Genomic DNA, 72,089 nt, shown 5'->3' with positions numbered 1-72,089 from the left:
AAGCTTTCTCCATTCTATTCCAACAACCAGAAAAAAAGATGGGTTTTGACTGGAGGGAAAGTGGTGGTCTTTATGGAAATCCGTGTGTGTAGGCAGTTGTGTGATTAGCCATAGATCTGTGTTTCAGTAGACTTTCAGTGAATGAAAGAAGGTTCAGATGCAGCGTGAGAAAATGTCACAGCTAGTCCAAAGATCTGTGCTGAGTGAGGCTGTAGGGAAATAAAGGATGCCAGCAGAGCATGCTGGTCACCGGAGGATGACATTCCTCCATACTTTGAGGTCCTAGACAAGCAGCCAAGTCTTTAAAGAATCTGAAGCATTCCTACCACCAGGAAGAATGACAAGAAAATATGCACCACTTTGCCCAAAGTCAACGTGGACACACTGGCTCCACCTGCCACTTCCACACTTAACTTAAGCTGTGGAAGAAAGGCTAAGGAAGGAAAGGAAAATCAGTACACTACAAACATGAAACATAAGTGACACTGGACAAACTTAAGATACAGTGGTACCTCAGGTTAAGTACCGTATTTTTCGCACCATAGGACGCACTTTTTCCCTCCTAAAAAGCAAGGGAAAATGTGTGTGCGTCCTATGGAGCGAATGCAGGCTTTCGCTGAAGCCTGGAGAGTGAGAGGGGTCGGTGCGCACCGACTCCTCTCGCTCTCCAGGCTTCAGGAAGCTATCTGCTAGCAGAGGGAGACCCAGCTCTCCCACCGCTAGCGGAGCGCTGCATTAATCCCGAAGCTTGGGGCGTGCGGAGCTCAGCACGCCCCAAGCTTCTGGGTGCCGGCAAGGTCTCCGCTAGCCCTGGGAGAGCCCCGCGACGTCGCACGGCTCTCCCAGGGCTAGCGGACCACTGCGCTAATCCCGAAGTTTGGGGCGTGCGGAGCTGAGCGCGCCCCAAGCTTCTGGGTGCTGGCAAGGTCTCCGCTAGCCCTGGGAGAGCCCCGCGACGTCGCGCGGCTCTCCCAGGGCTAGCGGACCACTGCGCTAATCCCGAAGTTTGGGGCGTGCGGAGCTGAGCGCGCCCCAAGCTTCTGGGTGCTGGCAAGGTCTCCGCTAGCCCTGGGAGAGCCCCGCGACGTCGCACGGCTCTCCCAGGGCTAGCGGAGACCTTGCCGGCGCCCAGAAGCTTGGGGCACGCTGAGCTCCGCACGCCCCAAGCTTCGGGATTAGCGCTCCGCTAGCCGTGTCTAGGCTGCGGATAGCAGCCTGCTTCCCGGAGCGTCGGGCGCCCTGAAAGCAGAGCTCCCGGCGCTTTGGGAACACATCCGCAGCATGGGGACCCTTGCAGGAGCTCCCCGCAAGCTTCCCCACGCTGCGGATAGCAGCCTGCCGCCCGGCGGGTGGGGCACCCTGAAGCAGAGCGCCCCTCGCGCCAGGCATACATCCGCAGCGTGGGGAGCCCTGCAGCAGTTCCCCACAAGGCTCCCCAAGCTGCGGATAGCAGCCTGCCGCCCGGCGGGTAGGGCGCCCTGAAGCAGAGCGCCCCGCGCGCTAGGCAGACATCAGCCAGCCCCACAAGCTCGGGGGACAGCAGGGAGGCGCAGCGCCACTATCCCGCTGTTCCTCGACCTGGTTCGGTTTCCCTGACCTGCTTTTGGGGGGGAAATAAAGGGAAAAATTTTTTCCTTTATTTCCCCCCCAAAAAACTAGGCGCGTCCTATGGTCCGGTGCGTCCAATCGTGCGAAAAATACGGTACTTAATTCGTTCCGGAGGTCCGTTCTTAAACTGAAACTGTCCTTAACCTGAAGCACCACTTTAGCTAATGGGGCCCCCTGCTGCCGCCACGCCACCGGAGCATGATTTCTGTTCTCATCCTGAAGCAAAGTTCTTAACCTGAAGCACTATTTCTGGGTTAGCGGAGTCTGTAACCTGAAGCATATGTAACCTGAAGCATATGTAACCCGAGGTACCACTGTAGAGAAGAAAAACAAATATTGTTACAGAACTCAATGCAGTGGTACCTCTGGTTACGTACTTAATTCGTTCCGGAGGTCCGTTCTTAACCTGAAACTGTTCTTAACCTGAAGCACCACTTTAGCTAATGGGGCCTCCTGCTGCTGCCGTGCCGCTGCCACATGATTTCTGTTCTCATCCTGGAGCAAAGTTCTTAACCCGAGGTACTATTTCTGGGTTAGCAGAGTCTGTAACCTGAATCGTATGTAACCTGAAGTGTATGTAATATCACTGTACTATATTCATAGCCTCTTGTAGCTCTGCTTTCTTTAATAAAATGCTCATTTGTGAACTGCTTGTTAGTTAATAACAAAAATTATTTGAAAGAAACAGAGAGAACAGAACTTGAAGGTATTTTAATGGTTATTTGGCAGGAGGAAGAGAGACTGGTGTTGAAATGGAAAAGCAAAAGGAACATGTGGACACGATGTCTCTTCCATTTTGACTGCCCATGCTGTATTACTTCTTAACATCCCATAGCAGATGGCATGGCAGGGGACAGTGAAGGCTGTGCCACTCACCTGACTTCCCTCCAGCTACATCGCTGGTGCATAGCATGTTGGAAAACAGGAAGTACAAGATGGTGGCAAAGCCTGTGTGTTACAAATGGACCAACAGGAGTGCTTGGACTGACTGTGCCAGTGCATTTACACTGCACCGATCTCAGCTCCCTGCCTCCCTTCACCAGGGACTCAGCCAGAGGTAGTTCAGGTGACAGGCAGAGCCCTGCCACACCATCTGATTCTGTTCAGAGCAGATAAATTTGTTGTTGTTCAGTCATTTAGTCGTGTCCGACTCTTCGTGACCCCATAGACCAGAGCACGCCAGGCACTCCTGTCTTCCACTGCCTCACGCAGTTTGGTCAAACTCATGCTGGTAGCTTCAAGAACACTGTCCAACCATCTCGTTCTCTGTCATCCCCTTCTCCTTGTGCCCTCCATCTTTCCCAACATCAGGGTCTTTTCCAGGTAGTCTTCTCTTTTCATGAGGTGGCCAAAGTATTGGAGCCTCAGCTTCATGATCTGTCCTTCCAGTGAGCACTCAGGGCTGATTTCCTTCAGAATGGAGAGGTTTGATCTTCTTGCAGTCCATGGGACTCTCAAGAGTCTCCTCCAGCACCATAATTCAAAAGCATCAATTCTATTAGTTGTATTTAATTTTGGGTTGATTACTTCCTCTGATCACTAGTCATGAGGTTCCCACATCTCCTGACTTCTACAAAAAGAAAAAAAGAAAAAGAGTAATGTCTGTACTCAACACAAGGAAACTAACATCAAATCAACTGGGGGCTTTTTGCATGCTGTTTATAGTCTGTTTTGTTTAGTTTTCTATGAGCACTTATTTATCCATATATTAATGAGTGTTTGTCTTTAAAGATGATGCTGTAATTGAAGTGCGCCATAAAGCTATGCAGCAGAACTTCATTATGTCTAGTGTGATCTATTATTAAGCAGTAAAATAAAATTAATCAGTAAATGGGTGTTTACACAACTCCTCACTTAAACTCACAATGGAAAATAATGTAAATAAAAATGCTTCTGACAGTGAATAGGTGCCTTGGGGACAAATACTGGTTATGTTTGTTTATGTTTTTAGTGCCTAAGACTGCGAACTATTTATTCTAGTGGACTGAAGTAAGTGTGACTATTCTGGAGACAAAGGGATGAAGATTACTGCTTAATTATAATGTACAATATTTCAGTGATAGCAATGAAGATGCAAACTTCTAGAACATTTCCTGGGAATTAATTAATGACCTAAGAGATGTTAATGGCTGAAAGTAAAACTGAGGAGCATTAACTTCAACTAGGCCATTAAGTCCCCAGAAAATACTTTGTGCAATTTGGAATTTCTTGTCACAGTCTTGGTATTAATGGTATACATCACAATTAAAGCAGTGAGAGCAATTTCCATGGGCTTTCTGAGAAGCAAGATTGTACTCTGAGGTTTTAACTGTTTCCCACCTGTGTTAGTATTTCTGGAAATATTGCAGCTTGCAAGTGTCTTGGAGGCCACAGTGCGTCAGGGTGTTGGTAATAAAGAGAGAAGTAGATAATAAATCTGAACCTCATCTAAGGGGATCAATAATTGAGAAATTATCTGAGAAACTGATATCTGAGAAACTGACATATTAGCTCTGTTTTCACAATCTACAAAGCTAGCACCTACCTTTAATCAAAAGCTTTTTATATGCTAGTTTTTTCTGTTTTCTCTTTAGGGTGACCCAAATTAGGGTGAAAAGGAAGGCACTGGGTTGGGTTTTTGTTTATGCAGTTGCGGGGGAGAAAAGCCACACTTATCAATGGTGTATCTGTGGTACCTTCAACATCATTCTTAAAGGTAAAGGAATTCTGTCCTCATTTCCCTATGATCACTCTTTGATCTGTCTCTGATTCTCTTCTTTTCTTTGAGCCCCTCCAGACTGGCATCGTATTGTGAGCATAATCTCCAACATGTTCTTGTCACGATAATAGTGTGTTACTGGTGGATTGGTTCTGCTTTGGTTTGTTCAGCTATGTTTCCCTAATGATACCACATTATTGCTGTGTGGAGGGCTTATAGTGCAACAAATTCAAAAGAAAACAAATCACAACATTAATGTTATGAAAAGTTATGGGGTTTCAGCAGGAAGTTACAGGATATAAACTGAATGGAAATAAAGCAGTGTAATCACCCCAAATGTTCTGGAGGTGCAAACAGTATTGAAAGCATCATGAGCACAAATTAGCATGAATGTGAAATAACACAACTGGGAGAGCCCATTAAGAACAAGCCCAAACATTCAAACAAAAAGTAATGGCAATGCTGGTGCAATCCACATTAGGCCAGTGCAAGTCCAACTGCCAAGTAGGTGTCAGCCTACCAGCTAAAGACCAATGGCCCTGCTAATGAGAGGGCTGTGCAGCTAAGACGGAAAAGCATATGAGGAAGAGATGTTCATTTCTATATGGGCTGGATCTTTAAACAAAATTAAGACATTAAGTTCTACACCAGTGTGAGGAAGATGGAACACTTCTAGAGTATGAACTATAAAGCCAGTCTAAATAAATATTAGGAAAGAGAGTCCAGCTACATAAGTCTGGTCTTGGACAGTGTGTGGGAAAGGGTTATTCATCAATATGAGTAAACAGCGCTCCTTGTACCAGACTGATCTCCTTCCTAGATTTCTTGGAAAATCACACATTATGTGTTGTCTACACTGCAGCTTGCCAGAGCTGACCTGTTTAATGTTAACCTGTAGAGCTTCCCCCAATTTGGCATCTGATGTTCACTTTGGGCAAATGAGAAGTGAACCCCATTTTTGCACAGCTGTAGATTTATCACCTGCCTAAATGGCTGACATTACTTCCTCCATGCTCTTTACAGTACCTTTGCTGCTTGTATAGCTTTCTCAGATTTAAGAAAATGTAGGGTAATTTTTAATGTCATAGAGGACCGAACTGTCACAAATGCACAGAGGTTTTGTTGCAGGTAATATGCACAATTGTGCCAAGCACACGCACCAAGCAAAGTAACTTCAGAGCTAAATAAGTTAAATGGATACCCGATCAACCATTGTGTCAAGTGGAATGGACAAAGCCAAGCAGGAAGCAAAAACAGCCTGGGCTGTACAACGGCAACCACAGTTGCTGGATGACAATCTGCCTTCATCCCCACATAATCTTGTATCACACCACATTTTAGAGCAGGGGTGGATAGGGCTGCTTTCCCTTATGGGGCTGCAGGTGTAGCCAGAGGCAAAGTTGTGTGAAGTAATGAGTGTCAGTCTTTTCTTTGTCCAGTACGCTACATACCAGCTTACACAAAACCCAAAGGTTTACACATGCACGTCTCTCCTTCAAGGCAAGCAAGATGCATTTCCTCAGCTCAAGGAAACATTTCCGCCAGGCAGAAGCACTCAAGGATGGTAAAGACTGCAGCCAGTGAGGGGCATGGCCTGGAGAAGTGTACTAAGGGCTGGATATGGACTCTCAGGTGTTTTTCCGTTCAGCTGCTGCACATCAACTGTGGCATGAATAAACTCCCAAAGTACCTGTTCCTGTGGTGAAGCTATAGCATAGATAATTCTGAGAATGAAAAAGGGCTGTTGTTGTTTTTCCAAAAAGCTGAATTATGTGGAAGACCAAACAAGCACTTGAAGAGTCCAATTCATTATCTGGAAATATGAAAGTTCTCAAGGGCAGAGAAACTGAACAGTATCAATACAAGTTCTGATGACACAGATAGAGGCACCAGACATACACAAAGTGTTTGTCTCCTTTTGAGCATTTCTTACCCACTTCCCCCTAGACTTAATGGGGTTTGGGGACATCTTTCTGAAACTTTGATATGAATTGCCAACAGGCTTCATTTGTTTAAATATGGTAAAAAGAAATGGCTCATTGTGTGTTCAGAGGTAATTTCTCCCCAGACATATACAACAGCTTTTGTATTCTAGCCACAATTAAAATGAAACAACCTGAAATTGCTTGGAAAGAAGATGTAATCTTTGGCACTGGACACAATTCCTCCAAACACAACAATAACTATCTATCTATCTATCTATCTATCTATCTATCATCTATCTATCTATCTACACATACATCTTTGGTAATATTTGCAAAAACCAAGGTTGCTTCAGACTTCTTGAAAAAAAGGAAGGGTAGCATTTCTAGAACATTAGTAATGTTTTCATACTTTGAGTTTTATTTTAAAAAAACAGGTTAAAGACCAATATATATTTATGAATGCTAGTAAATTGTCTATATGAATTCATGTTTGAAATATTCTAACAGGAGCTACTAGTTTTTAATAATTTGCAGCTAACTTCCCCCTCAAATAAGTAACATTTTAATATTGGAATCTAAAGCATGTTTACACAATTATTGTCATTTATGTTGGTGATGTATGTTATATGTACAAGAATATGGGGAAAACATACCCAGTGGGCTGGTAGTGAATTGCGTAGCTTATTTACTAGTGTAGACTATGAAGCCTTGACTGCAAGTCTTTCTGGCTACACAAAGTCATGTGATAAAATTAGCTGAAGGATAACCATAATGCTCACAAGAAAGTGAGTTTGCACAGCAGAGTTGGAGTTATTCAGATATGTTGAAAGCAAAGATGCAATGAAAATGAAGTTGCAAGATGCCATTGTGTGCTATTACTTTATATGTTTTACAAGATGAAATTTTACCTGGAGAAACAAAGACCAGTCCCTTTTATTTCCTATGTTCAGGTTGTGAGGCTGTGTACTTACCGTCAGTGGCGTAGCGTGGGGGGTGCCAGGGGTGCCGGCCGCACCGGGCGCAACATTGGGGGGGGGGCGTTTGGCCGGCCCTCCTCGAGGAAGCAGGAACCCCACTGTCCTCGGACCTCCTCCGAAGGCTGGCGGTGGGGCGGAGAGACCTTCTCTCCGCACCAGCCTTCGGAAGGCTGCTCCGAAGCCTGGCGGTGGGGCGGAGAGACCTTCTCCCCACGCCAGCCTTCGGATGGCTGTCCTGAAGACTTGTGGTGGGAGCAGTGACGTAGCGTGGGGGGTGCAGGGGGGCCTGCTGCACCTGGCGCAACATCTGGGGGGCGCGCGGAAGAGACTCGAGTGCTAAAATCCACGGGTTAGGGGGCGCAAATTACTTGCCTTGCCCCGGGTGCTGAGAACCCACGCTACGCCACTGCTTACCGTACATTTAAAGTGCCCTCACCCAAGAATCCTGGGAAATGTATTTTTTAAAGTGTGTTGGGAACTATAGTTCTGTGAAGGGTAAACTACAGTTCTCAGGAGTTTTTCAGGGAAATTTTGTACTTGATTGTGCTTTAAATGTATGGTATGTATGCAGCCAAAGAATTACTGCTTAATGTGGCATGAATGGTGCCATCTACACAAAGGAGGGATGTATCAGCAAGCTTAAGGAAACTGCAAGGTGCAGAAGTACAGAAACTAGGGGAAATTCTCCAAAGTATGTGTGCAGAGGGGGACTGCCAAAGCAAACCAAGGAGGACTGAGCATATTCGATGACCAAAAAATACTCACTGAACATTGGGGGCAAGGTAGAAAAAAACAGTGGAGAAGGAAAATGGAATGGAGTGGCTGAAATTCTTAACAGCAGTAGGACTTGCTTCGTAAAGGGACATTCTATTGCAGGGCCCACTTGTTTGTTTCTTTAAAAAAGGTTATACGGTAAACAGAATTTCATTTTGTCAATTGAAATTCACTTTACCAGATATGGATTGCACACTTTAGTGTAAAATACTAGAGGAAAACACCAGAGTCCCAACAATACAGTGTTTTTTCTCTATATGTGTGTGTTTATAGTTTTTACCTACGCAAGGCAAGCAGGAATACCTTGCCTATTTTTATACTGTGAGAAGCTTCATACTTTTGAGTTTTTTAAAAAACACAAGTTAGCTAGATCTGATTTCCTCCCCTCCTCCACTGTGTAAAAGCTACTGTCCCCAAACTGTGTAGCCTCAGAGAAGTGCTGTAGAATAGTTTGTAGCCTCAACAGAAAACTTTGGTTTCACCAAAATTAATAGCCCAAACGACCAGTTGTTGTTTTTATGCCAGCCTGGATTTAATTCATTTGATGTTCCTAAAATTCAAATATGCATTCTCAGATCAAGTGTCCTCTATAAGCACAATTAATTTCACTGTGGACTAAGTTTTGTATATCTCCAAGACTGGAAAGATTAGATGAACAATTAGTGGAACTTGCTTAAAAGAGCCCTTTTGCCTGCTGCACCAGTAACCAGGATGTATAGGACTGCAATGGAGAAGCTAGGTACTTCTTTTTAGAGTTAGCCCTATTCAAGGCTATATTGCTAACCAGACTTGCCAGGACTCAGGGCACACTTACTGTGTGTGTGTGTGTGTGTGTGTGTGTGTGTGGAGAAGACCCCACTCCACTGGGCACAGCGCAGACATTTCTTATCTCAGTAGATATGAATCAGATTGTACTGCAAATCCACTGGAATTCACTCCGGTGTACACATGCTCTGAGCAGAACGCCGGTGCCAGTGCCTTCAGGGGACTAAAACACTTAAGACCCCAGTTCCAAACACAAACCCCTCTGACGTGGGCGGCCAGGTGTTGAGATTTACTCCCACCAGGTGAGGGGGAGTGATGGTCATTTTATCCGCACCCTGATCCTGTGCTACGTGAGACAAAAGGGACACCTTTCAAGGTAAGCAAGTTTCGATTCTGACGTAGGCAGACAAAACTATTTAAAATCCAAGCAGTGCCGCTCATTGCACTCCACCTTGTAGACCTAGATGCGCCTGCCTCGGCTGTGCAACGGATTTGTGACCGCAGCAAAGGAGAGCGCGCTCTTATCTCCTAGCGCGCGGCTCGACTTCCCGTCGCCTCCTCTCTCCTTTCTTCCGCGGTGGGGGCAGCTTGAAGTTTACCCGCCGGCGGCCCTTTCGGGGGCGGCGGGAAAGTGTGCAGGCGCGTGTGCGCGTCCGCAGTGCGCGCGCGCCGTGGAAGGCGAGGGGGCTCCGCGTGGCCTCTCTCTCTGTGTGTGTTTCTCCCCCTCACCCCGGTCCGCCCTCCTCCCCCGCTTCCTCTCTCCGAGAGGCCGCGTGGGTGGGTGGTTAGCTGGCAGGGAGAGCGGGGTGGGTGGCTGCGCGGCTCCTTGGGAGGGGGCGCAGACAGGTGGGCTGGCCCAGTGTTTCAGGCGAGCGTGGTCGGCGACGGGAGGAAAAGGAAGGGGGCGGCCGGGAGAGCAGCGGAGTCAGGTGACTTGACTGACGGACTGACTCTCTGTGTGTGTGTGTGTGTGTGTGTGCGCGCGCGCTGTGCGCCTCAGTCAGGTTGTGGTGCAGGCGGGCGGAGGGGGCGGCCTGGCTGTGTGTAGGCAGCAGGCAGGCTGGCGAGAGAGCTGCGCGCACCGAGCGGCGCCAGAGGCGCCTGGAGACTCGGGCATGTGATAAAAAGCAAAGAGGGTGGGGGGGAGGAGGAGGAGGGCGAGGAAAGAGGGGAGGGCGCCGGCTATAGATGCGCCGGGACTTCGCAAGCGAGGGCAGCCGGCGGGAGAAACGTGCCTGGGAGAGAGCACGCGCTCTCTCTCGCTCGCTCGCGCGCTCCTCCTTCCCTCACGCGCTCCCTCCCGGGGAGGGAGTAGCGGCTCGTGGACCTACGAGGCGAGGCGGGGAGCTTGCTCTCTCCCTCCCTCCCTAGGAATCCCAAGCGGCGAAGGAGCGGCACCCGCAGTGCGAGGCTCCCCCTGGCTGTTTGGAGCGGGCTGAGCGAGCAGGGGCGGGCGAAGGGGGAAGCCCAGGGAGCTGCAAGGAGCCGCCGCCGCCGCCACTTCATCCTGCGGCACCAGGAGGCAGCGAGAGCGAGAGGAGAAGCAGCCCATGTGCGCAGGTGGGCAACACCCGTTTCCACCGCATTGTCAGCCCCGGGTGGCTGCAGCCATGCGGGCGACGGAGGGGGGCGAGTAGGGCGACGAGCCAATCGGGAGACCGGCTGCTGCCACGGTGGGGTCTGTTTGTGTGTCTGAGGGAGAGATGTAGCGCACAACTTGCTGCCTTGCTTTTGCTGGATGGAGGTGCAGGGCTGCAAGAGTGAGTGGTTATTCGCGGTGGTGGGGGGTGGTGGCAATCGGTTGTTTTGCTCCTCACCCCCCCTTCCATTGGCTGTCTAAAAATACATATGCATGTAACCGTACCTATAGCTCAGTGTGCGTGTTGTGTGGCTAATGGCAACGGAGAGCGGGTTTTCCCCCCCTTTAGCGTGGCTTGCTTATGTTTTGTTTTGTTTTTTTACTTGGGTTTTTGGACCGAAGAAGTACCGAAGCGAGGGGCAAGAGAGTAAGAGCAGCGTGTGTACCTCTTGACAAGTGGCTCGGCGTCGTCGAGCGGGCAGGGAGCCTGGCCATGTGCAGAACACAGCAGTTCTAGAGTAGTAATTTCCAGGGAGAGGGAGACGAGTCCGCCGCTGTATGTGCTGTGCAAGATATACAGTGAAGCAGTACAGTCTGGTGTTAGACAAAATTGCTGCTGTCCATGCGTGTTCAGATTTTGGGTTAAACGCATCTAACACAAGAATACTGATGATTGGCAGGAAAGTCGTGCATGTGGGAAAAACAAAACCTCTTCTAGGAGACAGCTTGTCTCGCTTTTCTGACTAGCAGAGTATGAGAATAATATTACCCTGGCAGGGGAATCAGGGCTGAGGGTATTTGTTGGAGGGCAATGTGTTAAATTGGTTGCATAAAACACTCTTGATTCTAACACAGAAGAACTCTTTAGAAAATGGACAACGCGGCAACATGTACGTTGCAACATAAATAGAATGGAGAAAACTTCTATCACAGAAGTACGCTAGGCTTCCGCTGCAGTCTTGTATGCCCTTGGAATTAACGTGGCTTACATGGCTTACTTTTGAGTAGACACCGATAGGGTTGTGGTGGAAACCTCTGTTTACATTTTTAGCATACGTGGTTTGTGTACTAGCTTCTGATATGTATATGGGTTGTCTTTATAGAAAAACCATATCATTTAAATAGTTGCTTATTGCACATTTTTTTGTGTATGTGTATTTCATACAAAGCTAATCAGGGACGTTTTAATGTTGCTATATATGTTATTGTAACCCCCCCCCCCGAAAGCTGTAAAGTATTAAATATTAAGACAACAAATGCATCTTATTTTTCCTAACCTTTACATGGTCTTGAGTTAATATAGAAGAAATACTTCAAGGATGCAATTTTGTACTTAAATTGCCTGGGATTAAGCCCTACTGAATGCACTGGGACTTTCTTTTGAGTAGACGTGCATGGAATTGTGCTGCAAAAGAAACTGTAGCTATCTTTATGCCTATATTATTAGTGGGAATGATTGAGTCCCTTTAACACAATCTAGGCTAGAGTTTGGATGTGACATTAGTCTACCAAGAGATTTAATAGATGTCTAATTTCTTCTATTGACTATAGATGGCAGTGTGGAAGCCAAATACAAACATTGGCAGAAGTTATTTTCTCTCTCTCTGAGAAAATGAAGAGAGTGTACACATGACTAGGCTTGGGAACTTGAGAAACCACAGGTATGTAAATTGATTAATCTAACTGCCTATAGTGCTCCCAGTATTTACCAAATTTTGACAGTTGGCCATTTTTAAACAGAATTTAACTTAAAATATCAGAAGCATTTGAGCTCGTTTCAAAAGCCAAAAGGTACAGGAAAAACATAGTAGCTTGAAAGTAGAATACTAGTTTGAAAGAATCAAGGAGGGCTGGTATGCATGCAAGAGATTCCTTGAAAGCTATGCTCTAAGATTTTTCTTCAATATCATGCTCAATAAGTCCAATGTCGTCTTCTGCTACTACTGCTAAAATCATATATTTCAGTTCCACAAAACAATGACTTCTGGCACAAATAAGCTAATTAAGGCTAGCATTTCCCTTTTAAAGCTGCCTAATTTACTTATTTCCTGAGCCTCAGTGCATTCAAAAGCAAGTTAAATTAAAATCAATGTGATTTTAATTTATATAAAATCTATATAAAAGAATGGGGTGCCAGCCAATTGCGGTTTCAGAATTACTGTGGAATCATATCTCTGTAGAGATAAAGAAAGTCAAGATGTTTTACTGAAAATATGTGGACAAGAAATATATTTTCTGGGGATCCGCAATGCACTGAACAGTGATGAGCATGTCTTTTAGACTAGCAAGAAACAGGTGGTGTCTCTGATCTCTGGTTTTTGGAGATCGGAGTCATAGGCTTTTGGAAAAATGAGTGCTTATAAAAACCATAATGGCATCAGGAATGAGCTGCCACCCTTCTGCTGGCTCAGAAGAAATGAGGATCCTCTGAATCTCAGCATGAGGTATGGTGGAGCCCAAACCCTTATTTGAGGCTGTTGCTGCTTTGAAATGCCTCTGAAGCTCAGCATGACATCAGAGGAAAGGTCTCAACCTACTCTTAGCTCAGGCGAAGGGTGAGCACACACACACTGATGTTTCGGTGGGATTTGGAAGCAGTACGTTTGAATGCTTCCATTGCTCAGTTTGATGCAATGGCTGAGAACTCACTACTCTCCTGATCCAGGACAGGGGCAGGGTTGGTAGTTCCCATAAATTTTGGCTGGCTGCCAAGGCTAGCAAAAGTTTTCAGCTGCTGATTGTAGTCTGCAGATTACACTGTCATAGGAGAGAGGCTTGATATTCTTATGTCTGCTGATCATAAACTGATTTGCTTGTTGTATCATAACCAGTGTGTTTAACCATGGCAACTGCATGCACTGAAATGAATGTTTACAGTGTGAATGTACTGACTATTCTTTATAAAACTCTGGTAATTTACAGTGTTTTTAAATAAATATATAAACAGCAAACACTGTTTAATGTGGTTATATATATATATATATATATGCACGCGCATGCACACACACACACACACACACAGTATGAGAGAATAGTGAAAATGTGGATGCAAAATTAAAGTAATTAACAATGTATTTTCATTAGCTGATAAAATTTCAATTAGCTATATAGAGATGTCTTTAAAAATGAATATAGACATTTCCAAGAGCTTTCAAAGAATATAATTCAGAGGCATTAAGTAAATAAGTTGCAAAAACCAGGACTTTGAATCTTACTTCAATATAAGTGCCTTTACAGTATACCATGCTAATGCCAATATATATCTATTTTGCTTTATTCCTTTTCCATGTGTCAAAAGGAGTTTTTAAACCAATTTCTCCTTAGAGAGAGAACTGAACTAAGTAAAGTAAAAATAAACATTTGAACCCTGTTTCTTTAAATACCTTGCAGTATTCAAACACATGCATACTTGTACCTCTATCCTTAAAGTACTCATTGGGGGATCTGAGATCGATAGGATTTATAACATGTGGCATAATTGATATATAAAGGTAAACAGAACTTGCCGGCTATGCAGCATTTTGGGCTTATGAACATATGAATTTGAAAGCTTATTGGATTAATTGTATTACTGGCAGGTGTACATCAGAATGAAAGCATAAATTCATAGCCATACATATAAAAATGTGGTAGTATGTCGTCGTATTACAGTAAGCAGTCATAAAATATTAACAGTAATATCTAATGTAAGTGAAGCAGTAGGTAGAGTGCTCTACTGAGGGTTCTTATTACAGAGACTTCACTAGTCTACAAGTACCATTACTGTACATTGTGATGAATTGCCATAAATAATTGAAATAAACTGTCATCGTATTCAGAGTGCCTGATCTGTTTTTTTGGCGTGTTCACAAAGTAATTGGGAGAAAAACTCATTCAGAGAGATTCCACAGCTGCTTTGTGTAAGTTGATGAGGGTATACTATATGAATGTCAAATTGCGTGTATTCATTATCAGAAATCTTGGGGGAAAGTTTCTGTTGCAGACAGGTTTCTTCTTTTCCCCGGTTCTGTTTGGGGCTCCACTTTCCGCAGTTCAGCCATCTCGGCAGCTTGCATTCCTGCTGTTTTGAGTGCTACACAACATGGATCCTTGCATTCTTTTTTGTGTGAGTCAAACCACGCAGATAATGATCAGACACTGGATTCCAGCCAAAAGGCAGATGCTGATGGTTCTTCTTCCAGACAAACTCCAAGGATGGAGAGCCTGTGAGCACAGATAGCATCCTGAAGCACTTACCTGCGTTGGAAGAATTCATTGTAACAGCAAATGCTTTCAAGCTCCAGCTGGTCTCCTGAGGACAGTATTAACAGAGCATGGGAAGCCTCTGTAGCCCAATGCTAGAGCACCTGCTTTTTCAGAAGGTCCCAGGTTCAGTCCCTGGGCCATTTCCAAGTAGAAATGGAAAAAGGTTTCCTGCTTGAAACCTTGGAGAGCCACTGCCAGTCAGTGGAGGCAGAACTGAACTGGGTGGCCAATGGACTGACTCAATATAAGGCAGCTTCCCATGTTTCTAGGAAAGTGGAAAGCATAGGAAAGAGTTTATTCCCCATTTGTAAACCAGAAAAAGAGGAAAGGCAATGGATATTTTTGTCTAAATGGATTTGCTATGGTGGGGCTCAAGTCCTGGAACCTTTATGCAGGTGCAAAGAGTTGAGAAATTGTTTGTTTATAGCAGGGTACTAGTTTCAATGCAAAGGTCAGTAAATAATAGGGAGGTAAGCTGAAATATAAATAACACCCCTGATTTACTTTAAATCCTTGTGTCCATTGTAAGAATAATCGTAGCTTACTAGTATGGGGATGGTGTAACCTTTGCTTCCTTTGCTGTGCAACAAACAGAAATCTTCCTAAAGCCTTAATCAGGTGGTAGAAACTTAGGTGTCTTTTTCATTCTAGGCTAGCTTCAGATCCAAGCTATATTTTATTATTGGGGGAGCAGGGCAAATAGTTGTTCTTCGAAACAACCACGTGGGGAATCTGAGGTTTGCAGATGGGGCTCTCCTATCCTTGCATAGCTGTCAATGTTTCCCTTTTCTTGCAAGGATTCCTATTCGGAATAAGGGAATTTCCCTTAAAAAAAGGGAAACGTTGACAACTATGTATCCTTGCAGCACAGCTTGTAAGGAAGGAGGTGGTTACAGAGTTGAAGGACAGCTTTGACCTTGTAAAAAGCATGAGTTCAAGGCAAAAAGGTTGGGATGTGGATTGAGAATGTGAGATCTCACAGGAGCTGAGTGGTGAGAAGAGTCCTATATATGACATTTCTTATGTCTTATGTCTTGAGGTATAGGCACATAGTGCAGGGACGACAATAGCAACATTCATGATTGCTCGTGGTGGGAACAAGCCCCCAAAGTCTTGCACACGGTTTAACAAACCATAGTTATGTTTTACGACAGTAAAGGGTTTGGGTTTTCTTTAATAAAAAATACTATTATTTAATTGCTTCCTATGAAACATCTCAAAGTGATTTTACAATATCAGAAATACATACATATAAAGCATTTCCATATATAAACACAGTGCTACTTAATGCTGCACTATGGCTAATCTACAGTGAAAGCTTCCCATCTCTTTGCAGCAGTACTAGAGAAGGATAGTGATAAGGGAGCATGTGATCTTAGGGGGAAGCAGTCACTGAGGCCTGGTGCATCAGTATCACCAGGCATGTGTTTCCAGGAGTCCATTGTGCTTGGGTAGAAATTCTGCCCAGTGGCCATAGAAGAAGCATGGAGGAAAGTCGTTCTGGAGCTTGGTAAGGTTTTCGGTCTGCAGAGGGGAATAGTTGTATATCAGCTAGGCACCTATCAGGTGATGATATGTATATGGAAGATTCCATGCACCTCTCAAATGCTTTTCTTGGGAATTTGAGGAATGGTATTGGAGTGTTTGTGAATAAACTTGTGGGGCAGTGAAGGATGTCGACACAGGTGGCCGCTTTTCATGGCAGCAGACCATGGAGAAAGGGTCCCCTAGTCTGAAGAGCATTGGAGCAGGTGAAGGCAAAGTTTTATCCCTGCAAAGCAGCTGAGCAGGTCATTTACAGGGTTGAAGGAACTTGCTAGCTGGTGAAGTAGGCAGCTCTCAGCAGCACCTCGCTGCTGATGGCTGTCAAATGATTTTTGTTAAGGAGCTTACAAGGATTCCCTTGTGTTTGTTTTTGTATCTGTTGGGAACTTGGTTGTGCCAGGAGATTGGGTGAGTGGACTTTGCATCGTACAGCTTTTTTTCTTCTAGGATGGTCTTGAGTTAAACATTTCCTGTGTTTAAGAACTCTGGTAAATGTGTGGCCTAGTTAAATCCCAAACTGGTGTCTCCTTAAACAGGTGATCCCTGCTTGCTTTGATCTAAAATCAGTCCCATTTGATTCCAGTATCTTTTTCTTTGATTTCCTGCATTAGATCAGGCCTGTATATGCCTATGAAAGTTTTCTACTTGGCATCATTCTAGGAAACAGTACTCTGTCTCCGTCTTTGGCATTGTTTGTGGTGAGTTGTGGCATTCACGCAATGTTCCCACAGCTAGTGGCTAGCTAGTAAAATGCTGTTGCTGGAAGTCATGTTGGGCAGAAAAGGAATTTGGCAAGAAAATGTTGCCTTTTAAAATTTAGTGAAAGGGCTAGAAGCCAGAAGGAATATTAGATAAGAGAATCATAGACCCTTCTGCTTCATTTTTCTCTGGTCACAGAGCATTGGGAGTAGGTTTTTGATATATAGATATATAGTGTATATACTGAAATTGGCTGTTGGTAGCATATAAGGCAGTGGATACAGAAGAAGAGTTTTGAGCATGCCTTTATCTCATTCACATGATGGTTTGTACTTGGTTAAGTAGCCGTACCCAGTATACTTGGTAGTGTTTTGGCTGGTAACTTATGAATTATGAATGGGGAGTTGAGTGTGTCAAGGAAAATAGAAGCAGCATTAGTGGCATGTCTGGCAACCTGCAAACAAGAGGCAGGACTTACCAGCACCCCTTCCCCAGCTCTCCCTCATGCAGTTGTAAACATGTGCAGACAGAGAACACCTGACAGTGCTGGATTTAGGGTGGAGTGGGCACTCCGTCCCCCGCAGGGCGCCTAGCTGAGGGGGTGCAAAACTGAGAAGATCCATAATTGACAAGATCCATTTGGGCATGCCAAATTTTGCTCTAGCACAGGGCACCATATTACAAAAGATTACAAAAGTCTGCCTCCGCATCTTTTCAGTTAAGGAGAAGTTGTGAGATTACTCAGGTTGCATAAAATCCATAAATTTCAGCAGAAATCCCAGATCTAGAATATGATCATATAAATACTGTATATACAAACTATAAAAATACATAAAGGGAGGGTGACATGTAAGAAAAACAATGGGTAACAAAGACACTAACTGATGTGTGTGTGTGTGTGGGTGGGTGTCCATTTGTCTATCAAACAGTTGATATTTAATTGAGTAATTGGCCAAGGTGATTTGATAATCAAATGTAAGTAATTAATGAGAGTTGCAGAATGTTGTCAAGCAGTGAAGACAAAAATGTATGCAGGTGCTTATCCAGCTGTGAATGAAACTTGTAAGTACTTTCGTAAACTGTGACAATTAAGGTTGTGAGGTGTATTAGTGTATTATGGCATATGGAATATTTCATAAAATGGGGCAACTGGCATTCTACAAATGGGATCTGTCCCCTGTGGCAATTTTATCTGCATGTGTTTAAATTGCAGTTTTTGTTTATGCAAAATGCATGCACCTATAGATGTGAATGAGATCTTTCTCTTCCCCTGGTTTCCATTTATCTGCAGTCTTAGATAAAAACATCAGTTTATATACATATAAGCTGTTTATAGTGTTCTTGGGCACATGGATTTTGAAAGATGCGATTGCCGAGTATGAAATGGAATGTGTGACACATACATGTATGGCATGTTGCAGCAAAATTAGGCTACTGGATGTGTAACAGTAGATAAACAGCTTGTTACTTTGAAAGTTGTGTTTTACCCAGTGGATTAAAGAAAACCATGTCTATATCTTTTAAAGACTCTATTATCTGATCCTTTAATGATTCCTTTCCACTTCCATCTCTGTATTTAGCTTTAATCTTTGTATTTGTTTATACATCAAAAGTCTGAAGTGTAATTAAAATGTGGCAAAAGTCCCACGCTAACTAGGTACTCTTCCTCACTTACTTTGGCAGTATCCAAAATAAAGAGAAGGTGGGCAATATATATGCTTTCACAATCTTAAGTTGCATATCTTGTGAGGTAGTTTGGGAGTAACACCTCAAAATAAACAGCCTTGATGTCTTTTGGCTTGTAAAACTCAATATTCAGTGAAGTGCCAAGCAACTAGAACACCCCCCCCCCACTTTTAGAATAAAATGTTTAGCAATTCAACTCTGAAGAAAACATGTCCAGAATTGCACTGTAAGATGCTCACTCGGGCTAGTATTTTTTTTACTCTTGCATAAGACTCATTGAAGTGAATGGGGCATACTCATGAATAATTTCAGGTGAATAATATAGGTATCTTTCTAATGCAACATACGAAGGACTCCACTGAGCAGCCTCAGAGCAGTGACGTTCCTTCTGCCAATTATATATGGAAGTAAGACAAGTTTATATCTAAAGATTAATGGTAAAGGTAAAGGACCCCTGACTGTTAGGTCCAGTCGCGAACGACTCTGCGGTTGCAGTGCTCATCTCGCTTTACTGGCCGAGGGAGCCGATGTTTGTCCGCAGACAGTTTTTCCGAGTCATGTGGCCAGCATGACTAAGCCGCTTCTCGTGAAACCAGAGCAGCACATGGAAATGCCATTTACCTTCCCGCTCAAGCAGTACCTATTTATCTACTTGCACTTTGACGTGCTTTTGAACTGCTAGGTTGGCAGGAGCTGGGACTGAGCAACGGGAGCTCACCCAGATTCAAACCACCGACCTTCCGATCTGCAAGCCCTAGGCTCAGTGCTTTAGACCACAGCGCCACCCACGTCCCCATCTAAAAATTAAACACTCATAAAAAGACACTGCTCTTGTAGTTAAGATGCTGCTTCAGATAAGGGAAAGACCAGTCAAATGACATGCACTTGGTGGGATCTTTCAAAAGGGGGCAAGTGGAAGGTTAGCCTTGAAAAAGGGTTCAGACAAATATTCATAGCATTTTATGAGGGCCCTAGAAGATAAGGGCATCAGGTTGGGCATCACTGCTTTATGCTGTTCCACGAAGTGGGACTGAACCTCAACAGGAGGGGAAGAACAAAGTATGTTGAGGTTTTGGCGTTTTCTGTCTCCGAGTTGCAGGGGCAGCTACGCAACCTGCTCAGAGACCACTTCATATGATGCTTATGGTAAGAACTTCCCTGAGCTTCCTTCGCATTAAAGTGTTTGCCAGCAATACTATCTAAGTTGTTGGAGCTCATGGCTGGATTCCTGTTCTTGCACTTCTGGATCCCTGTTTCCCCCAGTAGCTTCCAAGAATCCTAAATTCTGCTGTGTGTGCTTATGTACCAAGTTATGCAAATGCTGCAAAGCCAATGGAAACTTCCACTGGCTCCATTGCCATCACACACATCACACATTCACACTTCTTTAACCACATTGTCTTACATCAAAACAACCATTGAAGAAAAGGAGGGGATGGAATCAAGCTTCGGAGTGAAACTTTAATGACTTGGATCTCTCAGAAACTTCTCCCTTTGGTTCATTTCTCTTTGTTAATTTAATTAGCATCCTGGCAGATTGTGAAAAAATGTGCCAGGTAAAAAGCCAGGAGGGATGTTAAACATTAGGGAAGCTAGAAATTACAATATGATTATGATACTTTGAACAAATTCCCTAAATTCAAGAGTAAGAAATTCCTTAAACAGAAGCATAAGGTTGTTCATGAGGGGAGTAATCAGATTAACATAAATGCTCAGTAATTGGCAAAGTGTTATTCCTGTGGATTTAAAACTACAGGCTAAACTGTACAGGATAAGCAGCAAATATGTTTTGAACTGTAATTTACTTTTTCTTGTGATCATTGCTCTTATCATAATACCCTTTGTTTAAGATTCAAGACTTAGAAGACTGTTTTCTGTCCATACTGCAGAGAAGACATGAAGATAATTAGAGTCCGTGGGAGAGGTGGGAAAAGACAGTAGAACCAAAATTATTCAAAATTATTTTTCTTATGAGACCCTTAGCTTCAAGGGACTAATGATGCGTTACACTGTGGGAAGCCATGAAAGGGTTTACCAGGGTTCCACCAACATGACCCAAGGCTTAGATAAAACTACACTCTGTGTAGAAGCATAGCAAAGTAAACATCAGATTAAAAACTTGTGTTTACATTCTTCTAAAGTCCCAAATTTCACTCTTGATCACTGGCTCCATTTGACTGAAATGGAAGCTTGCTAATAAAGAACAGTATGTCAGCACATATGTGTTCTCCTCCTTAGTGAATGTTACATGAGGTATAGCCTCTCCTATTAAAGGCATTCTGGAAAAGAAACTGTCAGAATATAATTTTTCACTCTCATGTTATTAAACTTCACTAATTCCTTTGGGTTGCAAAGAACACAGAACACGTAGCTTACCTTTGTATTCCAAAACTAACTGAATCTGTGTCCCACTCTGTTAGCGGGTACTTCTGATTTTGTATTTAATATTATTATTATTTATTATTACTACAGACCCCTATGGACAATGTAACTTGTTTTAGAATACAAAAAAGTACTGAAATCTTACAAATATTGTGCTTCATTTTTGAAGTGTGCAGCTATGTAACTTCTAAACTACAGAAATGCATCAAAAGCATAATCCACTTTGCTATGGCCCATTGCTCTGCCTGGCCAAGCCCTTCCAGGGCATACTGAGCCCCCTTGGAAACCATCTGACTGCTGAATGAGACACTAGTCAGCTACTTTCATCACAACAGGAATGGAAGGTGGATGAGCTTTGCACCTTGGGAGGCATATACATTGGTAATTCCGTTTATACAAGGGGAGCGGAAAAAACCAGAAAGACATGCTTTCCTCATTATTTTAACAATGCAGCACTTTATGGTTAAAAACCCTGGCAATTGTCTTTGGGAAAAGAACTAGTATCTCTTACTACTTGTCACATTTCTAGATTTTAATATTCCTTATGATAATCTTACTTACATGAGTTTGAATCAAACTGCGGGAAGCAGTGGAAGACAGGAGTGCCTGGCGTGCTCTGGTCCATGGGGTCACAAAGAGCCGGACACGACTAAACAACAGCAATGATATCTTACATCCTTCAAACTTTATTTACCAAAAACGTATTAAGTGAGTTCGAGACCCAGCTACACCCCAACACTCTTGTTTCCAGTAATTCATATTTTAACATCTCACAATTGACTAATAGTATCAAAGGGGAAATCCAGTGTGTAGATAAGCAGTAAGGATAGTTAGTGGGAGACTTACCAGTTGAAATGGGGCTTTGTTTGAAAACTGGTAACCTGGAATTTGTAGAATAAAATACGGTAGTTAATAGGTTTTGAAGGCTGTGTATTTGTAAGAAGAAAAAAGTTAGCTCATGTATCCATAAAAGAATTCTTGATCTGTGAACAGCTAATTCCCCAGCTAGCCATTCTTAGCCTAGATATGTTTTTTTCTGCAAAGGGGCCTGCTGTGAAGCGAGAGAAGCAGTATAACTGCTTTAACATCCCCTTTTAAGTTTGGGCAAGAGAGGAATGGAGGAATTCTGGGTTCCGTTATTGCCTCCTTTGTTGCCTCAACAGCCTAGTGATCAATGAGAATTCTCAGGGCCAATCATAAGAAAAGAAGCGACAGCACATCTGCATGCTTACTTTTTTGAAAAAAGTACAATTATGTACCACATTTTCCTTCATGGAGCTCAATGTGATGTGTGTGGTTCTTTGCTCCTCTTATAATCCCCACAACAACCCTGTAAGGTAGAGAGAGCATGGCTGGCCCACTGTGGCTCATGGGGTGCAGTGAGCTTCTTGCCTGAGTGGGGATTTGAACTACTGCAACTCCCTAATCATTACTCTCAGGTTCCCTGAAGAAGGACCAGTTGGGTCCAAAACACACTGCAATAAAAACATCTCTTTTGGCCATTGTTTTTTTTTGCTCCTACTTCCAGTGCCCTTTGGGGGACCAGAATGCTCACCCACACTACAAATGCTTCCCCTCCACTTCTTCATCTGTGTGAATCATGATCAGATGCATAAATAGCACAAGAGAGGTTCAAAGGGAATTTTAACCTTGTGTAAAAAAGTCCTAAATGCAAAACAATTTCTGATGTTCTTTAAACAGTTCCACCCACCACCTCTCTCTCTATTCCAGGAATTACATTTTACAGGTTGTGTTTTAACTTGTAACTTTCAAGTTGTAAGTTAATTATTCTCCATAACTATATCTGCAACATTTTAAAACGTCCACATTACATTTTCATCAGTGGTAAAGGCCCATTTTAATAAAGTGATTTGTTTCCCCCTGCTCCTCCAAAACCAAGTGTTTGGAACCTCTAGACTGATGTGTGGAATTTCACTAAACTAAAATATGTGTAATAAATTCTATTGTCGCATGTGTGGGGATTTCTGCATCTTCCTGAAATGACTTTCTTTCTTTCTTTCTTTCTTTCTTTCTTTCTTTCTTTCTTTCTTTCTTTCTTAAATTTTTACAGATTTTGGCTCACATAGTAATGATTACATGAAGTAATTTACCATGGGGATTTTACCTACCCAACCACAGGCTCCTGGTAATCTTTGCAATCTGAAATGAGAACTTGTTTCTTGATGGGAATGTGAAGGGATTTTTTGTATATATGATCATGTATATATGATCATATTAACATTTTACATAAAATTCTGTAAATATAGAATCAATGCAAATGATTTCATGTAATATGAAGGAGGGGGATATGTTTAGCTTATGATTCTGTGTTTTTCCTTTGCTCAGTTCTAAAAAACACCTTTTAATTTCCCCACTTTTGTTAAGTGAGCAATGAAACTGAAGTTCTCTGCAACCTTTTGACTTGTATAAATGATTTTATGAGCATAAAAAGATGGAAAAATCAGGCTGGTGTGTTGTTTATATTAAAATTTTATATCAAATGTGTATAGTGCATTCGAATGTTTGAATAATTAGAACTATAGTCTTCTTTCTACATATTAAAATAATCAAATCCTGCAAGCTTTCTACACATTACACATAAGCTAATCAGTTGATGAAGTTTCTCAGCACCATCCCATGCAGCATGGCAAATAATTTTTGAAACCTAGTTTCAATCTTACCAGTTCTGTTATAATAAAATGTATTTTCTGCAACTTTGAATATTTCCCAGAAACTATCTTATGGATGCAAATATATATTATGTGCAAGCCAAAGCATGTTTACTCAGAAGTAAGCCCTACTGAGCCCAATTGAGCTTACTCACTAGTAGGCATACTAAATATTGAGGCATTAGCTTATTTGGGTTTTTTAAATTTGGAACTGAAAATAAAAAGGACATCTACAAGAAATGGAATGATGGACAGGTTGCCAAGGTCTAATAGCCCAGATTTGTAGGGATAGTGTCAAGAAAAAAGCTTTAGGAGAAAGCTTTTAGCTATAGGAAAGTTGAAGCCTGGAACAAGTTCAGGTTGGTAAGGGAAGTTATGAGGAAGAAAAGGGAATTACTCAGGTATGTTGAAAGGAAGGAAGAGGAAATGATAGCCACACTGCCTGGCAAGGGTGGTAAGGAAGAACTATTCACTTCCTATTTTGCCTCCTATTTTGATTCACCTCACATAAGTAGCATAACTAGCGAAGGATCAGGATTGCAGTTCAAGACGGATATAGAATTGGATATGCAAAATGGACAACCGTTATATGTTCTAGCTCTGGATATCTTGCATTGAACAAGGAGTTAGACAGGACTTCTTCCAACTCTGTGATTCTAAGGTTCATGGTGGATTTTCCTAATATTAATACTACTTCATACATAAAGGTTAGCATAGAAAAGGAAAAGGGCGAGGGCTTGGCTTAAAATGCTCTTAACCTATGGTTTTCATTTACTGCTTTTTAAAAAAAGTCTGGAGTAAATAATACGAAAGAATTAAGAAGTCACTAGGAGAAGTGGCTATATGACAGGACATAATGGCAGAATTTTAGGCATTTTGTACCATATTTCTATTTTTAAAATCCTGCTTTTTCTGCCTAGTTGTCTTTTGGGGCTAGTTTTTCTCCTCCCACAAGGAAAGTCTGGCTTCGACAGCAATCCTAGACTTCAGCTGTAAGGTCATGTGCAATACTATCATCACACAAAGCCGATCATGGCTGCTGCAGAGGAAACTGCTGCAGTTCTAACTACAAAGAACTTTCCAGGAACTCGACTGCTGTTTGCGGAAATCTGTTCTGGATATCTACAGGTCAGATGTAAATTACTACAGCCTGTTAAAAACTAGAAGAAAAAGCGATTGCATGAATTCCATCGGTGGAGAAAAGGGAATTTCTCTGTACAGGCCTTTCAGTAAAGAATAAGTGAGCTGTAAAGAAAAAAAATTAGTCATATTAAAGTCATGTAGGACAAAGTGAAGTAAGCATATGTCAGCCCTTCAGTTGAAATTCCCCAGAGAGGAATGGAAAATCTTGCTTGGCTATGCTCATGAGCAGGACAAAGCATATGGAAATCAGGTTCCTAAGTGGCAGCTGTTGATCAACTCCTTCCCCACCTAAGCAATTCCTCGGGATATGCAGGCAGGATGTTGTAAGTATTTTGCATTTGGAAAATTTGGAAAATGATAATCAGTAGATCATACCACATTGGTATGGATGCCTGGACTAAAATGTTTATTAAATTAAGCACTATAGAACTGGGAAGTTAACAAATTAATGAAAATGGGAAACAGACAAATGTAATACTGAAACTGGCAATAAAACTCACAAAGTAAGCTTGATTGTTGTGGAAAAATAATAGAAAATTGACAATAGCAAAAACGTAATTTATGAAATGGTATATCGAGTCAAACCATTCATAGTTCTGACTACTCAATGTAGTTGCGTGTTGGCATCTGTCTGTCTCAGGAGTTAAAGGAAGAGTGTGCCTTCAAGGGGTAATGTCAACCATTGGAGAATTACAGCAACTGCTGTGGCTGTAGTGACCGATGTAGGACAGACATGTTTTGTTTCACCTGGGGCAGATGAAGGCATCTGGTTTTGCTGCTACAGGTGCACCATGGTGTTCCTTCTCTCTGTGCTCCTCCCAGCGGTCATTCCTCCTCTGGTCACTGCTGTGGGTACACAACCTGACTGTCTCCAGGCACTGTGATCGTCTGCAAGGGGTTCCCAGACTGTTGGGTTAATTTTGCCAGCCTTCATGCCACATTTGCAGACATCTTTGTAACACAGAGGTGGTCTGCCAAATAGACCAAGTGTCTGAAGCCAGCTCCCTGTAGAGGATGTCCTTGGGGATCCTGGCATCTTCCATTCTGTGTACATGACCAAGCCAGCATAGATGTTGCTGAGACAGGAGTGCGAACATGCTGGGAATGTGGGCTTTGGAGAACACATCTTTGTTTGAGACTCCAAACAAAGTCTCAAAATGTGATGACCAAAATCTTCCTGATGCAGCTCATATGGAAGGCATTGAGGCATCGCTCCTGGTGAGTGTAAGCTGCCCACGGCTCACTTCTATAAAGCGGCATGTGCTTCTAATGTAAATAGAAAGTATAAAAATCAAAGTGATTTGAACTTGTAGACCCTCCTGTAACAGAGCCTGAATGCTGTTTCATTAGCATCCATGGTAAGGTTTTAATTTGCTTCTCGTGGGTCAGCTATTCTCTCTTCTCCCCACCCCAGAATAGCGACTTCAGAGGTTCAACTGTAGATAATTATGAGACATTTATAAAGGAAATAAAGAAGTATTTCACTAGCATTCTCAGGCAAATAAAAAGCTCTTACATGTTTGTAAAGTTCAATTTCTGCAAATCTTTAATAAAATGAAAGAAAAAATGTTAAAGCCACATGAGTATCTTTTGAGGAAAATTCTACATTAGTTAAGAGCATTGGGGGATAGAGTTTGTGAATTGTTTCCCCTGCGTTGCATTCAGCTGAATTTATGAATGCTGTTGCTAGTAGCTGAAGGAAAATGTTCCCTAAACTTGTTTTTGAGATTATATGGCATCTAACCTTCCCCTTTCTTTTCTTTTCTCTTCTCCTCTCTAATGCATCTTACGTTTATCCTCACATTATACACCTGGAGATAGGGCCGGTGTAGTTCCTAAAAATTAATAATGAATGTTGACTTGTGAACAGTCAGAAAGCGTTTGCTGGAGTGGAATGTTTCCTTCTAAAACTGTTTTTAAATAAATTCCTTGCATTTAGTATTAGCATACATAACAAGGGTGCATTTGTTCAATAATGTGTATGATATCTAAGAGACTAACGTGTATAATATAATACAGTTACTGTTATGTATGGATTTTATAGGAAACTATTAAAATGTGTGCACAATCCCAGAAAACTTGGTTGCAGCTGGATTTATACAGCAGATTTAAGTAGTACAAATAGCTTGAACTGTCGTATTTTAGACGAGAGGTGAGTGATTCTGATTTTTTACTAAACTCTGTAGAACAGGGAGAGAGATAGGCAAGGATATTTGCCTTTGGGGTGTTCCCCCCCCCCCAAAGATTTTAGAATGCTTTGTGTTATAGCATAGTGGGACTAGCGATCTCCTACTTTCTCCTCTGTATGTTAGATAAAGTGTCCTTCAGTTTCTCAGAGCACTTGTCTAAGGGTGAAGTTGTCTGCCTCCCACCTTTTTTTAAAAAAACAACAACAGCAGCAAAAACTGCAAATCCAGCCAGAAAGGGAAGAAGGTGCTTAAGCCTTTCCCCCATGGGACATTTCCGCAGTCAATATTGCATTATCCCACCTTCTTCTCCATTTATAAAGGAAAATATATGGAGCTCTTGTCTCTTATCCTTGTGGCTGAAATGCTGCTTGAGAAGGGAAACTTTGCATTACAGACTTGGGGGCCTTGAGATAAATTCAGAGGAGCAGGTGGTTTGTGGAATGTGGGTTGTTTTGCAGCTGAAAACAGTGAACTATCTGGCGGTGAAAAGTGTTGATAGTTCTCAGGGCATGATGGTGCTGGAAAATCTGGGCTACTTATTCCATTTGTGCTGCTGGGTTAGACTGAACTTGAAATTCTAAGTTCTTGGAATCCTGAACAAGGCAAGAGTGAGAGAGGAAATGACATTAAATGTAAACTTTTGGACTCTCTAAAATAAGTGTAATGATAATGTATTGATCTACAAATTTCAGTATTTGGAATCCATCACCTTTAACAAAATATGGGATAGAGTCTTGTAGGAAGCCACATGGATATGAAAAAGATAAAAACAGGTGTAACATATTTTTTGAAACATCACATTTTATAACATAAATGCTGAATTCATTCTTGATATAGGTTGCTTATTAGATTTGTTTGAAAGCATAAAGCAGTGTTTAGAGATAAGAATTATTTTGTTAAATAGCTTCTAAATGTTGGAGATATTAGCAGTTTAGAACAAGGGCTGCTGTGGTTGCTAAGTGCAAAAATCTAGCACAAGCAGTGGGAAATAATATTAGGGTGGGGAACTATTGCTATGGTTACAAAATACTTTCTTTTGAAGGAGAGAGTGATAACACAGCAAGGATCATTGAAAAATACCTAGTGGTGGATTTTGCAGAAACCAATGATGACTAAGGGCAGTAGTATACATTATGAGTGCTGTAGGAAATGTTGCATGATTGCTGTGGAAATCACTGGCATAAAGTGTGAAAGTTAAATATGCATCTGGGGAGCCTGGCAGTTAGAGCATAACTCTCGGCAGCAGCATGTTTGCTTTTACTTATTACACAAAAACAATGTCAAAAGGTTTTCTAATTTTTATTGAGAAATAGGAGTGCATTCTGTTTCCAAGAACCACGATCATATCTACATTTGCTTTGTTGTTATTATTAAAATTATTGTCATTAAAAACCACAAACATTACTTGTATGGTGTGTTTTGGCTATGGGGGACTGCTCAGCGGCTATCCCTCTCGGGATATGAGAGGAGGGCAGTGGCTTTCAGAGTAACTAATTCTGTGCTTCTCACACTAATGCAACATCTAGGAGGTTGCCAACTTTTGCCCTTGCCTACATGTTGGGTACTTACATTTGTTTTCTGATATCGAGGTAACATTGTCCTTAAGATGTAATGATGTAAGGCTATCAAGGACTTGATCACAAATTTATTGACAGCTGCACGAGTTATTATATCTAGGAAGTGGGAGGGGCAAGGTGACTATAAAATGGAAGAATGGTATAAAGAGGTGTGGGATATAGCTATTAATGATAAATTAACACGTGCTATTATAATAAGGTGGGGAATATGCAGGAGAAATGATTTTGAGAAGATATGGAAGGTGTTTGTATAATTTGTACAGTACTGTCAAAACAGAAAGGGGTCAAACCATCGCAAGAGGCATGGAAATTTTGGGAGGTTGGATAGTTACAATGGACTGGTCTTGGGGGTGGGGTGCACATTTTTATTTATATTTGTTATTATTACAAAAAAGATGTAGTGATAGCCATCCACTAGGATGGCTTTATAAGGCGGTTAGACAGATTTGTGCGGAATTACATAGTGAATGGTTACTATCTAGGATGGCTATATTATCTCCAGGACCAGAGGCAGGGATGCCTATGAATACCAATTGCAGTGGTAACTCGGGTTAAGAACTTAATTTGTTCTGGAGGTCCGTTCTTAACCTGAAACTGTTCTTAACCTGAGGTACCACTTTAGCTAATGGGACCTCCTGCTGCTGCCGTGCCGCCGCTGTGCGATTTCTGTTCTCATCTTGAAGCAAAGTTCTTAACCCGAGGTACTATTTCTGCATTAGCGGAGTCTGTAACCTGAAGTGTCTGTAACCCGAGGTACCACTGTACTGGGGAGCACAGTTAGGGAGAGTGTTGTTAGGCTCATGTCATACTTTGGGCGGAAGTGACTCACCTAGAATTTTTGATTAGATGAAATTCAGAACAGGGAGTTATTGTAATCAATCAAGGTATTCTAAGAAAACAAAAGCAAATGTTTTAAAAAACCCAGTAACATTTTAGTGGAAGAAGGGTTTCAGTTCATCCGGTGTTACCCTCTGGTGGGCAAAACAAATAGAAATGGTGTCACCTGAACCTGAACAACTTGAAAAATGCAGTTCTAAAAGCTGAAAGGTAGATGGGATATAATAGTACAAGTCTGTGGACAGAGCTCAACTGAGCCAATATGGTTTGCTCTTAGAGAAGATGCTGAAAATTATCATTCCAAAGAAATTGTAGGAAGTTGGGGATCTCTTATGTGGAAGTTGTTGACTCCCCACTCCCCAAAAAATGTCTGGAGTTTTTATTATTATCTGACATATTGCTATTCAGTATTTAGGTCACATTAGACCATGCACACTTTGACAAGAAACATTTGTCTAGGGGAGGCAAATAGCCTGAATTTTCTGTATTAAAGAGAAGTAGTAGTACTTTGCTTCTCTTCCATCTGCTCTTAAGAATTTATTTGATCTATAGAGCTTGGGTGGTTTTTACAGTTCACTCTCAATTGTCTCTAGCCCAGCAGCAGATACTTGGAAGCTGAATGGGTTTCACATTCCTGTTCAGGTAGTGTTGGTCAACACAGCTACTAAAGCTCTCAAATTTAAGATTGAAGACTAACCGTAGGCCATAGATCTGGGAAGATAACCGTAGGCATTTATAACATTGAAAGGTGAAGAGATGAATGAGTTGATCCCTGATGTTGTGAATGATATTTTTTAGCTCCTATAATGGTGCTTCCGGAGTAGAAATGGAACACAGTTGGCATCTGAGTCTGTCACAGGATGAGTCCTATGTCTGTATATCTATTATGTAGCCTAATAGCTGTTTTAATATTGTGTGCATTCCTCCTATTTCAGTTGCAAAGTTTAGATGAGCAAAGCATTGTACTGGTTAGGGATTCCATGTATGGAGCCTTGGCCATGGCAACTGCAGTTCCTGTCTTCTACTTTTACTTCCCATTCTTTCAAATATTACTCAAAGAATGGATCATACAAAATGATCCAAAATGTTTTCCCATCGTACTCAGTCTGCATGACTTCAGTGTTCCACTTAAATATTTAGCAGAATTGGGGAGTGAAAGATCCGTTTTATCTATTGCCATTTAATGCTAGGGTACTTCCTTGCTCCATGAATTATTCATCAGGCTGCTTTTATTATAATGCTGACATTATTCAGTACCAGAGCTGCTTCTGCAATAGCTTTCCTTTGCTAAAAAGCTACATAGCAGCAGCTACTACTGGTTTTGGAAGTAAATAAAGATGCTAGTTTTTCCGTGATTGCTGGAGAATCACACTATTCTAACTCCCTCTCCTTGATTCTTTGTTAGGAAAATAAATTAGCAAAACAAAGAGTTATTGCTGTGATGGGCCAAATGAGTAGCTTTAGACTGCAATCCTATATCCATTTACCTGGCACTAAATCCTATTGAACTTAGTAGGTCTTACTTCAAAGTAGACAGGTACAGGATTTCACCCTGTCATCGCTTTACTTCTCCAGGGTATATTTAAGAAAACTAGTTTCTGTCTTTTGCCAGTTGTGAGTGCTTACATTATCATGTATGAAACTATGTGATATAGAAATGTGGAAAATATTTCTATTCATATCTCATATGCTTTTTTTCATTTTTTAAAAAATTGCTTGCAGAACCCTTACCTGTTGTAAGCATGCAGAAATGAGAAAAAAAGTTTCTTTCTTATGCATGGTATCAGGTTTTCAGCCCTAAAAACCTGTTCTTTCTTAAGAAAAGAAAAGAAAAATCCTACTGCAAATGGTACTTTCCTCCTCCTCATTTTTAAAAAGTCAGTGACAGTAACTGAGTCCACTAGGGACAGTCCCCGTGCAGAACGGGGATCCCAAGTCTGGGCTGTGTATTTCTCTTAACAGACAACTGCATGTGCTTGGTTTTCTCCCCAAGAGTGTGATTTTCAAAGTGGCATTTGATTTCCTTCTGAACTGGTATGCGAAGCACTAACTTGCCTTCAGGCAACAGATAAGGGGAAGCAAGAGGAGGGGGGCAAAGCAGAGAGCAGATGGATGAACGATTAGATCATTTGGATCAGGAATGTTGCATTTTCTTTTCATTTTCCTGCTTTATACTGAAGTCTCTCTTCTGGTCAGAGTTTCTGAAGGCGTGGGGAGAGAACTTGTCTCAGAAATCCCAGAAAACGTCATAAATGTTTTTAGATGTGCGTGTGTGTGTGTGTGTGTGTGTATATATATATATATATGCTTTCGTAGATTTTCACGGGTACAGGAATGTAGGTTTTGGTGTCTTACACGGGAAGACACCCGAAGACACCAAAACCTATATATATATATATATATATATATATATATATATATATATATATATATATATATGTGTGTGTGTGTGTGTGTGTGTGTGTGTGTGTGTGTCTATAGTGTTATGGATACAAGTTAACAAGGCAAAGAATAGGACTGAAAATATATGTGGTTTCGGAAAATCTGAACCACGTAGCATTACTTCCACTTTTGTTTCCTCGGCTTCCTAAAGTACGAAACATCGGGGAGATAGGAGTTGTGATTTCGATAATGTCTTGCAGTTCTTCGGAACAATACATTCTGCTTGTTGGGGGGGGTGTTTACGTAAAGGACGTGACATCTGAATAGGGCGGCTGAGACGTCTCAACATTAAGCAGATGCGTTTACAGTGGACTCCAGCTGTTGCCTTTTTCTGCTGAATGTCTTTTTCCTAAACAGGGAAATGTAGGTAAAATGACAAGGGCACAGGAAGCTGCTCCCCCCTCTCTCCCCCCCCCATAGCTTAGCTCAGACCACTCTCTGAGCGCATGGTAGTGGTACAAAGTGTGTGGTCTTTCAGCTCTGACTAATGCATTTTGTACTGTGTGACTGAAAATGCCTCATAGCTTGCCAGGGCTGACTGAGAGTTGTGGAATGTGGTGCCTTTTCTCCTTTTCTCTGATTTCCTGGTGGCGGTGGTGCTGGTGTGTGTGTGTGTGTGTAGAAACCTGAAGATGCAGAGAAATGCTTGTATGTTCTGCAATTTGGCTGAGAGAGAAAGAGAGAGAGACCCCAGCCATGCAAGCTGTGAACGAGTGAAAAGTTGGAAGAATGGATCAGGGAATGAGGATGGGGGCGGGGTAGGAGAAAGAGAGAAGGAGGAGGAAGAGGGTGGGAACAGAGGGGCCCATTTCCCCCCTCCCCCCCAAGCAGTGACAGCTGGTTCTGTCCTGACTCACATGACAAAGTACTATGAAGTATTAAAGCTTAAGACAGCCTGAAAAGATGGTCAGCTGACTTCCTTCCCTCAAACTACAGTCAGGTGATCAACTGATATCATCCAGCTCATGGGAGAAAAATACCTTAGATCACAGGTAAGTGAAATTGCCTTCCTTTACAGTATGTTGCATGAAAGACTTTCATCAGTGACTTAATAAAATAATAATAATAATAACCATAATCTGTAGTCATTGCCATGTGACAACTGTATGAAGCATCTTCTTCAAACACTGTTGCATGTTCCACTTGTATCTTGTTTTGGTAGACTAGAAAACACCTTGGATTTTTCTAAATCTGTTTTGTCTGTCGTGTTTGTAAATGATTTATTGGAACAGTTCGGTTTATAAATATAGGTTTGAGGTTTTCATGGGTGGTGTTGAATGCTTCTTTCGTTTGTCATAAAATTATTTGTCGTACTGCAACTGTTTCAAAAATTAATGTTTGAAGGGGAATTCCCAGGAATGAAAGTATGAGTCAAAGAAATAGGACACCTTAAAAAAAATAATCCCAAGACAGAGCTGTGACTCATTTTAGCAAGATGCTTTTATCAATTGTGTTTTCAGGGCCAGTTGCCTATGCTGAGGATGAAAATATTCCAAACTGGAAAATTAAAAACTTGTAACAATGCTATTTATTTATTCGAATTTTTCTTACCCCTTTTAAAAAGAGAAGTTGGGTGGTGAAGTAGGTTATCTTGTCGCTTATTACTATGTTTGTTTTAAGTTTGAGAATAAAGTAATAAATGCAGGTGCCCACTGTACTATGGTTTTGTCACATCAAAAGATGGACATACAAAGTGACTTTCCTTTCTGCAGCACAGTGCTGAATATTCTTCTGGGAATACTTCCTGGATTTACTCAGCAGAGCTCTTCCTCACCCTTCCACAACTCCACTCTGTGTGGAGACACTAAGTGCAAGTTGATGAAGCTTGCCCTATGTTCATGAACCTCAGAGGGCTATTATTTAGGTAGAAAAAAGGAAACAAGCTTTTGCTGTAGAATCTGCCTCAAAAACAAATGAGGTGCCAGTACCCATATTTTGATAAAAGTTTCATGAGTGTCAGTACAAAATGGTTGCCATGGGCAGTGTAAGGAGGGGAGAAATAAAGAGGGTAAATGGGAATGTGCAGTTAGTTCAGCCATGTGTAATTAAGTTTATATTCGGTAGGGGTTGAGTACTAGAAGATTGCGCCAAAGGCTTAATGTAGAAGATGGTTTTGAGGAACAATCTGAAGGCAAGATTCCACACAGATGTTCTACAAGAATTTTCTAACCATAAAGAGGCATTTAATCTATTTTCTTAACTGCAAAAGTGTTATGCATTTTGGCCTATTTTGAAAGGTGTTCCTAAAAAAACAAGGGACAACATTAGGAGTTCTCTGATAGCCTGTTTTTTAGTCTGTAAACTTCATTCATTTGCCATCTTGCTTTGTTTAATTTATATTGAGGGTAGGGAATCATTTCCATCCTAGTGGCCACATTCCCTTCTGAGCAACCTTGCAAGGGTCACGTGACAGTGTGTGGAGTGAAATGAAAATGTGGATGGAGCTCAAATTTTGCCTTCATACAGTAGGCTAGTTTGTACATCCCGCCTCTCTATCGTCTCCAGACAAGCAAGCATCATTATTATCAGAGTGGAAATACACATTCCAGCCACACTTAAGGAGGCTGCTGAACAAGGGCAGAGGAAGAGTCTTGGAGGGCCACATTCAGTGCCCAGAAACTAGGTTTCCTAGCCTCACCTGTGTAAGGACTGTTGAGGCATTTGGTATAGATTGATTCTACTGCACACTGTAGTCACATGATACTTCATACCTTTTAAAATTGATTGTTATGGTGGCTGCAGAGATCAGTGCAGGGGCCCATGCCCCCCCCTGTTTTCCCAAGGTCTTGTTCCATGTAGCCACCAGTCATAGGAAGAAAGCTGTTTGAAGGGGAAAGTGAGGCATGTTTCAGGGAAGTTGCCTCTATCAAGAAATGGTTGAAGCTGTTTTAATGATGTGGTGGTGATTTCCCAAATGGTAAGTCAACATCCTCTCATGAGTCAATCACCAGACTTCCAGCAGTGGATGCTGGAGACAAAGAACACCATCTGAGTCAGAGGGTGGGACCAGGACAGAGGATTGGCCCTCAACAAAGATTACATTCTGTTTGTGGATTTCCAAAGTAAAAGCTTGGGGAGCCACTGTCATGTAGTCCAGTGTGGCATAGGAAGTGAAAAAAAAAGGGATTTGCAACTTGAGGTTACAGGTTTTGCTACTGGAGGTTATGTATTTTACAAGTTCATCTGAGCCTGACCTATTCTAAGGTATGTCTACATGATTCATGTTTTAATAATCAATGTTCAAAGTATGTTGAATTGTAAGGTGTGGGTATTCTGCACTGGAAAACTAGATGCAAACTAGTTAGAATACCCAAGTATTTCATATGGTACATGTCATTTTCAGGTGGTGGTTCAATTTGAATGGTAGCTGTGATTTCCTCGTAAGTTATCTCCATGGACCCATTGATTATGTTGTGTGTGTTTTTGCCTAAGGAATAGTTCATCAGAGAAATCAGAAAGTGTAGCTTTGAGGGACAGGGTTATTGTCTGCTTCTGTAGTTGAAGAGAAGGAAGAGGAAACAAGCTGCTGTTTATAGGGCTCTGGGACTGGAAGAATGTTTGCCCCCCCCCATATGCAATACATAGAACATGTTGCTACCTAAGGGCATATATAGCCCATACTATCTTTTAGGTCACCATCTGCTGGTGGCAATGACAAAGGGTAGCACCCACAAAGATGGACATTGGGTAAGTGCATGCTAAAGGTATAATTTAAAAATAGACGCTGTTACACAGCTTCAGTTCATTTGGAACTTCCCAATGTATTGTGCCTTGTTTTATCTATATTAAATACCAAGGAAGGGGATGAAAAGCATGTGTGTGTTTATGTGTGCATCCGTGTAAACCACGATTGCTTCCCTAATTAAGCGGTTCTGCTACCTCAAAGCAGTGATTAAGGCCTTTTGAAAAAGTTTTTGAGGATTTGGGGGGAAATGTTATAAATTTTGAAACCATAGCACATGTTTGGGAGCAAGTAAAGTTCAGGTGGTTGGTTTGATGTAAGAGAGCAAAAATTGGTCTTCTGTCAAACACAGTAAGTTTCTCTCTTTTTGCCCCCTCCCCGCCTCACTTTATGCCTTTTTAGGGAAAATTCCTGGCAGGTTGGTGCATATCAGGGATATCTGCAGGATTCATTCAGTTATAGCACAAGTATAAACAGGAAATTTCATGTTTATGTACTTGAGCTGTGCTAGTAATAGGTGAGAAGGAACAGAAATTTAACAATGAAAATAGGGGATGATTAAGCCTTTTCTACTTGGCGAAGAAACTTGTTGCAGCAACAATGTTTTACCTTCAGAATCTATACAAATGTGCGCACACACTTTAATCTCTGAGGTTCAGTTTCCATAGGAATGATACAATATATAAGGAGGTTTGGGGAGTAATTTATAGTTACACTAAATATGTTGCTTATATTCACAATTTTGTACCAAAGGTTAGAAAGTAATGGTGTAGTGATTAGTCAAATTAAATGTATGCTCTTTAGGTTAAGCTGCTTTGCAGTTCCAGCAAAGACTGGTAGGGGACTTTTTTTTTTGAATACTAGTGGTGAATATTCAAGCATGAGAGTGAAAGTTAGACAAATGTCATTTAAAAGGAGATTGGAGTACAGTGGTACCTCAGGTTAAGTACTTAATTCGTTCTCGGGTTAAGTACTTAATTCGTAACCTGAAACTGTTCTTAACCTGAAGCACCATTTTAGCTAATGGGGCCTCCCGCTGCCGCTGCGCCGCCAGAGCACGATTTCTGTTCTCATTCTGAAGCAAAGTTCTTAACCCGAGGTACTATTTCTGGGTTAGCGGAGTCTGTAACCCGAGATACCACTGAAGTTAACTATGTTGTGGTGTTGATAAATTGAGTAGACACCTGAGTTTGACACCTTCTTATCAAGTTATTTGAAAGCACAGCATATCTTCAAGCAGGTGGATATAAATAACTGATTTAAATAATTGTGTTAACCAAAGAACCTGTATAAACTCATGTGAATTCAACACTGGTATATTTATATAAATCAGAATAATTCTGCCTCTCTCATGCTGCTATGCAATGTCCTGTTTTAAACAGATGTCGTAATAGTTGCTTGATACAAAAGAAAATCAATTTATGCATTTAGTGATAATTTGATGTGGCTGCATTATATGTAGTGCCATCTAGTGGTGTACTTGGTGTACTGTAAGGTTTTGGTATTTAATAAACATTGATTAAGATTTGCCGTTTTACTGTTTATATGGGAAGCTTTTAAAACACTTAAAACATTTTTTCAACCGAAAGCATTGTACATAACATAATTTATACATGCTAATTGAAAGTGTGAAAGTGTTCATTTTTAAAGCATGAGTAGTGTGCTTTTAACTGTGAAAAAAGACAGAATTTAAAACAGGCATTTAAGTCAGCTATAGTGAGGAGAGGGTAAACAGTAGAAAAGGGGAAGAATATGGGGAGGAAAAGCACTAACAAAACATTTAAGATTCCATTAATGCTGCTTTGGGGCTTGAAAAGTGCCACATAGTTCTATGGAAACTGGAAGGTAGAATATGAAAGAGATTGTTGGAAAGGAACTGCTCAGGGATTCTTACCATATTCTTTTTGGAAAACAAATGCACACACCTGTGTATTAAGATGTAGATGTTATAAGTGTAAGACTCTCATGCAATCCTGACTTCATGGGATGTTTTAAGGCATTCACTTACAGCAGAGTAAAATTTCATACATTGCTTAGAACTTTCTACATCTCTCAGAAATGCTAATATTTCCAGGATCTCCTTAGGATTTGATTGTGTGTTTCTGTGCCTTCTGGAGTTAATGTGGGAAGTGCTTATACATTCTTTGGTACCAAATCATGAGCCAAGGGAACAACTAATGTGTGTATTTACTTACTGATGTTGGAGACTTCTTCCTTCTGTTTAAAAAGCTCTTGGGGAATGTACAGGAATAGTATGCATGTATAACATCCTGAATAGTTGCAAGCTGATGTTTATTACCACCTTTTCAGGAATGATTCCAAGAAAGGAAATATGGTTACCTAAGATGCAAAATGTTTGTGCAATTAATAGTCAAAGAATAGCCAAACAAACAAAAGAACCCTAAGGAAACCACAGGGCATAGCCTGCCATATATTATACTAGACTCTCAGACAAGCCAGTGAACTAGTGACGTTTTCTTGCATTAAATCATTGCCTGTGACAACCAGGTATTCAGAATCAAAAGTCTGGTTCCTGCCACAACAGGCATCATATTGTAGCACACAATCTGCCCATCAGTTACATAATCTGAATGTATGTGTATAGGAATGTGGAGAGAGGCTTAATTTACTGTTCCTTCCTCTGGATTGTTGCCACTGGATTACTCCAGACAAGAAAGGTTTTCTATATAGTGTCCTTATTTATAACACAAAGTGAAGCAGTCTGCTATTTGGCACCAGTTACAGTGGTTAAAATGCTTTAAAACAGTGCTACATAACAGCATTCCTTAAAGTGCAATACGGTCTAATCTTACATGCATCATATATATATATACTCTGTGTGTGTGTGTGTGTGTGTGTGTGTATGATGCATGTAAGATTATATATATAATGTGTTGAGTTGTTGGTAACAGTGTGCTCTGGCTTCTGTCACAGTGTCTCATTGCGCCAGAAGCGGTTTAGTCATGCAGGCCACATGACCTGGAAAGCAGGTTCTTTGCACCAATTGGGAGCATAAGCACACAGATACTTATTTATTAAATTTCTATAACACCCTCCCTCTGAGGAATAAAGGGCAGTTCACAATATAGAAACACAAAAATACGTAACAAAGTAACTAGCCAAAGGCCTTGGGAGAAGAGGAATATTTTTGACTGGCGCCTAAGCATCTAGTCTCATTGATTTAACTGAGACTATGTTTTAGCCCAGGAATTGGGAACCTGCTCCCCTCCAGATGTTGAAGAAGAAGAGTTTGGATTTGATATCCCGCTTTATCACTACCCAAAGGAGTCTCAAAGCGGCTAACATTCTCCTTTCCCTTCTTCCCCTACAACAAACACTCTGTGAGTGGGGCTGAGGCTGAGAGACTTCAAAGAAGTGTGACTAGCCCAAGGTCACCCAGCAGCTGCATGTGGAGGAGCGGAGATGCGAACCCGGTTCACCAGATTGCGAGTCTACTGCTCTTAACCACTACACCACACTACACCCATCAACTCTAACCAGCCAGGCCAATGGTCAGGGATGACAGCAGTTGTTGTCCAACAGGCCACAGGTTCCCTGTTTCCGTTTCAATCTCCAATAACAAATATGCACAAGACTTCATATTGCAAAGAAGAAATGTGCATTTACGATAAAAAAAATAAGTAAATGATAGTGTGTGCTTAGAGTAAAAGCTGGAGTAATTCTTAACGGACCTGAAATATGGTCATATTACCTGAATTATAAACAGATGCCTGGTCTGCTCAAGCAACTAAATTAGGTGGTAGAATCCTGTGCTTTTAAGCATGGACCATACTGCTTCAGACTTATAGGTAATATATTACTTTTTAAAAATGATCCCAAGGATAAACGCTCCTTTCAAACAAAAACAAAAATCCTAGTACATCAGAGAGAAACAGGTTCTAGCCCAGTGTGTTCCCTGCTGAGCTAGTTTTCTACCTCCATGAAGTATTTTATTTGAACAAAGCTTTCAAAAATGTGTTTTCCCAACCTATAGTGGGAATCTGAAGTGATTCAACGTACTAAGGACTACCACATTTTGCTGCCTATGCCGACTTGGTCAAAGTGAATTTTAATAGACTCTAGGAAGACAGAACGTTGGGGTTGGTGAGTTTATAGCAGAACTGAAATTTGAACCTGATTGGCCTTGGGTGTGTTGCTAGCTTTCAGCCTCAGTTCCTATTCTACAAAAGAGACACCACAATGCTTCGCCTCACTGTGTTAACTTAAGGGGTAAGCATCTCATTCAGCACTTGAAGACCACACAGAGATGCTATTGACATCCTATAGTCAGCTTGGCCTTTTGTAGCTATCAGGGTAAGAAGTTTTCATTCTAACAGATGGATAGATGGATAGATGAATAGATAGATAGATAGATAGATAGATAGATAGATAGATAGATAGATAGATAGATATCTCACTGCCTGGTACATCAACACAAGAGAATGATAAGTCACTGATTGAGTTTACAGAGTAATACAAGTTGTTGGATGGAATATAAATATGGAGAGGGAATATAAATATGAAGGAGGGAAAACTTTACTTCTGAGTTTTATTTTTCATTGTGGCTGGAGTTGTTGCCCAGACTGTTTTAGGCACTGTAATTTTAATTCTGTAATTATAATATATAGTGGTGTGTCATATGTACATTGTAGAACTGGTAAACCATAATAGATCGAATGGACTTTGCCACATGACATATTAGTGGCTTTGTTTACTGATTCGTACTGATACCCCTGATCTCTCTTACAAATGGGGAAACTTTAAAACAAAAAGCTATAACTTGAAAGCTTTTTCAAAATGGGTAGCTGTTTACCAGCATGAACGAGGGCAAATCCACACAATACATTTTAAGCACATTAAATTCACATTTAAAGCACATTAATTCCCCCAAAGAATCTTGGGAAGTGTTGTTTATTGAGAGTGCTGGGATATATAGCCCTGTGAGGGGGAAAGTGCAGTTCCAAGGATTCTTTGAGGCGCTCATGTGCATTGAGTGTGCTTTAACTGTATTGTGTGGATCTGCCATTAACATATGAGAAACTGGCTGTTACCTCCTGCTGAAGTGTCATTTGTTTTCTTTCTTATTGGTACTCCTTTGAGAATATCCCAATAGTCATTTGATGCCATGAAACACTGCTGGTATTAGTCTGAAAACAGTTGTGCAGGGAAAGCCTTGCTGAATTTTCCCCCCTGTAAAAATGTTACAAAACCATCATTTTTATTGTTTTACATACAATTTAAATAACACAAGGAATAATACAATAACAAGGGGGTTGAAAATGAGGGAAAGGAGAAGCAAGGGGGTAATGATAAATATAGCAAGGGGCTAACAGTAGTCTAATCAGTCACCACTGCACACTTACCTAATCATTATTACTGATAAGTGTATCAATTCTTTAACAGAACTTCAGGGGTATAAGTAAAATACGTTTTCTGTAGCTGCAGTTCAGAAATGAAAAGGTGTAAAGAACTACTTGAGACCCCAAGCATACAGTTTTAAAAGCACTAAATAGCTAAAGAAAGGTGTCAGGAGTTGGGAGCGTGGTATTGAAAGACCTGGTGTTTGGAAGGGAAGGGGAGCAGGAAACATTGTTGGTGTTAGAGAAGAATGGAATGTTTAAAAGACCAGGGCTTGTTATTTCCAGGAGAAGGGCGGCTGCTGCAGTCTGCAAGAGCTGTGGGAAGCACTGACTCGATTAGACAGCCCACTCACAGGATATAAGAGGGAAGCATGATCAAGTGGGCAGAGGTCACAAAAATGCCGTGTGTTAGCCTTTCTAGAGATGACTTAGGAGGTACTGCGGTTGCATATCCTGAATTTCCATCACCTAATGCACTGGGTTTATAAAGGAGGGTGGGTTTCAGGATGCAGGGTGTGTGGTGTGTGTAGGCAGCCGTTCTTATATGACAGTGGGTGGAGATTGTAGCATTTCTTGTGCTTTTCCTGTGACACTTTTCCTTAAAGAAACAGGCTGCATTTTATTAGGGCCAGTTAGCTTCTGTTTCCCACCCCTCCCTTCCCCTGCTCTAGTATAGAGGGTGTTGAGGTTATATTTAAAGCTCCAGTATTAAATACCAGTTAGAAAAAGCATTCCTCACACAGTAGTTGTGAAGATGGCAGGTTATAAATTAGCTTGCAGGGAGTTTTAGAGTGATTGTAGTAAGTTTAAACCTATAGCAAGCCAGACATTGCAACAGTACACACATGTGCGTGCACACAACACAGAAATAAATGATTGGTGTTGTGTGTTTTAGGTTTCGTCTCCAGAAATACAAAAGCAACCATCCATTTTGCTCCAAGCTCTTCATATTTGCACATGAATACCTTTTGCAAACCAATATTTCAAATGCATTTCCCCCACTTTGGATGGTATGACATTAATTTATCTCTTTAAAAAAGGCTTTTCAAAATGTATTTTGTTGTTGTAACTCTTAAGTCTGGTGTAGTTTTGAATGGGTAATCTGTGTCATATATAATTCTCAAATTTTTGGCTCTAAAATAGTGAACAGCTTGTCTGTACTAGTGCTTCTTCCCCTCCTAAGCACATAACATTTCTCCATTTAAAGGCATAATAAGACTGTCAAGAGTTTGATTTTCTTATATGTTTCAGTCTGTAGACTGATCTTTGCTAACTCTCTAAACTTTTCTGTCTTGTATGAACCTTTTCAGGTCTATGGGTATCCCAACGTTCCTTTAAACTCAATTTATATAATTAAGTCTTCCTCATACACTTCTTTCTAAGTTCCTTACAATTATATCGTCCCTATTCTTAGAATATGCCCTACCATAATTGTTCACGTAGTAGATAGGTAGCCGTGTTGGTCTGCCATAGTCAATATAAAAAAATTCCTTCCAGTAGCACCTTAAAGACCAACTAAGTTAGTTCTTGGTATGAGCTTTCGTGTGCATGCACACTTCTTCAGATACACTGAAACAGAAGTTGCCAGATCCTTCTATATAGTGAGAAGGTGGGGAGGGGTGTTACTCAGAAGGGTGGTGGGAATGGGAGATAGGCAGATAGCTGAGAGAGCCTCTTGACGACTCTTAACGACTGTAATAGGTCTTACAGGAAAAGGCAAGGGGTTGGAAGGTGAGAAATGGTTTAGTTATGTATAGTGAGATAAGAATCCAATGTCTTTGTTCAGCCCAGGTCTTTTCATGGTTTTAAGTTTGGTAATGAGTTGTAATTCAGCAGCTTCTCTTTCCAGTCTATTTCTGAAATAAATAAATAAATAAAGACCTGGGCTGAACAAAGACATTGGATTCTTATCTCACTATACATAACTAAACCATTTCTCACCTTCCCACCCCTTGCCTTTTCCTGTAAGACCTATTACAGTCGTTAAGAGTCGTCAAGAGGCTCTCTCAGCTATCTGCCTATCTCCCATTCCCACCACCCTTCTGAGTAACACCCCTCCCCACCTTCTCACTATATAGAAGGATCTGGCAACTTCTGTTTCAGTGTATCTGAAGAAGTGTGCATGCACACGAAAGCTCATACCAAGAACTAACTTAGTTGGTCTTTAAGGTGCTACTGGAAGGAATTTTTTTATTCATAATTGTTCACTCTTTTACATTTGGCTCTGCCCAGTCACATCCAGTATTTCTTATCAGCTTGCCACTCAATATTAGGATATTAGATCTTATTTTTGAGCTTCATAGGAAAATAATTTCCCTTAAGCTATATGGTTACCAGACAATGAGTTGTGGGTTTTTGTGGGGGTTTGGGGCTCTAAATTTATATATCAAAGTTCCTGTTAAAAATTCAAGCAGTTGAATATTCTATTCATACTAACTTGGAAGTAATGGAACCCAAATTTAGACATTCCTGTGTTAGAAAGAAATATCTAAAAGAGTCAGGAAAGGAGGAGGAAACGGATGGCAAATGTTGATGACCTAGGTACTAATCAGACCATGTGAATGCCTCTTCCCTCACATATTAACTGATCATAACTATCCAGCAATATGCAGTAGTAGATAAAGTCATGCTCTTTCATCTTTGTTCAAAGTATGCATTAGCTTGACTCTTTAAAATTTGTAAGCTTCAGATCATGGTTTAGGTGCTAATCTAAATAATGGTTAGAGGAGAGCCTAGTGTGGATCTGGTATCTGAATTTAATGTAAGTATATACATGAAGATTGTTGTGTGGGAAAGGCAGGAAAGCTGTTATATTCTCTAACCTTTCCTTCTATTTTTGCATTTTTCTGCAATGTAACAGTTGTCACAGGACTTAAATACCTGTGTGATTTTGTTGTTGTTGCATAGATTATTTTTTCTTGGGTCCTGAATGATACAATCACATATTTTTGATTATAACAAATGTTAAAATTCTAAGCCAGGTGGGATTCTTTTTCAAATCTGAAAGAAATGAAAGTATGTCATAATTCACACTGTTACTGTTTGCTTATATTGGTTACAGAAAATCTGCACATTCAACATGTCGGTACAGTATATTGTTTTTGTGAATGTTTTAGATACCAAATGAGAGTTTAGTGCCATGTTACACACATTCTACAACATTTCTGTTTTTCTCGCATGTAAAATAAATGTACTATTAAACGGTGTGAGCATACTCGTGTAGCATAAGGCAGCAGTGTACAGGGCACTTAAATTCCTGTAACTGGCATCTCAGACAGTTTATAGTCTTTTTAGCCTCAGTAACTCTTGAAGTGGGATGCGGGTAGCGCTGTGGGTAAAAACCTCAGTGCCTAGGGATTGCCGATCGTATGGTCGGCGGTTCGAATCCCCACGGCGGGGTGAGCTCCCGTTGTTCGGTCCCAGCTCCTGCCCACCTAGCAGTTCGAAAGCACTCTTAAGTGCAAGTAGATAAATAGGTACCGCTTACCAGCGGGAAGGTAAACGGCGTTTCCGTGTGCTGCGCTGGTGCTGGCTCGCCAGCTGCAGCTTCGTCACGCTGGCCACGTGACCTGGAAGTGTCTCCGGACGGCGCCGGCTCACGGCCTCTAGAGCGAGATGAGCACGCAACCCTAGAGTCGGACACGACTGGCCCGTACGGGCAGGGGTACCTTTACCTTTAACTCTTGCAGTGCCATCTTTCTCTTTCTCTATGGCCCATACGCTACTTCAGCACTGCATGAAGTGATAACTTTCCCATCCATCCCCAGTTGCATTATGAAGCACAACTCATTGCATGACTTGACACCATCATGTGGTGCGTTTCCCTGCGTCTGAGCAACATCACTGGCAACTGGAGGCAAGGTAACTTACCTGTGCAGAGCATCCTCTGAGGAAAGAAGGGGAGAGGAAGTGAATCTTGCCCCATGACTGAGGCAGTGCTGGGATCAGTTCCCACACCTTTTAATAACATTTAAAAGCAGAAATCGAGCAGGTGAAAACTTCTTAATATTATCTTCATGCCATCAAAAAGCAACACCTGTGTCATTTCTGTTGTCAGGCCCCGCTTGGGGAAAAGGTGGTGATCTTAGGTATATCTGCTGCACAAAATACATGGAAATGCTAGCCCATCAGCCTGATGTAGTGTAATGCAACATGTGTCGGTCATAGTTCAGTGTGGGGGTCCAAACTAGACATGACCACAGTTATGTAAATCTTTATCCCTGTGTTCATTAAAAAACAAACAAACAAAGGCAGAATACAAAGTGCTTAAGAAGAGGGATAGAGGGGAATGGTAGAGTAACTTCATCAGTCTTTCTCCTCAAAATTGACACCCCAGCTGCTGTTTTTTCACTGTAGATGAAAAGATGTCTTATTTTCATACAGATGGAAAAGCGTAAGAGTTAGTGTGTAACTTCAGTTTTAAAGGGTGTCAGGAGAATCACCGGTTACTGGTGTAGACCAAGCCAGACCATGAGTCCATCAGCTCTGCTCAGTGTTGTCACTGTCGGCACCTCTCCAGGGAGGGTTTCAGAAAGGGGTCCTTCCTAGGCCTCCCTGGAAGGATTGAATCTGGTCCCTTTTTGAATGCTAACTACATGCTCTACCACTGAGTCATGGTTTCCCCCCATAAACAGAAAGATACACATGACTGCATGCCACATATAGTTTAGGTCTGAGTTGCTCTCCAAAATATGCAGTGAAAATAAGTTCCTGCAGTACAATAGAAAGCTGGCAGTCCTACAGATTCCCCTAGAGGCATCTAGAGCACTATCGTCAATACTGTCGTCTGAATATTTTCACTTCTTTGAAAAAGAATCGTCTCATTGCTGTACAAAACTGTTCTGTACAATTCTTTTTAGAACCTGCTTATAGAGGCTCCACAGATGATTCAGATCCCTGATTACATATAGCTTTATGTTGAGTGGGAAGCTTTCATATGTACCCTATTGCAGGCATGAGCCCTGTAAGACGTCGGAAGCAGCAGAGACGGGACAAGGGCACTGCAGAGGTGGCAGGGCTAGCCAAGGTTGCTGCTCTCCCTCACATGATTTTAATCACATCAAGGAACTGAACACCCAAATAGGGCTTGTGTTCATGTGTGTCCCACAGAGCTTTCCTTGAATGAAGTACACACACACACACACACACACACACACACGTGTACATAGGATTAATAGCTGTAAACTGTGTTTATTTTTCTAAGAGATATTCTTTTAAAGTGATAACTGATTAACTAGTTCAAGAAATATAGACTTTTTTTTTAGTTTTAGTTTTGATATCCTTGCTAAAAGCTTTGTGATGGTTAGCACACTACATAAACAAAATACAAACATTATCTTTTTTCCACTCTCTACTCACAGTGGTACTGCATACTTGTGGTCTGACTTTTGCCCAATGCCTCCATGCAAAGCCACAGATTCAGACTGGGTGGCATAAACAAAAATAAGGGTTTTCTGTTTCTGTGTTGACTTGTTTTATAAACTGAGGGCATTACTTTTAAGTAGAGCTGTTGTGTGAGGTGTGTGCCTTTCTGTAAGTAAATGTCCTCTGTAACCACTCAAGAATATAAAGTGCATCACATCAGCATGCAGAAAAAGTCATGTGAGTATTGAACTCGCCCATATTACTAGAGACGGGAAGACAGGCAAGGAAAAGAGTTCTCTTTCTTTCTTTCTTTCTTTCATCACTAACTGGATTAGGCTCTCCACCTATAAACATGTTTTTGAAGGGTGAAAACATATTCTCTACCCTTCCTTAACTTACATTTGCAAAAGACCACTCAATGTAAGAAGTCATATACTCACTCTGTTCCTTCTCCCCCACCTCAAGAGAGAGATGAATCTGGAAAATCCTATATATTGTCCCTCACTGGGATACTGAAAGGCTGTCTGATTGCATTCGCTCTCCTTCTCTTTCTAGCTGGAGGTGGGGTGGGGGGCAGGGGAGAGTGGATGGGTTGGGGGTGGAGGACAGAATTTGAGTTCATTAAACCCTACTTCATTCACCCACCTAAGTAAATACAGAAAGGATTGCTGGCTGCGCTTTTTCTTTTTTTTTTAGCCTCTCTGTCTCTTTCTCTCTATCAAGGAGAGCTAGGTGGGGAGGGTGGGGGGAGAGCAAGCCATCACAGACACCATGGCACCACTATGTCCATGACCTGTCTACCAGGTACAATTCCATTATGAAAAGTGTGTCTGCCAATTCTTAGTTAGGTACCTAATAATTTATTCTATGTTGCAGGGGGGGGGACGGGACTGTTCTTAGCACACATTGTGAATAAGTAGTTTCTAGTGCCAAGAGATGCCCCAGTGCTGCAATTCTACATCCAGTGATGGTGGCTGTTGCTGGCATAGCACTGCCAGTCTGTAAGGTCAGTGGTAAAGTATCTGCTTCACCTGCAAATCCCTGGCATCTCAAATTGGGCAGGGGAAAAGCTTGTCTGAAATCCTGGAGAGTTTCTGCCCGTCAGTGTAGACAGTACTGATCTAGATCTTACTCCATATAAGGTAGCTTCTGCTGGTTCTGTGTTTATCTGCTTCTGTGTGAAATCTTTGGGTTTGTTTTTGATGCTTGCAGAGTACCATATTGTTCATTACTGATGTCTAAATTTCTGTTTTATCATGTGTGTGTTTTTATCCTGCCCTTCCTCATATGGTTTCCCCTCATAACAAACCTATGGGGTCAGTTACACTGACAGATTAGGACCAGCCCAAGTGGAGCTTCGTATTTGGGGGTGGGATGGATTTGGGCATTGCTGCCATTTCTTCTCTCTCTCTCTGTATGTTTGCTATTGCAGTGTCTCATATGGTCTGAGCACATTCCAACCGGTATTTCAGGACTTTTTCACCCCAGTGGGAGAGATTTTAAGCATGTGCTCAGCCATCCCAGTAAAATCAAGGAGACATCAATATACTGAACTTGGGTTGGATTGTGCCAAGTATGTTTTGGCAAGATCCCCTTTTGTTGCACTATTTGTTGTATTGGTTCTATTCAGTGTAATTTACTGTGGTTTGGATTCTGGAAGTTTGTCTGTGAGGTACAGATGTGAGGTGACCCTGTGCTTTCGCAGGTCTTTCAGTTTTGGTGAGTTTTATGAGAATGAGTTCCCCACTGCTACTAAAGAAATTATTATTTCTCCTTTTGAAGCATACAATTTTAATTGCATTACAAATGAAAAACAAGTTGTTATCCTTTCAGACTATTAAAAGCTGTTTTATAACAAACTGCAAAAGTCCCAAGAATCAACTAGAGAAGGGGGGGGGGGGAAACAAGTCAAAGTCAAAGTGAATGTTTTATTTTTTGTGTACGTCATTTTAAAAGATCATTGATAGAATGATAATTTCATTCCTCTAAGCATTGCAAAATCTGTACTTGCCGTAGTTTGACTTTAAAATCCATTTCAGAGCTGGACAAATTTCAGACTGCTGTAGGCAGAATGACATTCAGCCCTATAACTTATTCTTCATTACTACAGCGACCAGGCAGAAGGGCATCCCAGTACAGTAAGATATTCTGGAAGCTAAAATGTATTAGTGATAACATTCAATAAGAGGAGGAGAAGAATATAAAAGGGTTGGGCAAACTTCAGTCTTGATAGATCTACCAACGAGAGTCAGGTGCAAAAGGTATACAGTTAGAATTAAAAAACAAGAGTGCCTCTGATCATGTTCTGTTTTCAGTAGGGGGCCTAAACTGAGCTCACAGTTCTTTCACACAAAAGTCAATTCCTGAAAAGTCAATTCATTTCAGCAATCTGATTTAGGTGGGAAAAGTCATATTGTTGTTGTTTTGGTTGAACAGCTGGAAGCCAGAGAACCTTGTCAATCTGCTACAAATCAACCAGAGACCAGTAAATTCTGATCTACCTTCTGTCCATTCCTGTTATAGGGAATCTTGGAAACTGAAAACTATCATTTCTGTTGATAAGCAAAATTCTGACTTCTTAGGATAGACAGTTTGAGAGGAAAGGCAGCAACTATAATTGAGCTGTCTTTGCCACATATTTGATCATCTTTCTGATTCATAGTATTATATTCTCCTTTCCTTCACCCACAGCAAAACAAACTTAACTTGATTCATACCCTTAAAGGGGGGGGGGAAACCCTGAATCCCCTGAATTACTCACGTGGTTATGATTAAGTTATTGGCACAGAACCTTGCCCCTTTCAGCTCCTCCTTCTTATACCCTGATGACTCCTCTGTCTCAGTCATTGAATATTTACACAACTTCATTTCAGAACTCTCATTGAGTAGCTTTTTAAAATGGAGGATTAAAAAACAACAGTGCTTCCAAGCAGTTATGATACTTAAGCCTACAGACGTTAAAAAGTGTTAAACACGCAGTATAATGATACAAAGAAAAAAAATATTTCAGTGAGATGAAAGAAGGAATCTTTGTATTTCTCAAGTAATGCAATTCTTCAGTGACTAATCTGCCAATGGTTCTTTCATAATGAAAATCCGTGTGTGTGTGTAAAAACATTTTGTGGAGGAAGAAAAACTTTACATCCCATAATGGAAATTTCAAGGTTCTTAACAACATGCATGAAAACAAAAATCTCAGTAAAATAGCATAAAAAACAATAAACAAGAATCTATTTGTTACAGTAAGTAAATCACATAGATAAAAAGGATGCAAGTCAGCTGTGGACTTGCTTGCGCAAATCAGGGTGGGTGGGGAAGAGAAAACAAATTCAATTCTTACTGCTTTCATTGGGTTTCCTGTGGGTGGTGGTGTTATTGGTTTGGTTTGTTCTTGTTTTTATTATGTATTTTGTGTTTTTATCTTGTATTTTTATGCTGTGAACTTCCCTGAGATCTACGGCTGAAGGGTGGAATACAAATATTAAAAATGAAATAACATAAAATAATATTTGAAGTGTTAAAATTTTGTTTTAAAGTTTTGAAAGTTGTATTTTGTTTGTATTATCCTTTCTGACCACTTTGGGGGGGGCCTCCTCTGGCTGAAAGGCAGCATAAAAATAAACTTACATGTATATACAGTCAAACCTTTGGTTGCGAACATGATCCGTGCGGGAGACACGTCCGCAAACCGCAGCGTTCGTAGCCTGAAGCGCCGCTTCTGCGCATGCGTGTGATGTCATTTTGCGGTTATGCGCATGCGTGAGCGCTGAAACCCAGACGTAACCTGCTCCGGCACTTCCAGGTTCGGCACGGTCCACAACCCGAAAACGCTCAACCTGCAGCGCTCATAGCCCGAGGTATGACTGTAACATAATATGAAAGACTAGATAACTCTATAACTACAGCTGCCTGACATGTTGTTCAAAAGCTGTCTATTACTATTGGAAATCCTACTTGGCTTTTGGAAAAGTTCACTATGTGTCTGTTGTCAGCATTGTCTTTTTAAGGTTGAATGAATGTTGAGATTCTTTGCTTGCTGCAGCCCAGCTGGTGCTGCCCTGTGATGGGGGCTTCTTCATATCAGTGCCCAGCTTATGGAGTCCACTCCTCTCTGGTGAACTGTATCTGTCCCCCTTATTATTAACATTGAGGCAAAAGCTTAAAACGTTCCTGTTTACCCAAGCCTTGTCAAAATTTGGAATTTTTAGCTGTGTAGATACTTGGTTTGTCTGAAACATTTTTCAAATTTTTGGATTGTTTTTATTGCCTTTTCCCCTGATGCCTGTGGGTCATTTGGGAGGAAGGATAATAATAATCATTATCATCATCATCATCATCTGTTCCCGGTGCTAAATGTGGTGTTCTTGTATTTTTTGTAAACATGCAGTAAATAAATATATGATGATACAGATATACATAGCCCCTACTATAGTCACCCTAATAATGAATCTTAAATAACTTAGTGCTACATTAAGAATATATCAGTTTATCATTTTAGATTTCTGACCTTTTAAATCCAATTCGGTTCATGTGAGGAGTTATAGGTATGTAATACCTATTGATTTGCCGAATGCAGGTTATTAGAATTTGGATCGCCTTTTTCTTTTTTTAAAAGTAAAGCCATAGTATTCATAGTAAAGCCACAATGGACAAGCCCTTCCAGAGGGGTCCCATCAGCCACACAACCTGAAATTTACTGGATGCAAGATGCAGAAAATAGAGGAGGTAGCTTCCCTTTGCAGTTCCTTTACAAAGATATGAAGGAAGAAGAGACTGCGGGAAGAAGTAAAGAGGGCACTTGCCTTTTCTTCTCCTACCCTCCTCACCTTGCAGGTGTTGGGCTCTCCAAAGATGAAAGACAGGTATCAGGTTGTTGTTTTTTAATGGTTCCTAATTGGGCAGGGCTAAGAATTCATAATCACTACAAGAAACAGGAATGTGATACATATTAAGAAACATCTCTCTTAGTACTTTTAAGAACAAGGAAGGAGCCAAACACCTGCAAGGAGTGAGGGAAGCAAAACCCCTTGGGGTTGCATGCAGGCATTTTGTATACAAATTTAGGCAAATATAAACTTCTCTTCTATCTTACATATATTTGTTGGATGCTGGTCTCTACTTGCAGAGCCCCAGCCCCAGAATGTTATTGAAAATGTAATTCGCCTAGGAGGGGACTTGAGTTTTTGAATGTTGTTAATATGTTTCCTGGTTACTCTAGTTATACTTCTTTGCTTGCATAGAGTAAGTCTGTTGTGGCATAAGCTTCCATGGGTCAGATGCATCAAGAAGCCCGACAAATGCATTTTTACCCCATGAAAGCTAATGTCACAGTAAATATGTTAAGTCTTTCTGACCAAAAGTTGGCAAAGCCTTGACACGATAATAAAAATGGAAAGCATTTAGTGCAACATGTTTTAGCAAGATGCCTTCTTCAGAGGCGCTATGAGATAACAAATTATACTTCAGGATACTTAATATAAAAGTACCCACTAACTCAATTTGAACAAAGCACTCACAAGCATAACATGAAAAAAATGGAAGTATTTAAAATCAATGTAATTGCATAATATAAGGCTTGAAATGTTTTTGAAAGTTTAAAATATGTTAATAAAAAAATTACTGGTGACTAATAACCAGAGCATGAATCATATAAAATATTTACAAGTTATTCAGCACCAAAAAGGTATATAAAACAGAATGTGTGCTTGTAGTGTGTAAATATTTGGTTTATATATTTACATAAAAAGACAGCCTGTAACCCTGTGCTCACTTAGCTGAATTCAGTGGGGCTCAACTTTGAATAGACCAGTTTTTGCCATCCTGGTACCCTACAGATGTCTTGGGCTGCAAATCCCATTGGCCCAGTCAGGATTTGTGGTCCAAAACATCTGGAGTACTTCATTTATAGGATGCACTATAGGAGTAAATAAAGGGGGGGGGGACAAACAAACAAATAAAATGGTCTGCTCTACCTTGTCACTACTTGATTAGTAATTTAGTCTATAATCTTAATGCCACTTACTGGGAGAAAGCCCTATTGAATTCAGTAAGACTTCTGAGTTGTCAGAACTAATTGTCCAGTTCTGGGCACCACAATTCAAGAAGGACACTGACAAACTGGAACGTGTCCAGAGGAGGGCAACCAAAATGGTCAAAGGCCTGGAAATGATGCTAAGAGAGCTGGGCATGTTTAGCCTGGAGAAGAGGAGGTTAAGGGGTGATATGATAGCCATGTTCAAATATATAAAAGGATGTCACATGGAGGAGGGAGAAAGGTTGTTTTCTGCTGCTCCAGAGAAGCGGACACGGAGCAATGGATCCAAACTACAAGAAAGAAGATTCCACCTAAACATTAGGAAGAACTTCCTGACAGTAAGAGCTGTTCGACAGTGGAATTTGCTGCCAAGGAGTGTGGTGGAGTCTCCTACTTTGGAGGTCTTTAAGCAGAGGCTTGACAACCATATGTCAGGAGTGCTCGGATGGTGTTTCCTGCTTGGCAGGGGGTTGGACTCGATGGCCCTTGTGGTCTCTTCCAACTCTATGATTCTATGATTCTATGAGTTAACATGGTTAGGATTGCATTGTTAATGTTTTGAGCAATTTCCTTATTTAATAGGGAAACACTTCATGGAGGGGTGGTGATAGGTGCTTCCGCCTGATACTTCTTCCCATTGAGCTCGCTCCTATGCGTGGTACTAATGGATTCTCTGCCACTGTTCCCAACTGTCTGGTGGTTCTATTGCTAAATGCCATTTCAGTCTGTAATAAAACCATGCTGATCCATGATGTGATTGTTGATGAGCATGCAGATCTGATCTGTATCACCAAGACCTGGGTGGGGGAGCTGGGTGGACCAGATCTGACTCAGCTCTGCCTACCCTGGTACTCCATATGACATCAGCCCAGACGGGAGTGGTGGAGGAAAGTGTGAATGTAGTCCATAGGAGTTCACTTCCCATAACCAGGAAACCCATCTCTCTTTGAGCTGTAGGGCCTGCATCTGGTGTTGAGCCAAAGAGACAGGTTAGGGATGCTGTTGGTGCACAGCCCACCCTGCTGCTCATCCCTGAGTAAACTAGCTGAGGTTGCCTTGGGTGTGGTGTTGGAGGAGCACATGACTGTGGTTTTGTGTGACTTCAACATTCATTCTGAAAATGTCTAAGGTTCTACTCAATAGTTCATGGCCTCCATGTCAACCATGGCCAGTCTCAAATGGTCATCAGTTCAATTCACATACCAGAACTTACCCTTGATTTAATCTTCATTTCATTTGGGGAGGGGTGTTGTGGAAATAGGGTGTGTGACAATTTCCATAGTTAGTCCATTTCCTGAAGAGGTTTGGATTTAAGTAGTAATTATCCCTTGCAAGGGTGGGGAATCTGTTAGGATGGTCCACTCCTAGAAACAGATAAAATCTGATTGACTGCTTTCTCTCTCCCCCCCCCCCCCCCGTGAACACACAGATTATCCTGTTGAGACCCCAGTTTCACTATGGAATGGTGGAACAAGAAGGGCCATTGACATAATTGCCCCGAGTGCCTTGTCTGATGCTGTGGAGCCGATTTTGCTCCCTGGCATACTGAGGGGCTATGGTCCATGAAATGGAGCAGGCATGGGCTAGAGTGTAAGTGGCATAAATCGTGCTCAGAAGCAGACCAGTCGTGTGTTTGGGCTCATACAGTGGTGCCTCGCAAGACGAAAAGAATTCGTTCCGCGAGTCTTTTCGTCTTGCGATGTTTTTCGTCTTGCAAAGCACGATCCGTCGCAACTGCGCCTCTTCAAGCGGCTTTAAAAAAAAAGCGCAAGACATTTTCGTCTTGCGAAGCAAGCCCATAGGGAAATTCGTCTAGCGAAGCAACGCAAAAACGGAAAACCCTTTCGTCTAGCGAGGCATTCGTCTTGCGGGGCACCACTGTAATTGGTCTTACCACATGATGGTGAGCTCAGTGCTTGAGGAGCTGTCCAGCAGAGTTGTTCCATATGGTCTGAAGGCTGCTTACTCCTGACCAGGGGCGAATCAGGAGAGGCTGTGAAAGTTCTTTATTGGTGTCTGAGCACAGCGATGGTCTGGATGAGGGTCAATAAACTACATGAATCCTGGGGAAATTGAGCTGCGCCAGGTAGATTCCTATTTCTAGGAGATAGGTAGATTGTCTGTTCTGGATGGCGTTGCACACCTTCTGAAGGAACAAGTCTGTAGTTTGGGGGTACTCCTTGCTACATTTGCCACTAGAGACCCAAGTGTCCTCTGTGGCTACAAGTGCCTCTTACCAGCTTTGTGTGGTTTGCCAGCTATAGCTATTCTTGGACAGGGATACCCTGATCATTGTAGCCCATGTGTTAGTAACCTTGAGGTTGGGTTACTGTAGAACACTCTTCCGATAGAGATTCAGCAGAAGCCTTCTGTTTCAGCTTTCAAACGCCTGTTGAAAAGTGTTCTATTCGATCATGCTAACGCAGGCAATTAAGAATACATCTTTCCACAGTAGTTATCTGATTTCTGATTTTAAATGTTTATATGATTTTTACTGCATGGCTGTATAGATAATATTTTTAATGAATTAGTGGTGTATAATTTTTTTTTATAAATAGCTAAATTCCCATCCAACCTCATTCTTCCTGATACGTGTACCAAAACATTATGTATCATGAGGGAAATGGTTGAGGTTGAGAATGGGCAAGTGTGCAAGTTAAAGAAACCTAGTTTCTCAAAGCACTGGAGATAAAAGATTCTGACGGCTTATCTTGTGCATGTCTATAACACTTTGCTTACTAGTGTTTTTGTTGAAGTAGATGTACACAGAGTTGGAGCCAGAGTTACCTAATTATTGTGAAGAAAGGAGCTAGGAAAGGGATGGACAAATCTTGATTCTGAGAAAGTCAGATGGGATGGGATGGTGTACTGCACAATGTGATCTTGGTCTTCTGCTCCCTTGACTGTATAACAAGATACAGAGTTTTCTTGGAGCAAGGTGCACACGTAGACATGGTTCTTTCTTGGTTGTAAGATAACAATGTACTTGGATCTGAAATATTGATGGGTTGAGTCAGATTTTTATCACAACCAAATATTCGTTTATAACTGTGTTATGTCATGCAGCAAATTGCTGATCCCCCTAGCTTTGCAGCCAGTTCTCTCTGTGACATAGAATCACAGCTGCTGGCTGAGCACCACTGAAGTTGCAGTGAGATGCAGTTCCTTGTTATAGCTGGTGCACGATCCTTATATTTCTGTATTTGGGCCACTAGGGTGTTAATATAGATGGGCTTCAAGATACTCATCTGGAGTGTGATTTATAGAATTCTATTAACACATCAGTTAAGAACATCATATAATTTGTATCATTCTTTTGAAGCAAGAGAAGGCTTTAGGTTGCAAAATTCTAATTTGGTTTAGTGTTCCCAAAGAATCTTATTTGGTTGGAAATTCTGTAAAAAGGAGACATAAAAGCAGCACTCCATTAAATAATCTATGTCCTTTTTCTTTGGGATTGCCCACATTTGAGAATTATTTCACCATTAATCCACTCTCTCACACCCCCATTCAAATTAGACCATAGTAGTCCACATCTGCATGTATTTAAATTTATATATGAGGAGAAGCTTTGGTCTTTCTTTGCATGTTTAATAAATTCTTCTTGCAAATGCTAAAATAAAAAAATTCCTTCCAGTAGCACCTTAAAGAACAACTAAGTTAGTTCTTGGTATGAGCTTTCGTGTGCATGCACACTTCTGCAGATACCAAGTATCTTCAGATACCAGGTATCTGAAGAAGTGTGCATGCACACGAAAGCTCATACCAAGAACTAACTTAGTTGGTCTTTAAGGTGCTACTGGAAGGAATTTTTTTATTTTGACTATGGCAGACCAACACGGCTACCTATCTGCACTTGCAAATGCTACTTAGTGTAAAAAGTGGGGCATCCTATTTACTGGATTCTAGCAATCTTGAGACCAAAATTTCACTGTAATCCCTAAATTTCTTGTGTGCCTTGGGCACCTGCCTAATTGTTGTGTTTGTTGCTGTTTACAATTTGCTGGATGAAGTGCCCTTTCCTGTGATAGAGGTTATATGGGTGCAAGACAAAGATGGTTGTTTACATCATTATATATTTATTAAAATGTATAGACTAATGTAAAGTCTAGTGAGGTTAATTTAAGGGGGATTTGTTTGTATTTCTTTGCTTCTTGTTCTACTGTGTTTTTACCTTTTCATTCTGATGTGTTAAGAATTTACCTGGAGTAGTTATTGTAGATGGATTTGTGTATGTGTGTAGAATCTCAGTAAGAAAGTGAGAGCAATGTGTCTTACAAGACAATAGCTCTTTTATGGTGCATATGTTTTAAATAAATACACAGTCCTCAGAACTTGTAAACAGATTCTGTTAAAAGTTGATGTGAGTTCAGTTTCATAAAGATTATCTTTAGAATTGTAAGAAAACACTATTCAAATTTAAATTACCTTGAATTTCTTCTTAAGTGTAATGGATAAGATTTAAAAGAAGCTTTAAAATAACTTTCGAAGCTTTTGTTTGATTTAAAGATGTAGCTTGATATTTATTTACCGGTATATGCTATACAGTGGGTATTACCAAGATCCACCAAGTACTAACATGCCTTAAATCAATTCCATATCATCATTTATGAAAGGCATTTGCTGGTTTTAATATGAAATGTATTTATTATAAAGCGTTTATTATAAGGGTGTTCTGTCATAATAACTTAAAGTTAAATGCCTTTATTTCCAGAAATTATTTTCCCCAAAAGCAATAAAAAATAAACTGGAAAGGGTAGCCTATAAAAGGGTGATGTGTTAAAATATTTTAACAAACAAACAAACAAACATTTTCTTGGCTGTAAAGTATGCCTTGTATATTTCATTCTACTGCAACCATGTGACACAACTAAGTAGTAATGCATCTGTGACACGTCATGGTTGCAGCAAAGTGAAATCACAGATAATATATTTGGAATTTGACAGTCCAGAGTTGGTTGATTGGAAATATATCCTGAAATATATAAATAGGTGTTTCTCTCGGGGCATTATAATTTTTTCATGTAATTTGTATAAAGCTGAGTTTCAATAGGATCTACAACTAGGTTATTAGACTGGTTCATATGTATGCATTAATTTATTTGCCTTCTAAGTCTGGCTCTTGCTCTAGTCAGGCAGGTACCAACATGGCTGTCTAGAGTGATCCAAGATTGTAATGTGATGTTTGCACACATTATAGCTTATTCAAACAGAATATTTTTCTCTGTGGCATGTTGTGCTCTGGAGATAATTCTGGTGTAAAAAGAAGTTACTCCAGGACAAGCTGTTCTGATTTAGTCTGGGATATCAAATTCCTGCATTGCTATCCCAGGATATGAAAGCACTCCAGAGTAATTTTAATGCATTTTCTGAATATAGCATAAGGCTTTTTGAGTCATACCTATAAGGGGTTATTCTTTCCCCTGCTAAAGAGGGCTGTTGTTCTGTGGGGGCGAGGCAACTTGAGTCATCTCTTATGGTTTGTCCTGGCATATGGTTCGTGCCCATAAATTGGGATTTGCCAACTATAACAGGAGGACGAAACATTACAAGGTACTCCAGTTTTTACAGCAGCTGCGGTAACCATATGATGCTTTTAACCATATGCAAATCTTCAGGTTCAGAACTAAATTACATATCTTATATATTTTGACTTTATTAGAGCAATACTGAAATAGCTATTTTACAGCATCAATGTTTTGTGAAAATTTGGAGTAGCAGTACTGAAAAAGTGATTTCATTCTATTATTGTTTGAGGCTAGTAAATAATAGAATTAAATGCATGGAATGAAATTCAGAGTGGCATGAATTAAGGGTAACTGTTTTTCTAAACATGAGAATATACTTGTCTGTCACCAATCTGCATTTAAAAGAATTGTTCAAGTTGATATTCAGGCTAATATACACACATACATCTAATTACGTTCATGAAGAGTAAATAATGTGGTTTGTGGTGGTGCAAGTTTCTTTCCTTAAGATCATAATGTTGTTAATCGTACCTGATTGCTTGTTTCTATGAAATGGATCAGTTTTAAGTGATCACTAATTAAGTGAAAGCAGGAAAATTGGCAGGGCAGTGGGCAGCATAAATAGGTGTAATGTATTTATAAAACAAGATTTTAGGGGTCCTGACTAATTTTCATGTGTAGTAGACATTGTTCTGAATTTGTGTGTCTGCATGAAGCGAGGGAGTTTCCTGCTTTAAAGCACTTAACAGCAGTCAGCCTGGGCGTTTTCATTTTGTACTCACTGCTTCCCCCTCCCAATGAGTGTCCTTTGTGTAACCCCAACTAATTCAGAAATCTCTCTGCTGTAGTGAGGACTGCCCTGTCATGTGACTGAGGCAACTAGTTGCAGCCTGTGATTGGGCAAGAGCTAATTGGCGGCTGTGTATAAGAACTCCCTGCCTTCGAGTTAGTAGAAGCTTTCCTCGCTCGCATTGCTTAGTTACATGTAGTTTGTAATGATGAGACTAGGCGGTGATTCAGCAACATGTGATAAAGTTTAACACTCATGTGGGCTTGACCAAGCCAAATGGTAGACAATAAAGCCAGCTGCAGCCAATTTGGATTAATGAGCGTCACCTTGGAGTTTGGTAACTGTCACTTTAAGATTGCTTACTATTTTCAGAAGACTGCAGTTAAGAATCTTTGACAGGAACTTGTCTGAGCCTCTTTTCCTTTGTCGTTACCTTGTTTTTATCACAGGAATGGAGTGCTGATGACTCTTTACTCTGGAACATAACTGTAGGGGGAGAAACTTTCACGCTGCCTTCTGACAAAAGCATTTTGTAATCTGTCTTGTCTAGCTGTAGTGCTGAACGCTTTTTAGTTAACGGAAGCTGTAAAATCTTTTCACCAGGAAGTATTATTTGCTCGGCATGGGTAAGTGAGAAGTGGTGCTACCTACTGCAACAGATAGTCTGTTATTTTGTGTTTAAAATTACGTCCAGATTTTCAGGTTTCTAACTAATAACTGAATTGAAATGGAGAATAGAAATGATTTGTTTAATCTGTTTTGGTGTAGCATGTTTAAAAAAACGTTGAGATGTTTCTGTGCTGATATTTTAGGGAAGAGGCATGCAACTGATTGAAAAGGTAAATGTTTTTAGGATTTTTTTGTGGGGAGGCAGGAAATTGTTAATTGGAAATTGAATAGTATGTTCTCCCTCCAATGCAGAACTATTTTGTACTGTCTGGCTAAATGCATAATAAGCTGTCTTTAGAAATGAAAGAGACTCTAGTTAAACTGCTAGTTTTTCTTTCCACTGACTACTTGCAACATACTTACTGACAGGAAGACATCCTGAAATATCAGTCTGTCATGTTCTAATACAAAAAAGTTAGCACAAATTGGCACCCCATTTCAGTAACAATTATTTTATTTTATTTTTTATAAAGTGGAACTTGTTGAATATGTTGACACTAATGCTGCAGAGAGAAGCAAGTACATAGTACAGGACATAACAAACCTGAAAGAGTGTTCATAAGTTTTGAATGAAGTTTCCAGTATAATAAAAATGTCATGAGCTAACAGAAAAATATTTTTCTCTGTTAGTCATACTTCCTTCAATTAGCTCATTTTCAGATTTTTCTTAGAACATGTTGTGTTGAAACAAATAGAGGAAACAATTACCTTTTAGTCAATAACATTAAGTTTACTTAAATTGCGGGGTGGGAGAATCCAGTTGACTTCTGTGTAGTAATGTCTCACCTTTATTTTTCAGTTTATTTTAATTATACTTTTGAAGGAAATGACTTAATTGAGGCTGGTCTAGGTAAAGACTGTGTAAAATGTTCTGTCTCTAGTCTTAATCAGTTCTTTTCTCTCCCCCCCCCCTTGTTTGTATAGCCAGGGTTAATTGTTTTAGTGATGTTTTCAGTACTCCATTGTTTGAGACACATGGCAAAAGGTAGAAAGGACCTGCTTTTGTCCTATATTTTTCTAACACTTTTCAGAATAGTTCCTTCTTTTTTCCTACGAAATGCTCACAGATAGTCCTTTCAGTAAAAATATAGATTGCTGTCTAAAAGGTAAAAAATAAGCAGGAAATTCTTAATAAGAGGAGCAATAAAAAAAATGGACTTTCAGATAAGCATGCATTTTAACAGCCTTGTTCACTAGTAAATCAGGAAGAATGAGAACCCCACCTTGGCAATCATTCTTGTTCTAGTTAAGGTGTGTCCAGTGAACACCTGGAAAAGGCTGCTTAAGCAAACTGTTTGGAAGGCTTTACAATGTATTTGCCACTCATAAAAGATAGCATTATAAGTGAAAACTTCCTATGTTAGCAATCTAAGAAACAGGTAATTTTATCCATCCTCCTTCCACATTCTTGCACTTAAAGGAAGCAAGACATGTTGTCACTCAAAATTACCTTATCTTGTTTGATCACTGTACTTTGAAAAGTCTCTTCGTGTGATGTACCTGTTCTGAAGTATTAAAAGTGAAGACAGAGTTAAATGCTCTCCAAAAGTGGCCTTCTCTGATCCCTAATTTTTCTTTGAAGCATTGTATTTCTGTGGTGAATTTCAAATCCCACTTTGACCTCTGATGTAGTTGACAATGAGGAAGACTTAAAATGTGATTTTAATTAATGAACAGCAGTGCTTTCATATTCCGCTTGCCAGGAAGACCCTCTGAAAATCTGGATGCTGGAGAGAATGAGTGAAAAGGAACTTATAAAAGAGCCATTCTTTTAAAAATTGACTGGTTGGTGGTTGCTAGAAAAAGTGCCGCTAGAATTACAGTAATTGTAGTCATAAATAGATTGCCCAGTTTATTTGACCCACATGTGTGTGTTCTGGGAACAGTCGAGAATCTATTATGTGAACAAAGACAGATAACATTATTTGAGTACCTCTGTGGAAGTTCTGAACTCAAATGTTGTTTGAACCTGTCCTAATTCACAAGAGCAATTAACTCACCCCTCCCTGCCTAATAATAATATGAGTGTTTCAAGCAATATAGATTCTTCTCTTGCATCTTTTCATTGCTGGGGAAACCACTGCAATATAACTTGAAAGGAACTCTTTAGAAAATGAATATAGTTGGTGTATGGTGCTCCTCTTCTACCAATGTCCTTATCATGTGGTATTTGGTGCCACTGGGTTGCCAGTTGATTTTGAAAGATTCCTTGGAAATTCAGATTACCTGATCTGCATTTACACCTATATGAATGAAATGGCATAGCAATTTTTCATAATATTTGGATCAGGGTTTTGAATATCACTTCAAAATATCACATTATTTTTATATCTGTTTTACAACACACAAAATGCACTATACTGTGTAGGACTGTGGGTGTTTAAAAGACAAAGTTGGTGGCTCATTTGTAATCACCGAAGGATCATAAGAACCAATTTAGTGTCAATAAATTAACAGGGCAGGCCAAAGTGAGTCATGGCCTTAGCTGTACTAGGATAGGCGATGGTTATCTTATCAATAGGCAAAATATCTTATAACAATCAATAAATAGATATAGAGCTCAGAGGTCTACCAGCAATTTCCCTACTTTTCACCCATTCCTTAATGGGCAATTATATACACAATGAAAAAAATTAATTAAAAGTTTCTGGCTGTCATCTTCCATAATTCCACATGCCATTCCAATTAATATACCATATATATTTTCTGCCCATAAATGTCCCTCCTCCCAACTGTTGGCCATGGCTAGTATGAGCAAGTTTCCATTTCTTCTTACTGCAGGAGAAATGTAGACCCTATTTAATGTAGACCTCACCTCTGCACTATGATGTACAAAATTAATGGAGCACCAAGCACCTTTGGGAATGCATTCATCTAACATGGTATGGCGGTAGCATACAGAGCAGGTGGAGCAAGCTGTTAGAAGTGGCTACAGACTTGCTGATTCTGTAAGCGAGTCATGTAATCCTAAAGTTGTAAAGTTACTGGTTTAGCAATATATTTTTCATTTTCTGTAAGCTGCTTTAAAGATTTTATTTTTATACAACCTAGTGGTGTATAAATTTTTTGAAACAAAGTATTATAGAATGCATATTGCGGTAAGGGAAAATGGCTAATGGTTTTGCTCTTCTGAGTTGCGTGACATTTGCAAATTTTGAAACAAGCCACACATTAATCACACATTTATCTTCTTCTTAACTACCTGAGCAGACAGGATCCATCTTCCTTAAGCTTTCTGGGATAGTTCTTTGAAAAGTGATAAATATATAAGTATTGTGGTTGTAGTAGTTCAGCAATTGTCCTTCCTGATTAAATTCTAATAGGTAAAGACTTCACAGTAGTTAAGCATTTCTAATATGGTGCTGGTTGTTCCATTTTAAAGAATGAGTTATTCTTAAGTGCTGACATAGTCCAAGATAGTTCACTTTCATCCTGTTGATTGAACTGAAATAAAAATAGATGCCATCAGCTGTAAACTAGGCTACAGTCCTATTTACACTTATCTGCCTTGTGCCTTATACAGAATGGGCCTTACTTCTGAGTAAATCCAAACCTGAGATTACAGTCATAAACATGCATCCCTGCAAGTTCTGTCAGAATTCTCTTATTCTATTTTGGTTTAAAAGCACAGGGTTTTTAAGGCTTAATGTTACAATTGTCCAAGTAATTCAGATAATCCTCAAATATATTAAGGTAGAGTTTTCCATATGGCAAGACCCTCAGATGTATAGTCCTGGCACAGCTGCAGGAACCATTGTGCCCACTTTCAGCAGGCAAAATAACATTCCCTTAAGCACTTTCTGCACTAACTTTGTCCTCTCTCAAAATCATTCACTATGATATAGACCCAACAACAACATGTGCAAGGCTAAATATCTTGTGCCCCAATTAAATCAAGTTACCGTATGTCAACTAGATTAATGTTTCTATTTGCTTCTTAAAATTATTTCATTTATGAATCACTTCCTGTGAAGCATCTCATAGTGATCCCCCCCCGCAATTCCCTTATAGTCTGAAATGCTTAACCACTTTCCATTATGGCATTGCATTTCCCCACGATGAATGGAACACCATATGCATTATCTTGCCTTTTGCTTTTTACAAGTTTAAAGACAGAGGACAGAGGCTAAGTGATGTGAGGAAATGCATCGTTCAGGACCAAAAAGTGCAAGAAATTCCTTCCTGCTACTTTTAATGAGTGCAGAAGATCTGAGGAGCCACAGCAATTGCCCTGAAGAGGAGAGGAAGTAGGGAACAGCTTCCATGTTCCAGTTAGAATACCGAAGAAAATAATCATGTTGAAGGAAGCTGTAGTGCAGGGTTGGACTTCGACTCCAAAGAGCACCAACCAGCATGGCCAACTGTAATGGATGGTGGGAGCCATCCCCAAAACATTTTGACAACCACAAGATCCCCTTCCCTGCTATAGTCTGGATGGTAGCGAGAGCATTCATGCCCTTGGCCTTTCCAAAGTTAGGTTAGTGACCTGGCATGACAGAAGTGATAATGCCAAAGTTCCACATTAAAAGGTGGGGAATTTTGAGAGAGGCACTGGTGCTGCTGTTTGTCTGTGGGTGGGTGGAAAAACACCAGGGACTACCTATGTGCTTTCTGTTGAAGTTAGGAGTGCGCAAGCTCATTGATTTTACTGGGCTTGCATGTTGATAATTGTGTATTGGTTTTGACTATTAACTATCCTATATCTTACTTAGGATGAGTTCACATGTTACATATTTAGGTCCTGATTCCTAGCTTTGTTGTGCTGCACAAGATGTCTCTGTGCTGGTACACTTATAGACCCAGCAAATATCAGTGATGTGTGGATTCTAGGGATCACAGAGTTGGGTAGCAGTAATGCTGCTGTGGCTCAAATAATTCATTTATAGCTCTTGCAGGAAATGCAGATCATAGCACCTTATTTTATCCTGCTAGGAATTGAGAAGCTCTGGTTCTGTGGTGGCATATTTAGCTCTTAGGTATGCTAGCAGGAGTAAGATGTATGGCAGCATGGAAAAATCGTTTTACTTACAATGGTATGTTTCTCTCTTTTTATGTCCAGTAAAAGTAACTATAGTTGTCTGCAATAACTTTTTGCATAATATCCATCTCTAAAGAATTCATGATGCATCTGTAACAAGTATCTGCAAAAAGTGTAGTGTGTGCCCCTTAATTATAGGTACTATACAAAGGTTTTAAGTAGTAATTCTATTAAAAATATTTGGAATAACTGACTAAACAAATAAACTATCCAGTAAATATAATTTATCAAAACTTACCTGAGCTAGACCTTCCCTAGCCCAGATGTAGTTGTGTTGTTTTCATTAGAGATGTATTAGATATGAGAAAGTTACTCTAATAGCCCATAGGATTCAATCCTAAAAATGTTTATTAAGAATTAAGACACCCTGGACTTAGTGAGAATTACTTTTGAGTAAGCACACCCTCAGATGGGGTGCTAAAATAACTGTATTACTAGTATTCGCTGCAAGTGAAATGGAATCCATGCTGATGATCCTTTTTAAATGCCAGTTATTTGCTGTACTGTATATTTTATAATCTTTTCTCCAGTGGGAAATACAACAATAATTCAGTGTGTTTCTGGGATCTTTTATTGCCAGATTACATTTTGTACAGTGACAATTATTCTTTATTCCTAATGTCAGTCTCAGTAGCCCCAGGCAAGTGCTAGTCACATATTAAGTTTGACAAGCAAGTTGTGTTGCTTTTAATTTCCTCTGGTTTTCGTGTCATTTTTCCTGAACTGTAATAAGGACAAATTCATCTCAGGATATGTAGCTCTTTGATATGGGGCTATCATACTTTGAAGATGCCTACTAAAGAAGGGGAAAAGAACATTCAATGGGCATTGGTTGTCACTGTGTTTTTAAAACAAAAGCAGTTTAAAGCTGTGTTTCTGCTGGCTTCAAACACAGCCAGGATCTCACTTCTAGCATAGATGTGTGTATAGCTCCACTTTAGAACACTGTTTGAGTTTTAAAGATATTATAGTAGTCTGGCTGTTTATGGCAGTCCCCATTGTCTATCACTTATAGCTGAGTTTTTCAGAAGCTCTTGCACTGCCTGGAAAATAAATTTAAAAAAAATTCTTAAGGATGCAGAAAACATATTATGTTCTAGTGAACACGAAAAAAAATATTGGTTTAGACATGGGTTCAATGGGCTTGACAAACAGCACACTTTTTCAGAGGAATTATTCAGTATAGCTAATACCAAACACGACACTTGTAAATTGATGCTCAATTAAGACATGAGGGGTGAAGTCAAAAGCTTCACATAAGAAATGAGTTTTTAAGGAAGGTTTACAGAGATGGCACAACATGTGTATTCTGGGAGGATAGTGCAGGTGTGAGGTGCATCAAGGATGAATTCATTTTTAATAGTCCTACATTTATCATTTTACTTTCTAATATTGCTGCTTATATTTGGAATCCAAGATGCTTTACCTTGGGAATGGTTACAGTGTAGGTGTCTCCAGCAGCTTAGTGCTTTTTCATTTTCTGAATCCTCCAAAAACCCATCATGATTCTATCAACATTTCCTTAGATTTGTTCCCATTTTCCTTTCTGGTCTCCCCATCCACTTGTACATAAGCAATGAACTTTTTGCTGCTTTTGAGATTCCCTTTCTGTGTGGCATTCCTGTGAAGATGTCCTTCTTAAGGTACAAGAGATAGGAAGCCTTTGACTCCTCAGATTCTAGTTCCGAATATACTTGCTATTCTCTCTTTCTTTGGAATGCTCAGATCGGCTTGCCTGGAGGTTCTTGGTGGTCTCTACCATAGAAAGGTGGAGCAGACTTCTGTCTTCTTTCTCACATGGGCTGTAATGTAGGCTCTATCCTGAATGTAGGATGTGCTCTTTCTCCTCATTTCTCTCTCTCTCTACTTCCTTTGAACATGGTGAATGTGAGGATTGGTAGTTTGAAAAGATCCCCACATGATGATCTGCCTATGTGTGCAAAGCTACCACATTGAAGAGGACTACACCACATACCTGGTTTCTGTGTTTTAATTGACTCTTTACCCTTTCCATTTTTTGATTCTATAGCCCATCTGCTTGCAATTTCTACCGCTTGTGCCTTCAAATAGTGATGTGTTTTTCCTTCTGCAACCTTTTCTGTTTATTTATTATTAGGTGATGTAGCTTTCAGGAGTGGTTTATCAGTGTTTGTGTATTAGAAGGTACACGTGCAGTTAACTGTGTAATGATAAATCTGGGGTGGCTTGTGTGCAGTTTGGTTTTGCACTGCTTTCAGCCATCTTTCTTGCACTTAAATTTCAGTGGTATGTGTGCCAGTTTTAAGTGGTAAGTGGGTCTCCTACTTTGACTCCTCATGATTCCTGTCTGTAACTTTAGCCAAAAATCTCTAAACTGATTACATGTTGAACAGGCATTGTAAAATGAGTCAGTTCCTGTTCTTTTGGCTGGAGCTTCGTTGGGAGTTCTCAAAAATGGTATTTCAGAATGTGGATGTGGTCAGCCGAGTCACTTTCAAAGCATCTTAAAGGAAACCAACATCAACTGTGAAAAGTGAACTTTGTAACGGTACTGGTATACTTTAGAATGCCTTCTCAATCACAAGGTGCACTGCAAGTCTGTCTTGCTTGGGCTAAGCCTTCCATAGTATGAAACAGGTTGCTTCTCAGTCCTAATCATTTCAAAGTTGTTGGCAAAAACAGATAAGAATAAGATAAGAGCCAATGTGGTGTAGTGGTTAGAATGTTGGACTAGGAGCAGGGAGACAAGGGTTCAAATCCCCTAATCAGGGCTGCCAGGACTCCACATTTGGTTCACCATCCCATTCTTGCCAAACCACAGCAACCTGCCCAGACCCTTTCACAGTAGGTGTTGGATTGTATTTACACCTGCAGAAGGTACATTTCCTGCACATAACTAAGAATTTTTTTCTAGTTCCCGGAAAGGAGTCTGTGTACTAAGTGAAAGCAAATAATTAGATGTCAAAGCATACAGCAAATGTACAAATACATTCATATAAGAATGTAAACAGATGTACATTACTCACGAAGAAGCAAAACTTCCTAAGCAGATGGCAGGAAGTAGTTATGATGGCAAAGTTCTTTCTTGGTAAAGTGAATGCTTAGATCCACCAGTGGAAACTACTGCACTCATTCATTGAAGAACACTTGTTCAAATGTAAGTGGAGGTGCCAGCAACAATGACCAAAATGTGATCCCTCAAAACAAGATCTCATTTGCCCTTTCTGGGCTAGCTCTAGTACATTTAAAGAGCCCATTTAATTGCAGCACAGGAGAAGTAGATTTCCTGCATACTGTGAAGTAGTCTCCCTTAAAAGGGAGCACAAGACACCTGAACAAAAACCACCAGATTCCATAGAGAGAGAAATTCCTGTAGCAGGTAAAGGCGCTGTACACTGAGCAGAAACAGTTTTGTTCTGCAGATACCAAAACTTACACTAACTGTGGAGATTGCAGAAGCAGAAGCCATTTGGGTCCTTCTGACCACAGCAGTTCCTTCTCTCCCTTGTCTCTTCCTTTTGTGAGCTATCTTCATAGGGAGGCTGAGATGTAGTGCTGTCTTCTAAAATTCCAAGGTTAGAGAGGTGTCCCAGATCCTAACACTAATCTGTGTGCTCACCTGCCAAAAGATGGCTGCTGGTGGATTTGAAGGCAGAGTAAGTTAAGGAGGCCCAGTTTGAAAAGTTTTGAGTACACTGATAATATCCCTTTAGACAAAGCATGCTAAGTTTTACTACAGTTTTACATAAGAGGAATCCAGAGTGCTTTGATTTCCAATATAATCTATGCTGGTTGCTATAGCCCACACTCTTGCAGGCTGCTATTAGAGTGTGAACTGCTCTTGTGTTCCTATTGGTCAGTGTGTTTGTTAGTGGAGAGCTTGGGAAAATACTAATTCCACACATTGATTCTAACCTCTTTATTACTGCAACAGTGCTGCTGAGCTTGGCTTGAGGATAGGTTGAAATTGGGACATCACCATTGGCTATGAATTCATGTTCTCAAGCTTCTTTGATGCTGCAGCCAACTGTCAACTCAATGTTTTTGCTTCCCCCCCCCCTAATATCTCCTTCTACCTTTTATTATTCCTATTCTTGGGTAGTCTTCCTTCTGCTTCATTCACTTCAAATGCCATTTTCCCAGTAATTTCTTTGTAGCTGTTTTTTCAGTCCTTGCAATGCTCCTTCTCTAGCCATCTTCTTTCCTCCTCCATCCCCATACTGTGTGGGCTCGCTGAACTTCCTTACACCTACCAGGTCATCTTTCAGCAAATACTGTTTCTACCATCTTTGAAATTATTAACAGTGTTCGGAAAATTTCACCGCTCGTGCCAAAAGCCTCTACATTGTCTTCTAAATTCAACCCACATATTGAACTCATCCCTTGATACATTCTGCCTCTGTCAGTATCTCTACACCTTTCCACATGCCCCCCACCATGTGTTGAAGTTTTGTCCCTGACCCTGTTCATTCAAGATCATCATCATTTATTTATATGCTGTCTTTCCACAGTAAACCATGCTCAAGGTGTCTCACAGCATCAAAATGTTTCATGTAAATCAGTAGCTTTTACAGTACATAAAAATCAAATAGTCATATAAGGAATGAACTAATGAAAACATTTCATATTAACAAATATACAATAAAATCAAACAATTCAAGAGTAACCCAGATTAGCATCAAAAACAAACCTTTTGCTGACTCTTCTTTCCTGTGGCTATCTCTTACGGCTTTGATTGGTTACTGTTATGTTTATGAAAATTAATAAAAAATATTTACAAAACCCAGAATGAAATCCAAAATGAAAACTTGCACCAGCGACAATTCCAGAGCAGTAGCTCACCCCAATGGTCTGTAGATATCATGAGCAACATAAGCACTGGGGGCAGTCAAAGCCCCACGTGGAGATGGGCCAGAGGAGCAAGGAGCCAGTCTTGCTGGACTCACAGTGAGGTATCTCCTATGCATGTACCAGAATGCATGTATGATCTCCAGATGATTGGGAATGCTGAAAAACAGAATCTAATTAGAACTTGAACAAATGTGCATAGGTCATGGTTGGAGCCTACCACCATTATGCAGCTCTCATCATTCTCTTTCCACCTGTGTATGATCATATCCCCAGCTTGTTATTAGAAAAGGGCTCATGTATCACACTAATGAACAGCCTTTATTGACCCCTCCTGTGGAAAACCTAAACATTTAAAAACCCTCAGGTCTCCGGTTGTATTTATTTGACTCTAGTTTTATTAATCATAACTGGAAACCAGTCTCTAGTAATACACAGAGAAGGTCTCCTAGGCAAGCTTTGAGATAAAACTATCTACCTCAAACCTGCACTTTTCCCACAGTTGTATCAAATTTACAGATTTCCTTTTAGCAGTGAGAGGCATTTAGATATTGATATTGCTGTATACTCTAGTCAGCTTTTAAAATGCCTGCGGCAAATGAGGATTACCTTGTCAATATACGTATTCTATTGCCATTGGAAAATTGATAGGCTGAGAGCTAAATATTTATTTAGGTAACCTTAACAAGATTAGAATATTTATCAGCAATCTTCTTAAAAACTGACAGTCTTTATTTATTCAGCTTACAAAAATTTTGGAAGCTGTCGCTTACTGCCTTTATTCATTGGGGTTATTAAGAAATAAACTATTACACAACTTTCCAAAGACATCTGAAGGCTGTCCTGTATCAGGAAGTTTTTTTAATGTATGATGTTTTGCTGTGTTATTATGTTGGAAACTGCCTAGAGCAGCTGGGGCAACCCAGTCAGATGAGTGGGGTATAAGTAATAAATTATTATATTACTATTATTCTGAACCCAGGAAGCAGAATGCTAAAGGGAAAAAGGCAGGTGAGGTTGAAAAGGAGGGTAGGGAAGTGGAGTTTTTGATGATACCATGTCTGCTAAATTCTGCAAGGGGGGAAATTTAGCTTACAGTAAACTGAAAGCTAAGGAGCATCACAAGAAAATTTCTCAAGTTTTTAGAAGTGAGAAGTGGACTGTGATCACAAGATGCTTTAGGAATTCTCAAAGTACTCCCTGATCTGTTGTGATGATAAATTGCTATGCTTGCTAATGTTACTAAACTGGGTGCATCTTGGAATGATCCTGACTCTGAGATGGCTTCTAGGAGGATTGTGGTTGGTTGCTTAACCTTTTCAAGCTACCCATCAATTTCAAGTATTGGATAAATCTGTGGGAATGTTAGCTCCTCTCCCACAAGGAATCTTGATGTGACTCTAAGATCCTGTGAAGGAAACGTTGCCCTGGTTGGTAAGTTTGGCAGAGATGTTAAAGGTTTGCCTGGGGCTCATAAAGTCATTGGCAATTGTGATTTGGAGTTACTGCTGCTCAACCATGTTCTCACACTGGACCACACCTTTATGTCATCACTCCTGTTTTATTTACTATGTTTTATTTACTGTTGTAATCTTTTCTGGAGTCAGCACCTTTCTGTTGTCTATCAAGAAGCTTTCACCAGTTTAAAAAGCAAGATTTTCTTTCTTTCTTTCTTTCTTTGGCAGAATACTAGATTAAGTTCTTCAGTGACATTCCTATCTATTCAGCTCACAGAGTTTTAAATGAACCCAGAGTTTCAGAGGATCAAGCATATCATGCCCATACTTGGCTTATCTTTGCATGTTAGTAATGTACTCTGGGTGGAGGAGCAGTAGTAAAATGATGAATGACTTGCTTCTCTCTCTCTCTCTCTCTCTCTCTCTCTCTCTCTCTCTCTGCTTCTTTACCACGTAACACAGAAAGTTGCACACCTATTCCAAGAGGGTGCCAACTTGGATAGCCCAACCCCGCATAATCACAAGACACAGCACATGCACACCATTGGAATGCCAATGCCCCTCAACTTAGGGGTGTGTGAAGGGACCTTGGTCCCTAGAAGTTGGCTCCTATAGTGGGGAGAGTTCACACAAATGTCCATTCTGATTAAGGCTGGCGGCATACATTACAGCATGGAGGAGAATGAAGGAAGAGGGCATATGAGCACCTTCTGTTTCTTGCATGTTCAGCTTAACACTGGAAATACAGTGTGCAGAAGAACTGTGGAGAGACATGGGATGTGAGCCATTTTTTTGTAAACAGCTTTGTGCTTTTTTTGTTCTACAACCAAGCAGTATATAAATATTATGAAACTATATCTTACCTGATAGGCTGTGGTGCTGAAGTCTTGAAAATCTTGTCTGTGGAATGGACTCATAAGATGTAGGGTGATTTTTATGAAATTGGTCATCTTTCAGAAATGCTCAATGCCTCGAGCTCTTACAGTCTAATGCATACTTTCCAAACTAGGCAAGCAGCTGCTTCTGGTACATGCTTTATATATTGTCAGTCACCCATAGCCAATGAGCTTCAAGGATGAGTTGGAAAAATAAGTATCCAAATTTGCCGCCTTCATCTTTTCTGCAGCTCTCACAGCAACATACCTGGCTCTTACAGAGCCTTATAAATGTAGTGCTGACATCTAGCATTAAAGCAGCAATGTCACAAATATATACCTTATGAATAAGCCACACCGAGCACATGCAATAGAAAATGGAAATACATTGAGACAGAAAGGTTTGTCTATCCCTAGACCATGGATTTTCAGGATATTGGATATATTGGGGGTGGGAAGTGGTGAGCCACAGCATGTTGTACCACAACCATATATTATATATTGTATTTACAGTGTTCAACTGATGTAATAGGTCATATTGGTTAAGGCTGCTGCTGTTTGTCCACTACTGCCAGACAAAATGAGTTTTCATTAACAGAAAAAAGTAGCATGTTCCACGGTCTTGACGTATTTGTGATCTGTAGTGGAGCTGGAAGAAGCCTAGACACCTGATGCCCAGGAATTTGATGCCATGTTGAGTTCTCTGTAAAGTTAATTCCTAAAAATTTTATGTTGGTGCCTAAGGAATCTGAAATATTTTGCTTGTAAGTATCATTTACAAACCT

The 72,089-nt window shown here is 40.6% G+C and overlaps 2 long non-coding RNA genes across 3 annotated transcripts; both read right to left on the bottom strand.

The window, feature by feature from the left end:
• Positions 1-13,360: 13,360 nt before the first annotated feature.
• LOC308588687 lies at positions 13,361-46,688 on the bottom strand. 2 transcript variants are annotated; one of them, XR_014008875.1, is made up of 6 exons: positions 46,587-46,688; positions 44,653-44,739; positions 43,663-43,782; positions 40,474-40,612; positions 21,730-21,764; positions 13,361-20,384 (listed from the first exon to the last, which is right to left on the bottom strand). It is a non-coding gene; the product is annotated as an uncharacterized lncRNA (long non-coding RNA). The 2 variants fall into 2 exon arrangements; XR_014008874.1 differs by having other exon boundaries at positions 13,361-21,764.
• Positions 46,689-59,077: 12,389 nt separating this feature from the next.
• Positions 59,078-67,097, bottom strand: LOC308588691. Its single transcript, XR_014008879.1, has 3 exons — positions 65,572-67,097; positions 62,310-62,551; positions 59,078-61,350 (listed from the first exon to the last, which is right to left on the bottom strand). It is a non-coding gene; the product is annotated as an uncharacterized lncRNA (long non-coding RNA).
• Positions 67,098-72,089: the final 4,992 nt, after the last annotated feature.

Source organism: Podarcis bocagei (genome assembly GCF_964188305.1).
Source record: "Podarcis bocagei genome assembly, chromosome: 6".
Lineage (NCBI taxonomy): Eukaryota > Metazoa > Chordata > Lepidosauria > Squamata > Lacertidae > Podarcis > Podarcis bocagei.
The sequence above is the reverse complement of the archived record's forward strand: the minus strand, read 5'-3'. Positions and strand labels throughout refer to the sequence as shown.